This window comes from Aquarana catesbeiana, linkage group LG02 (genome assembly GCF_042186555.1).
Source record: "Aquarana catesbeiana isolate 2022-GZ linkage group LG02, ASM4218655v1, whole genome shotgun sequence".
Lineage (NCBI taxonomy): Eukaryota > Metazoa > Chordata > Amphibia > Anura > Ranidae > Aquarana > Aquarana catesbeiana.
In genome coordinates this window covers 683,604,516-683,676,604 of record NC_133325.1, presented here as the reverse complement: position 1 = coordinate 683,676,604, position 72,089 = coordinate 683,604,516, and the positions used below count along the sequence as shown (strand labels likewise).

General features: G+C 42.0%; 1 protein-coding gene across 2 annotated transcripts; it reads left to right on the top strand.

The window, feature by feature from the left end:
- Positions 1-13,640: 13,640 nt before the first annotated feature.
- Positions 13,641-66,918, top strand: LOC141129023 (myeloperoxidase-like). Of its 2 annotated transcripts, none has more exons than XM_073616747.1 (14): positions 13,641-13,713; positions 13,848-13,925; positions 14,943-15,036; positions 23,857-24,032; positions 29,238-29,358; positions 33,808-33,937; positions 37,247-37,453; positions 43,519-43,834; positions 47,529-47,689; positions 51,347-51,599; positions 55,873-56,043; positions 58,009-58,246; positions 63,722-63,930; positions 64,603-66,918. In XM_073616747.1, exons 2-14 carry the CDS (start codon positions 13,859-13,861, stop codon positions 64,614-64,616), a joined length of 2,157 nt encoding a protein of 718 aa, XP_073472848.1. In that variant the 5' UTR covers positions 13,641-13,713; positions 13,848-13,858; the 3' UTR covers positions 64,617-66,918. The 2 variants fall into 2 exon arrangements, with proteins under 2 accessions (XP_073472848.1, XP_073472849.1); XM_073616748.1 differs by having other exon boundaries at positions 13,654-13,692.
- Positions 66,919-72,089: the final 5,171 nt, after the last annotated feature.

Sequence of the window (72,089 nt, the reverse complement as noted above, 5' to 3'; positions counted from 1 at the left end):
AACACATAGAGACACAAGAACATACCCTTCAAAATAATCTAATATCTGCGGTTATAGATAAAGGGAAATTAATACATTTATCCTCACAAATAAGAGATGAAACAACACATCATTGGTATGATGTATTTGCTGGATGATCACCCACTGCTACGGCAATTCTTAATTGGATGCTCAATCCGATACTTATTCTAATTTTAGCTTTTGTACTGCTTACCGTGATAAACTGTTGCTTATATAGGAAGATTAAGGCACGAACAGACAGAATGGAAAGAGAAAGGTATTAGGAACTCTAATGACAAAAAGGGTAAATTGACATCACCCCTTTTCTATTCTCTTTGCTTATAAGATGCAGGTATGGATTTGAGGGATGAGGGTAAATAGAGAAGACTTATCCTCCTCTGACAACCCGCGGTCAGGGATAGTACTCTTTGAAGTATCGGCTGTTCACTTGTTTGCAAGGACCCAGAATCGTGGAGGGGATGATGTCAAAGGGGGAAATTGATAAGGTTGGAAATAATAGAGTAGAGTTCTACTTAAGTTGTTTTTCTTTTCTCTACATAATGTGTGCTTGTCAGCATATGTTGCAAGATTAGCTTAAGTTTTTCCAGATGTGTAAGTCCAGCGTCATGTATGTTGAAATTATACTGCTTGTTACCTTATATGGAAATTTGCTCAAACTGATGCTTCTGTAACCAGTCTATAAAAAGCCCCAATAAAGAGCCGACAGGTCAGTTGACAGTACGGGACCTTTAAGGCTCGGATCTGATATACAGAAACTCTTGATTCTGTGTCTTACTTCTTTGAGAGCTAATTTGGCAAAGCAATATAAACTAGAGGCAATTCAGTTGTGAACTGCATCTAACAGCAGCAGTGGCACTTTGCATCTGGTGGCAGTGGCACTCTGCATCTGGTGGCAGGCGACGGTCGCACTCTGCATCTGGTGACAAGTGACAGTGGCACTCTGCATCTGGTGGCAGGCGACAGTGGCACTCTGCATCTGGTGGCAGGCGACGGTGGCATATGGCACTCTACATCTGGTGACAGGCGACGGTGGCACTCTGCATTTCGTGGCAGGTGACGGTGGCATTCTGCATCTGGTGGCAGGTGAGGGTGGCATTCTGCATCTGGTGGCAGGCGACGGTCGCACTCTGCATCTGGTGGTAGGCAGCGGTGGCACTTTGCATCTGGTGGCAGGTGGCAGTGGCACTCTGCATCTGGTGGCAGGCGACGGTCGCACTCTGCATCTGGTGACAAGTGACAGTGGCACTCTGCATCTGGTGGCAGGCAACGGTGGCACTCTGCATCTGGTGGCAGGCGACGGTGGCATATGGCACTCTACATCTGGTGACAGGCGACGGTGGCACTCTGCATTTCGTGGCAGGCGATGGTGGCACTCTGCATCTGGTGGCAGGCGACAGTGGCACTTTGCATCTGGTGGCAGGCGATGGTGGCGCTCTGCATCTGGTGGCAGGCGATGGTTGCACTCTGCATCTGATGGCAGGTGACAATGGCAAGTGGCACTCTGCATCTGGTGGCAGGCGACGGTCGCACTCTGCATCTGGTGACAAGTGACAGTGGCACTCTGCATCTGGTGGCAGGCGACGGTGGCACTCTGCATCTGGTGGCAGGCGACGGTCGCACTCTGCATCTGGTGACAAGTGACAGTGGCACTCTGCATCTGGTGGCAGGCGACGGTGGCACTCTGCATCTGGTGGCAGGCGACGGTGGCATATGGCACTCTACATCTGGTGACAGGCGACGGTGGCACTCTGCATTTCGTGGCAGGTGACGGTGGCATTCTGCATCTGGTGGCAGGTGAGGGTGGCATTCTGCATCTGGTGGCAGGCGACGGTCGCACTCTGCATCTGGTGGTAGGCAGCGGTGGCACTTTGCATCTGGTGGCAGGTGGCAGTGGCACTCTGCATCTGGTGGCAGGCGACGGTCGCACTCTGCATCTGGTGACAAGTGACAGTGGCACTCTGCATCTGGTGGCAGGCAACGGTGGCACTCTGCATCTGGTGGCAGGCGACGGTGGCATATGGCACTCTACATCTGGTGACAGGCGACGGTGGCACTCTGCATTTCGTGGCAGGCGATGGTGGCACTCTGCATCTGGTGGCAGGCGACAGTGGCACTTTGCATCTGGTGGCAGGCGATGGTGGCGCTCTGCATCTGGTGGCAGGCGATGGTTGCACTCTGCATCTGATGGCAGGTGACAATGGCAAGTGGCACTCTGCATCTGGTGGCAGGTGGCGGTGGCACTCTGCATCTGGTGGCAGGTGATGGTGGCAATTGGCACTCTGCATCTGGTGACAGGTGACGGTGGTGCTCTGCATCTGGTGGCAGGCGACAATGGCAAGTGGCACTGTGCATCTGGTGGCAGGCGACGGCAGCAACTGCCAACCTTGCATTTGGTGACATTGGCACTCTGCATCCGGTGACAGTTGAAGGTGGTCCTTGTTTTCTTTTTCTGTCTCTGGAATCCTGGGTCACAGAGGAGTTTTTTATGGAGCGATGCTAGAATCCTCTTTAGAAAAAACAGATGACATGGAGGCGCGTGGTGAAAGTGGAGAGCCAACATCAGCCAAATCTGACAGTTCTAATAATGAATCAGAGTGATCTGATCCCACTCCAGTTTTCAAGAGCAAACTTAAACATCTCTTGGACACAGGTGTGGAAATGGGAGTACTGAAAAAAAGGTCACAGAGCACCTTTTAGTTGAACATCCAGTTGTCCCTGTGTTCCATCATCTCCCCAAGATACACAAACCTGAAAGTGAGACTCGTAAGAGAAAATGGACGGAGGGGCTGCATGACTAGGGGAGGAACAGGGTCAGGGAACAGTCAGCTAGGTCAGTGGTGCGGGCAGGGGTGTAGACCTTACCTGATTGGAGGCAGAAGTTAGAATGGGCAGGGTTCAGAGGAAAGGGTCTTGCATAGGGGGAGGATTCTACATCATTCCAAGGAGTTAGGAGAAGAGACAACTTCCCACCCTCCCGCCCTGGTGATAGGAGTTAGCGCACTAGACAGGTAGTGAGCGTATTGGTGTCTCTATTGTTGAGTGATTTTGTTTTGTTTTTGATGTTTTGCTTTTTCAAAAAAAAATAAAAAATTTCCAAAAAAAAAACCACGAAAAAATACATTGGATATGGGTATAATTTAATGACTGGTGCATATTGCTCAATTTTGTCACAGCAGTCGGGGTCTTTGGGGGGTCAGTGAGGAATTACATGGTTACAGGATTAGTAGGGCCCATCTAAGGTATGGCACTTACACTTGGTTAGCGGTGGTTCTCCCAGAAGCTAGGTCACCTGGGGAGGGGAATATGAAAATATGTGTGATGTCAGAGCGTCCTTCAGCCATTTGGGGCACAGTTGAGGACATAGACCATTCCAGTTATAAATTGTGCCTTATAAGACACCCAAAGACCTCTTGTTGTTGGACATTACTTTAATAAAAATTGGCACTTATGGGTATGTTTTACATGTTTTACGTGATGTTATTTTATTCTTTGGCTAATAAAAATTGGGCTGCTGTGGCCATATAAAACCCATGTCACGCAGTCTGTGTCTTTAATTTAATGTTAAGGACCAAGGTTGACTAATCCTTTAGTCAAGACCTGTAAAAGGTCGCCCAGTAGTAGCAGGTTTCGGTTCACTCCTAGAGAGATTAGGTGAATGGGTAGACCAGTATTTGCAACCTTTAGTGACAAGACTGCCGGGCTATATAAAAGACACAGCATCAATCCTAAAGTATATAAATGAAGTACAATGGGCAGAGCATTTTTTGTGGGTTACTTTAGTTTCTTTTATGATCTCCAGCTCAAAGAATTCATCATTATAGCTGTTACCTTCATTACAACACAATTACTTCTTCTTTCACAATTCCTTCTATGTACAATGCTGTGGAGCCTCCACGGGAGCAACATTTTCTCCATCATTAGCTAATTTGTACATGAGATGGTGAGAAGAATGTTTTCTTTTTTCACATCTCAATATCTATGCACCCCACATCCATTGGTATGGGCGATACATAGACAACCTGATCTTAATTTGGGACCATACTGATTCCTCTTTAACTTCTTTTGTCTCATACCTCAACAATAACAGCCTTAATCTTGAATTCTCTTATGTGAGCAATAAGATCATGATTGATTTTCTAGATATCACACTCAGGGGTGACTCCAGCACTGGTCTTATAAATACTGGAACCTTCCGCAAAAAAACCTACTGCTGGAAATTCCTTCATTCTGGCCTCCAGCTGCCATCCACCCCATACTATTCGTTCCATCCCGGTGGGGTGAGTTTATTAGAGCTAAGCGCAACTGCTCCACCCCGGAAAGTTTTCAGTTAGAATGTTCTAACATCTCAAAACGATTAAGTGATAGAGGCTATCAGAAGTGGCATATCAATAGAGCCATTTCCATAGCCTCAGAGAAGGACAAGAACAATCTAGTGCATAACAGAGAGAAATACCCTTGCTCTTCAAAATATACACAACAGAAAAATCAAAAGAACAAGGACAGGAGTTCCCTTACCTTTGTCACCACTTTTTCCAGAGAGTTTAATCAGATCAAACAGATTGTCAATAAACATCTTTCCATTCTTTATGGTGACAAGGACCTAATAGATGTGCTTAAAGGCTGTAATTTCTCTTGTCTGTCATGCCCCAACTTTAGGTAGCTCTTTGTCGCCCAGTCTACATCAAACCACCACTATTTCCAAAACATGGCTCAGTACTAATGGTTCGTATAGTTGTGGTTTAAATATTTGTAGGTATTGTAACAAACATAACAAGAATCACAAGTCTATCACCTCGTACCATAATAATAAGGTATTTCCTATTAAGGATTTTATAAATTGTAGTACTCAATATGTAGTCTACGTGATAGAATGTGATGTTTGTATATTACAATACAATATGATTAGCGAACATTATAATGGAGCAGCATATAGTAATGAGAGAAGGTTATCGAATGTATCTAAACAATTCAGATTTATACATAATGGTAACATGGATTCTTTCTCTTTCTCTGCAGTTCAAAAAATCAAAATGTCGGTATGTGGAGGAGACAAGCACAGAAGGCTACTGGAACAGGAAGTTAAGTGGATTTTCCTGTTGGGGACACGCATCCCCACAGACATGAACCACAGATGGGATTTGGATCTATTTCTTAAATGGCATCATCCTATCCCATCTTTAGTTTTATTGTCACCTGCTTCAGTATTGTCACCTGTGACAGCGGCAAGTGACAAGCTTCATCTGATGGCAGGTGACAGCGGCAAGTGACAAGCGGCATCTGGTGGCAAGCAACGGTGGCAAGTGACATGCTGCATCTGGTGGCAGGCGACGGTGGCAAGTGGCACCCTGAATCTGGTGGCAGGCGATGGTGGCAAGTGACAAGCTGCATCTGGTGGCAGGCGATGGTGGCAAGTGACAAGCTGCATCTGGTGGCAGGAGACGGTGGCAAGTGACAAGCTGCCTCTGGTGGCAGGTGACGGTGGCAAGTGGCACTCTGCATCTGGTGACAGGTGACGGTGGCAAGTGACAAGCTGTATCTGGTGGCAGATAACAGTGGCAAGTGACACTCTGCATCTTGTGATAGGCGACGGTGGCAAGTGACAAGCTGCATCTGGTGGCAGTTGACGGTGGCAAGTGGCACTCTGCATCTGGTGGCAGGCGACGATGGCATGCTGCATCTGGTGACAGGCGACGATAGGCACTGATAAGGCAGCACTGATGGGCACTGATAGGTGGCACTGGTAGGCACTGATGAGGTGGCACTGATGGGCAATGATGGGTGGCACTGATAGGTGGCACTTAAGGGCACTGATAGGTGACACTGATAAGTGACACTGATAGGTGACACTGATAGGCAGCACTGATAGATGGCACTGATGATGAGGCAGTGATGGCAACACTGATCGGTACTGATAGGTGGCACTGGTGGGCATTGATAGGTGGCACTGGTATGTGGAGTAATACAAAAGCAAATACTCTTGCGCACAGGTGTGTAAGCTAAATGATCCAAGAAATTCAATCCAAAATGGACAATGAGTTTTGGCCTTGCTGCCCTCCAGGACAGGGATATCCTAGTAGTCAAACGAAAAGAAAGAAAGAGGGCGCACCAGCCTAGTGCATTATCCTTGAATATATTTATTTAAAAAAATGATTAAAATCTACTCACAAGGGTAGAAAAAAAAGTCGCGCTTATAGCAATCTTATGGCAGTTAGTCCACTGGTAGCAGTTTCTAGGTCCTAGAGAGAGGACATACGAACTGCTGCTGGCTGATGCGTTTCAAAGGTGTCCCTTCTTCTTCAGAGCCTTAACTGTGTTATTCTCTTGTAGCTATTTATACATGTGTTCATGTGTTCTTATGGGAGCCACATCCCAGATCTATTCTGAAGCCCCTTCCCCAAAAAATGGGTGGTCTTACAAAAGACGGACCTTAGCTAAATAGTTATGATTGGTATGTGGCACTGATGGGCACTGATAGGCAGCACTAACATGTACTGATAGGTGGCACTGGTGACACTAGTGGGCACTGCATAGCAGCAGTGACTCTCCCTGTTCGGGACCGATGTCCCTCTGACAGAGGCCAGAAGACAGAATGTAATTGGCTTTTTTTTTCTCCTCATGCTGACAGCAATCTTCTGTTTACATCACGTGATCAGCTGTCATTGGCTGACAGCTGATCATGTAGTAAGGGGTCGGGATCTCTCATGGACTCTCTGATCACAGGTGGCGTGATCTCTGGAGGACGTACATGGACGCCCTCCCGGCAATTAAGAACCGCGCTGTAGCCGTCTTTTGGCTATAGCGTGGGCGGGGGGGGTGGTTAAAATAATTTTTCATTTTTATTGATTCACTTTAAAGTGTTTGTTACCCTAAAAAAATAGATACCGTTCCCTTAAAGCATGTTACACAGCACAGTGCTTTGTGTGATTTGGCCCCCTGTATCACCTAAAAAAACCTGGCTGATCCTGCCTGGCTATCCCCCCTGTAAGGTATAACCTGCATCTTTTTTATATAGATCTGACACATATTGTTATATAACAGATGGCATGAATAGATTATAGTGGCTTAACAACCACTTCAGGCATTAATAAAATCACTGCTCCTTTTAAAACTATCTTTTTTTAAAGCATTTTTTGCATTGGTACATGTCCCTCAGGACATAACCCAGGCCCCCATACCCTTTTTATGGCCAATAACTTGCATATAAGCCTTCATAATGGGGACCTTTGATTTTTTCTGTTCGGGTCCCATAGACCTCAATAGGGTTCGCCATTTGTGTCTGAAATTTTGCGATGTTCAAGAGTTCTGGCTCGAACCAAACAGGGGGTCGTTCGGCCCATCTCTAGTTGGGATCAATGGTGTCCTCAATGCTGAGAAATACAGGCAGATACTTATCAATAATTCAATACCATCAGGGAGGCATGTGATTGGTCCCAAATTTATTCTGCAGCAGGACAATGACCCCAAACATACAATAAAAGTCATCAGGAACGATATCCAGCATAAAAAAGAACAAAGAATCCTGGAAATGATGGTTGCCAAGTGTATCTAGAAGAACTGATGCTGTTTTGAAGTCAAAGGGTGATCACACCAATGATTTGATTTGTATTTCTCTTCTGTTCATTTACTTTCCATTTTGTTAATTGATAGAAAATAAACTAATAATACTTCTATTTCTGAAAACATTCAGAAATAGACATCATTTATGGCATTTTTTCACACCTGCCTATAACTTTTGCACAGTAGAGTATATGGCAAAATGTTTACAGTGGTATATTTACCAGACAAAAAGGGAGCAGTTTGTTGGGTTTACATACACTTTAATAAAATGTATAGAAACTATTACCATTTACTTTTCCTATTTACAAATAGCAGAGAGGAGGAGGTGTGGAAAGATCAATTGCGTCTTATTTGCTCACATTTATCACAGTCTATTTGAGTCCTCAGTTAGTAGTTTACCTAGCTTATTATAGATGTAAACTGTTTGCAGTATTGTACTTGTGTTCAAAAAAAGCACTGATCAAGTTTTCTTAATGTTTACATAAATGATCAGGCAGGCTGCAAGACACAAACCAGACATTTAATGACTAATTATATCATATGATAGAGGAAATGTAGAAATAATAGTAGTAAATTGTTACTATAATGTTGATCTGACTGACAGCAGCAATGTATAAATTCACAGATTCATATAATGTCTACTGATATAGTGCTATAAGACATACCATTAAGCTACAGGAGTGCTCTGATGGGGACACCCAATGTAAAGGGGGCAGTATGATGGGGACTGCGGATGTAAGGGGGCAGTGTAATTGGGACTCTGGATACAAGGGGGCACTGTTATGTGGACACCTAATTCAAGTAGGCACTGTTATGGGGATATCTGATGTAAGGGGCACTATAATAAGGCCACCTAATGTAAGGAGCACTGCGATGTGGACATTTGATTCTAGATGGGTAGTGTGATGGGGACACGGGGCACTGTGGTGGGGACTATATTATGTTTCTGTGTTTTAGGCTAAATGTTTTTTCTGGAATTCTATTTCTTTTGTAGTGCCACCTAAGCTTTTAATTTGACCCAAAAATTATAAATTATCATCTTGTACTACCATCAACATCTCATCATTGATCACTTCGTGTGACTTAACTGGCCTTGTGGATCATCTAATGCAACAACATTTACAATATGTATCTCTTTGTGCTCTTTATCTTCAAAGTGCTCTTAGATAATGGCCAAGGATCCTTACACGTTGACCATGTGGCTCTCCATGTTGTTTCATTTATGAACGTCCCCTAGTAAATCATACAAACAATATTCAGGTCCACTAAAAGAAAGAAAAGAAAATCAAAGTCTGTATTGTAATATGTGTTCAAGAATAAAAAAAAAAACTTCAAGTATTCTTATAGGAAACACCAACAATATAATTTTTTTATGAAGTATGGTATATCTTTTATTTGCTTGTACTGGTCATTGTAAAGGTTTATTGATGTTAACAAAGAGTTTTTCCCCATCTACTTCCTGCTATCTCACTTAGTAATGACGTATCAACTACGTAAATATATTGTAAAGGTATTTTTAAAAAAGAGGAGATTGTAAAAGGTATTGAGATAATGAAGTTGAAAGTGTTCACATCACATAGTAAATTTTTTTATAAGATGTTTTTTATGTTTAAGACTGTACAAAATAAATTTTCAAGGAGCTGGCACGTGTAACTAGCTTATCTTCCTAGTTAAAGTGTAAGTAAATGACTGCAATCATAGAGCATTATCTTTTTCAATGTCCCCCCTCAATGTATGATATGTCCAACAGAGCAGTGCTGGGCAAAGGATGTGATGGTAAAGCTGACTTTGGGACTACAGGCTACCCATGCATTGGCACAGTGTCTTGAAGCTCTGATCAGCCGAGGAGATCTAACTGATCACATCATCACAGATCTACTTTCTTGCTTGTCATTGCAGGAATTCTACAGGAAGCGAGGGGAACTGGCAGGATCACTAGATATTTGCTAGTAAAAAAGGACTAGTGGTTAAAGAAGGAAAATTTACAATTAAGTTTATTAGAAAATGAATACATTAGTTACATACACTTAGATTTTTACATTGCAAAGTTCTCTAACAAACTAGTAGATTTCCTGTTATGATATAGAACAAAAACACCTACAAGCATGAGCTGAACTTGTTATATCAACAAGATGCAGTGATAACTGGTATGTCTTTGGGGACCTCAAATGATGCCCTGGCTTAAAAAACTGGTGGCACTGAGTTAGATATTTCATCTGATACACTACTACTCCCTCAAGATAATGTCAGTATATGAAATGAGGTGTCTGTCTGTGTAATATACACTTATATTGTTATTTAGAAAAAAAAAATGACTAGAAGTAATTGATGTCTACATGCTCAGGCTAAATTTTGTATTGTCAATGTTAATTGATGAATGCTGACCAGAACACTGTGACTAATTTGCCTACATATAAGGTTTTTATTTAGTCCACTGTTTTTATAAAAAAAAGCTTTTTTTTTTATTGTACACTGAGAAATGTGCAAACATATATTTTACAAATATTTTTAAAACTTTTATTTTTATTTTTACCTAATGTATTTATTTTTTAAATAATGGACTTGCATCTTAAAATTACACTATTACAGCGATTGCACAGCAGATCCCACAGCAACCTAAAGAAGGTAATGTTCATCTGCAGTTTGAAGGCTTTAGTCAGTAAAGCTACCAGTTTGCCTGTGATTACTATGTCATAGCTGCATATTGATCAACTGATTGGGAACCAATCTGATTGTTATTGGGGACTTGAGCTGTCATTGGGGACTGGAGCCCCTCCTAAGGAGACAATACTTATTACGTATCCCAAGCACAATGCACCAAGGAAAGGCATACAGTAGGCATATAAAACATTAATTAATCAGGTTCAGGCAGGAAAAGATCAATATAATATTACATTTAAGAGATTTAAAAAAAACTATGCAATTTATTTAGATATTTAAACATCACACTTAGTCACTATTGTAAAAAAAAACTGTGAATCTAAACGGGGGTTATGATAATAAATTTATATGGATCTCTGATTTATTAAATACATTTAAACTAAATTCTGTGCCTGGTTCAGGTCCCTTGTCCCTCAATCCCCACATTACAAAACATCTTACCCAATTTGAAAGCATTTGACTGGTCAATTCATGCACACCAAAGTTGGGCTCCATTCTATATGCCCGGCCTAATGCTCTCTCCTCCTTACTATCCACTCCAATGTTCATAAATGGCTCTATACAAAAAGCAAAGAATAAAATTAAATTCAAATTCAGCCACAAACAATTGCTAACGAGATCACCCGAAGGGTAACTGTTGATGTGGGGTATAGACAAATTGATCCCCTACTAGTTTTGCGGATTGAAACCACTTCCTCAGGAGGAACTGCCTATAAAACAAAACATACAATAACATATACAGTGATATATCATCAAAACACATAATTAAACAGCAAACATTGTAGTAAAAAGATCTGCTCACCCAGAAGGTCATACACCCATACGTAACCAAGCCGCTAAAGAAACTCCCCCTGCGGCGAACGTGGGGGATTGTAGAAGGCCACTTCTAAGAATAAATATAATGATGGTAAATAAAGAAACCAATCAAAGCTTGGTTTGTAGGGCCCATAAGGTGTGAAGGGACACCAGGTGTTACAATATATGGTGGTGCAATTGGAATGTGTGAAGGTCAACTGTGACGTCTCCCAAATTTGCTACAGGAGTGTGAAAAACAGTGGGGACAATTCAATATTGACAGTGCGACACATTTTTGTTGTTGCTTTTTTATGGAAGTCTTACGCCAAATGCGTAAAACACAGTTTCATATCTAATTTCAAAGCATGCAATTTAGCTAGTTCATAAATGTAACACTTTTCTAATATCTTTCCAATGGCTTTGACAAATTCTTTAGGAAGTACCATTATTTAAGAACTAAGGAAACTGAAAGTATTTAAGACCAATTCTATGCTGGCATACAGAGACAGTTTTCCTGAGCCGCCCAGGCCCCAGCCTTAAGCAGAACAGAGGGAAAGGCAAAGAGAAACGTTCTCTTAAGAGGGTCAATAGAGAACACAAGGATAGATACAAACCAGCTTTATTAATATCAAAAATGCCAAAATTATAATTACAAAAAATGAAAAAAGCAATAAAGATAAACGGCTCTCACAGGCCTAATTAAAATTGGACAACGTTGTCACGGGGATAATAAAAACAGGGGGAGCCGGGGCTGTACACCCACACATTCCCAGCAGACATTCACCATTCGCTCATAATATGATATACTAATATGTTGTTGGTAGGTTCAGGCCAGGGTAGAAATTCATAGATGAGTATTTATTCTTGCAGAACAACTCCCAGCATGTTTAGAACGATCATACAACAACGATGATGTGGATGCTGGTTATGTGGGTGGACGATCTGGCATTAAAGTCTATTGTGGTAATGATCAATGCAAGTAGGTCATTCAAATAAAAATACAGACCATAAGCGTAATTGAATGATCAAGGATTCCAGCTTGTGAACCAAACAGCATTACAGGAAAGTTCCGTTTAACAGCAGAAAATGATGGGAATAAGGTGCAGAGGCAGCGAGATGTAGTCCCGTGCAGACAACAGAAGGGGGATGCTATACATAATATTGACATGTACTGCAAGTGCTGAGTGGGGCATAAAGTTCTCACCAACCGCACAAGGTCCGTCGACAAGTTGTAGCATGCCTTGATCCCTAGGTTGCTGTGTCCACAGATACCACTTCGTACTGGCCAGTGGATAGTGACAAATTATATGTCCTGCATACAAGGTGTTTCAGATGACATCTAGTGGGTATATGCAGTAATTGCACCCTCTACTATCTACTTAAGTCTACCTTGCCGACTCCTCCTTGCTCTGAGGAAACCAGCGTCCATTATTCCAAGCAATAACATTTGTTTTAACATGGGAAACATAGTTGTGTAGTTTGTACCGTTCCTCTGGGGAGGAGAAAGACCACGCATGAAGATTTCCCTAAAACTTGCCATCTCTGTATGTGGAGTAAAGGCTTCTGAACAGATTGCTCCAGAGCAGGCTGCTCACAGCTGCTGCGGCTGTGGCTGCCTGGCATATTGTTGCATATGGGAGGCCAGAGAGAGGTGTATGATCCTCCTGAGCTGGGCTACATTCATAACTTGAGAGACGAGCTATCAGTGTGGCAGCCTTGCCATGCTGGCTGCTTAACTTCTGCAGTGCTGGCATGAGTACTTGGGGAAGCTTAGTCTACTTTTTGGCACTTTCTAGAAGTTTGAAATTGACATGTGATGTAAAGGGTTGATTCTGTTCAGAGCACTGATTTACTTCCTGATAAGCCTACTATCCCCCCCTCCTTCCTTTTACTAACCCCCTCAACATCAACATAAGCCTGTATGATTGGCTAACCCAAAGTGTACATGTTTATGTAGCACTGCATTTCTATGCAGAGTAATTTGCCTAAAAATAATCAGATGGTACCTACATTTTTGAATAGCCTCTGAAGTCTGTCTGTGGCTAAACTTTTCAACCAACGTTATAGGTTTGGATGAATTAGCTAACAGAGTGTTGAATTCTACAGTTCGAATTCCAATGCCTCCTTCCTGAATAAGAATTAGTTGATATTAAGGACAATTCTATATAAATTGATTGGTGGCCACCAAAGACTACATGAGGCAAAACCTTTGTGCTGGCATTGCAAGTTGATGAATTGTTGTAACTCGTTAACTAGGTTAAATCTGGTAATAAACCTCAAACCTAAACCATGTTCATAAACAGCTTTTATTTCTGTCACTGTTTATTGGTTCTTTCTCAATTCTTGAAACACATTGTGTAATACAATCTCTCAGATGAAAAATGTTTGCTATGAAATTTGCATTTGGGAATTTTTTAGTAAACAGCCACATGCAGGTTTACATTGGAGTAAGTCAACAATTGTCATATATTGTTGGATGATTGACAAGAATGTTTGATTGATCTGTATAGACAAAACATTTACTGTTTTATGGTCACCAGGAACCAGTCTGCAGGTGCTGCCCCATCATTGTTGGTAAAGACCAACCCACTGGGTGTCTCTGTAGAAAGCCAAAGGACTAAACCTTATAAATCCACAGTGTGAAGGGGGGTAAGTATGGTAAGTCTCGAGATTACACAGGTAGGTGATGTTTAGATTCTGCTTAAGATATTACAGTGATTTATTGAAAACTTTTATTTTAATCATTAGAACAATGTTTTAAAGGAATTAAAACTGTAATGTAAATTCAAAATGCATTAACTTCTATTTTTTAGGCACTCAAAAAATGAAGTTTCTATTAATATGCGCCGTGACCATTTTGGCTTTTAAAACAGAAGCATTTGACAATGAAGGTAGCTATTCTTATTTGTCTACTACCCAAAAACAATTAATATACTGAAAATACAGAAGATGCTTTCTGATGAGTAAAATGCTGAAAACCAACTAAACTTGAGTATAATTGTACCCTGTGCTGATGAATTAATGTATGCATTTTATACATTTTAAGTATGAAGGTAATCTTTTCCCACCAAAGACACATGCTTGAGTGTGTAGGAGTTGGTTTAAAAATTACCTAGACTGGTATATTCTATCCTACAGAACATAATTAAGTTGCTCATATGTGGCATGATAAAACCAAGCAATACTCCGAATTTCAAGCATCTTTTTAAATTGTTGTACTATTTTCCTGATGCTGCTGGGGAAATAGAATGCCACGGTTAATGGCAGGTTTCTGAAGGAAGTCATTCTTGGGGAGATATTTCAGCAACTGTGTCTAGTGTTGCATTTTAATAATGCTAAATTCCCTGGGGCTCAGCCAACTCAGCCTTATCAGCTTCTGGCTGCAATCCTCCGGTAAAACCAGAGATGTGAAATGCCTATTGGGTGCTAAAACTTGTTGATCAATGAGCTTAAAAAGCAGAATGTATTTCTGCATTGTTTGAGTCTTCTCAGCACGTGACAGATATCTTAATACTTTTTTCAGATATGACATTTTAGATTATTTACACACATTTCAGTGTTTGGCATATGCTGAAGTGTTAAACCACCTGGCAATTTCTTAAATCTCTTGAAATCTAGGCACACATCCCCCAACAGCCATTCTTTATAAACAATGGTCTAGATCAGGGGTCCCCAAACTATGGCCCTCCAGTTGTTTAGGAACTACAATACCCATCATGCCCAGTCACGTCTATTAATGTTAGAGTTTTAGAATGCCGCATGGGACGTGTAGTTCCGCAACAGATGGAGGATCGTAGTTTGGAGACCCCTGGTTTAGATAATGATAATAAAACATCCTTAACAATTATTTAATACCATCTTTTTTAACTTACCTATTGTTATTCAATGTAGCTATTTTTTTATTTCAGGTGAGCTGAAAGAGCTTGACGAAAATTTACTTAAAGACAGCGTAATACGAGCAAAGCGCTTAGTAGACAGGGCTTATACGGAAACTCGCAAAAAGTAAGATAAGCTAGGGATGTTGAAAAGCAACTTATGTCTTGTTTAATTGCATGTAAAGGCAAATAGCCATCCAAGTAATCATAACAATAGCAAATGGTGTTTATGTATGAATTATTTTAAATGATTTGTAATACACTGCAGATGGTTAGAATGATATTTTTGCAAGACCAACAGGGACTTATATTTTACATGGGAGGACTAATAATTATTCCTGCCTGAATCAAGTTAACCACTTCCGGACCGCCGCACGCCACCGCAGTCCTATACACGTCCTAACTTTGAAGAGGGATATCAGCTGCTGCCATAACCCCGGTATCCTCTTCTTTGGTGGGCGGTCCGGTTTCTGATAATAGTGGTCTCTGCGGCGGATTCGCCGCAAGATCACTTTTAGCGGCGGCGGGAGGGGGGCCCCTCCGCCGCTTACCGGAGCCGTCGCTAGCGGCGGAGGCGATTGGATCCTTGTCCTTCCTGGGTATGGAGATGAGTGAGGGGAAGATGGCATAGCTCTTAAAGGGCCATTTCTTTTTTTAATTTTTTTCAAATGACAAATTTTTTTACATTTTTTTTTTTTTATTGCATTTTACTGTAACTATGAGATCTGAGGTCTTTTTGACCCCAGATCTCATATTTAAGAGGTCCTGTCATGCTTTTTTTCTATTACAAAGGATGTTTACATTCCTTGTAAGAGGAATAAAAGTGACTCCATTTTTTTTTAAAACAACAGTGTAAAAAAAAAAAAAAAAGGTAAAATAAATAAGAAAAAAAATTTTTTTTAAACGTGCCCCGTCCCACCGAGCTCAAGGAGTGCAGAAGCGAACGCATACCTGAGTAGTGCCCTCATATGAAAACAAATGTGTTCAACATATGTGTTCAAACCACACATGTGAGGTATCGCCGTGATCGGTAGAGCAAGAGAAATAATTCTAGCCCTAGACCTCCTCTGTAACCCAAAACATGCAACCTGTAGAATTTTTTTTTAAACGTCGCCTATGGAGATTTTTAAGGGTAAAAGTTTGTCACCATTCCACGAGCCGGCGCAATTTTTAAACGTGACATGTTGGGTATCAATTTACTCGGCCTAACATTATCTTTCACAATTTAAAAAAAAAATTGGGCTAACTTTACTGTTGTCTTATTTTTTAATTCAAAAATGTATTTTTTCCAAAAAAAGTGCACTTGTAAGACCGCTGTGCAAATATGGTGTGACAGAAAGTATTGCAACAACCGCCATTTTATTCTCTAGGGTGTATTAAATGTATAATGTTTGGGGGTTCTAAGTCATTTTCTAGCAATAAAAAACTGTTTTAAACAACAAATCTCAGAAAGAGGCTCGGCCCTTAAGTGGTTAACATATAACATGAATTGACACTCAAATAGGGTGTAAAAAAATCAACACTGTTTTCAATTGATCAATTGAACAGATTTTATAGACAGCCTTATTGCCTACAATTGCCTTATACCAACCAACTACAACTTGTGCTGATTGTTTTAAACTGACGAAAGATAGACTATGATTGGTTACTGTGCATTGATCTCCAGCATAGCAAAATGTCATCAATAAATTTGCACTTAAGATTCAGACGGAATATCTCAGGCAGGAGTAGACATGCTATCAGTGTATTCTATACTGCCGCCCATAGACAGTCAGAGGAACTACAGCATGTATCAATTGACATACATATACATAGGGATGAGAGAGATGACTAAGGAGGAGGTGGGCTTTTTCTTCTAGAGCTAATAACTTGGCACTGATGTAGATGGATCTGGGGGGTCTGTACTGAGGGAGGGGGGTCTGTACTGAGGGGGAACTATAGTTGGTGGAGGGGGGGGTAACACCATGTTTTTCCGCAACAGGTGACATCAACCCTAGTGACGCCACTGGGTAGTATTAGGGACACTTTTCAGCACATGTTGGGTTTAATTTAGTAAAGGCAAATTGGCTGTTTACTTTGGAAGGGATGTTGCACTTTTAAAGGAAATTTGCCACAGAGCTTAGCAAACGTGGTGAAATTTCATTGTGCAAAGAATACCCAGGACTGTGAAACGAGATCATGCATGCACATAATCTCTGATGAAAATTCCCCTGCAAAGAGCAACTTAACTTGCAAAGAGAAAAACTTTTGACATTAGTAAATCAACCCCATTATGTAGGCAAAACACTCATCCTTGCCATGGCCCCAGTTACATAGACCACAAAGATATGCATAAAATGATTGGCTAAACCACACAAGTTTTTTTTTTTTACCTCTATTTTTCCTTTATATTGGCTTTTCAAAATAATTAAAGTAGTAATATTGAGGTTGGATAAAAAGTTTAGTGCAGCATAACACTTTTGGTAATAAAATGTAGATTTTGCATAGCTATGTACTGTACACATTGGACAACAAAAAGAGGAACAACTGAGGCTGCAGAAGGGGCAGAGGGCTTTGGTCTTATGAGGGATAGTCGCTCCAAATGAGGGACAGTTGGGAGCCAAGCAAAGGCGTTTGGCAGTGCTCTTTAACCACTTTAGCTCCAGAAGGTTTTACCCCCTTCATGACCAGGCCATTTTTAGCTATTCCAGCACTATGCTACTTTAACTGGCAATTGCACATTCATGCAACACTGTACACAAAAGAAATGTTTATTTTTTTTTTTTTTTAGTGATATACATATAAAAAAAATTTTGAAAAAAAAAAAAGAAGATTTTTTTACTTTCTGTTATAAAACACATCCAATAAAATCTAATCATGTCAAAATTTAGGCCAAAATGTATTCTGCTACATGTCTTATGTAAAACAAAATCCAGATAAGTGTATAATAATTTGTTTGTGTGAAAATTATAGCATCTACAAACTCTGGTATATACTGTATATTTGATCAGTTCTGATGTACTGATCGCCTCTTTCATTTCACGAGGCCCCAAAATGCTAGGATAGTACAAATTTCCCCCAAATGACCCCTTTTTGGAAATTAGAAAGTTGGAGGCATTTAGTAAGGCCCCTTTCACACTGGGGCGGGAGGTGCATTGGCGGTAAAGCACCGCTATTATTGGCGGTGCTTTACTGTCGTTTTAGCGGCCGTATTCGGCCGCTAGCGGGGGCGGTTTTACCCCCCCACTAGCGGCTGAGAAAGGGTTAAAAGCCAACGCAAAGCTCCTCTGCAGAGGCGCTTTGCCCGCGGTATAGCCACGCTGCTCCATTGATTTCAATGGGCAGGAGCGGTGAAGGAGCGATGTATACACCGCTCCTTCACCGCTCCAAAGATGCTGCTAGCAGGACTTTTTTTCCCGTCCTGCTAGCGCACCGCTCCAGTGTGGGCTTTCACACTGGAGACACAGCAGCGGCTGTTTCGGGTCGGTTTGCAGGTGCTATTTTTAGCGCAATAGCGCCTGTAAACCGCCCCAGTGTGAAAAGGGGCCTAAGACGCATGGCGAGTTTTTTGAAGTTTTAATTTTTTGTCATTATTTTTTTGAAAATGAAGAAATTGAATAAAATTTATTTAGTTTTTTTTTCACATTGTTTTTTTTACATACTGTAACCAGTGCAGTACAGCGTGATGTGGCAGTGATCAAGGACACTGACTGGAAACAATATGTTAAATTAATTAATTAATAAATAATTTTTTATTACATTTTTCAAACATTGTTTTTTTCATTTTTTGACATTTTCTTTTTAATTTTTTTACTATTTTTTGTAACATACAGCACTTTCATCAGAGTAGTTCAGTGTCATCATAGTAACACTGTACTACTCTGGGGGGTGATCAGGGATTATTATTATTTTATTTTTACACTTTGCTATTACAAAGAAGATGATTGCAATAGCAAAGTTTTCAACTGTCATGAATGGATTATATTTTATGGCAGCTATGATCACTGATTGGCTATAGCTAATCACATGTATTTCCTATGCTGTAATTGGCCCAGGTACTATATGATAGTTGTGGGCCAATCACAGCATAGGAAATACAGCTGATCGGGGTAAAGAGCCAATCACAGTGGCTCTTTACCGTGTAATCAGCTTTGTCCAATCGCAGCTGATCACAGTGTAAACAGGATTTGCCGTTACTGGCAGTCCTTTCCTCATGCTGACAGCGCATGAGGAGAGCCAATAACTGGCAAATCCTCACGGGACATCTACACTGATAATCAGGGCAGCCCCAACAGTCCCCACAAGTGCTGCCAATCTGTGCCCATTAGTGTCACATATCAGTGCAGCCCATTAGTGCAGCCTATCAGTGCACATCAGTGAAGGAGAAAAATTACTTATTTAAACATTTTTATATACCAGAAACTGAAAAACCTTTTTTTTATTCTAAATTTTTTATCTTTTTTTGTTTGTTTAGCAAAAAATAAAAAACACAGGGGTGATTAAATAATACCAAACGAAAGCTCTATCTATTTAAAAAAATTTTGTTTGGGTACAGTGTTGCATGACTGCACAATTGTAATTTAAAGTGCAACAGCGCTGAAAGCTGAAAATTGGCCTGGGCAGGAAGGGGGTGGAATTGCCCAGCAGGCAAGGAGCCAGCACCGGAGGAAGCAAGTGACTGCAGAGGGAGCAGGAGCCGCATAAGCCGATGCTTCTTTTATAGCGCCGACTCTGTTCTCAGGCGAAGTGTATTTAATATCACTCTGCCTGGGACAGGAACCTAACAGCGATGCCAGTAAAAACTAAAAAGTCAGTTTATTAAACATCACAGTTTATCAATGGGCATATTATGTATTAAACATCACAGTTTTGCAATGGGCATATATGAGCACTTTTAAAAAAGGGTTATTAGGCTGCTTTTATACTGATCCGCAGGTGCAGGGCAGTGCACCTACGGCTTTCCTGCAGGTTAGCTGCACTGAGCTATAGACTTCTATTACATCCTGCGGCATTCGTGCACCACACCTTTAAGATATAATAGAAGTCTATGGGAAAGCACAGCAAACCCGCTTGAAAGCCGAAGGTACACTGCACTGCACCCATGGTGCAGGTAAACCACAGCTCATCAGTATGAAAGCAGCCTTAGCTCTGGTTCTCAATTTGAAATTTGCGGCTTTGAAATTGTGCTACCTCACATCTGTGTGATTTTCACTGCCGATTTAATTGTGGCTTGCAACTTCATTTAACAGAAGTCTATGCAAGTCGCAATGAAATCGGTAAAAAGTAGTGTAGGAACCTTTTTCATGATCGCTTCGTAATGAGTCACTGCGATATGAACGATTCCATTGCCGGCAATGAGGTGCGACTTGTCATGCAATTTGGAATGGTCAAATCACAGGACAAGTTGAACCGGTGTAAACAGAGGCTTAGGCTGCACACGATCAGTCCAATTGGATCCACCTGTCCATTTTCCTTCTTTTTGTGATTGTGATTAAACATCCAACAGGGATTGGTCCCACGGAAAAAGATGATCCTGATTGTTGTTTAAAATCTTTATTATGCTATTACAAAAAAAAGTTGAAATTCTGAACCATTTCATTTTATTGTGGCCTGCAACTACATAATTTGCCCTCGCTCTTCAAAAGGTTAAGCACCCCTGATATACTGTATACACAAATGTTTAGCTTTGCATTTGTATTTTAAACTGAATGAGTTGTTTTCCCACTGTATATAAGCCCTCACAATGGGTTGTGAGGGCTTACATATACAGGTGTATCTCATAAAATTAGAATATCATCAAAAAGTTTATTTATTTCAGTAATTCAATTCAAAAAGTGAAACTCATATATTTTATATAGATGCGTTACACACAGAGTGATATATTTAAAGCATTTCTTTATTTTAATTTTGATGATTATGGGCTACAAATAGTGAAAACCCAAAATTCAGTATCTCAGAAAATTTGAATATTACATAAGACCAATAAAAAAAAGGGTTTTAATACAGAAATGTTGGCTTACTGAAAAGTATATCCATGTACAGTATAGTATGCACTCAATAATTTTGCATGAATTACTGCGGTGTGGCATGGAAGTGATCAGCCTGTGACACTGTTGAAGTGTTATTGAAGCCCAGGTTGCTTTCATAGCGGCTTTCAGCTCATCTGCATTGTTGGATCTGATGTCTCTCATCTTTCTCTTGACAATACCCCACAGATTCTCTATGGGGTTTAAGTCAGGTGAGCTTGCTGGTCAATCAAGCACAGTGATACCATGATCATTAAACCGGGTATTGGTACTTTTGGCAGTGTGAGCAGGTGCCAAGTTCTGCTGCAAAATGAAATCGGCATCTCCATGAAGCTGGTCAGCAGAGGGAAGCATGAAGTGCTCTAGAATTTCCTGCTAGAGTGCTGCACTGACTTTTTACTTGTTAAAACACAGTAATCACCACCAGTGGATGACATGGCTTCCCAAATCATCACGGACTGTGGAAAAATTTGCATTTCATTTGGAAATCAAGGTCCCAGAGTCTGGAGGAAGAGTGGGGAGGCACAAAATCCAAGTTGCATGAGGTCCAGTGTGAAGTTTCCACAATCGGTGATGATTTGGGGAGCCATATCATCTGCTGGTGTTGGTCCATTATGTTTTATCAAGTCCAAAGTCAGCGCAGCCCTCTACTGGAAATTCTAGAGCACTTCATTCTTCCCTCTGCTGACCAGCTTTATGGAAATGCCAATTTCATTTTCCAGCAGGACTTGGCACCTGCCCACACTGCCAAAAGTACCAATACCTGGTTTAATGATTATGGTATCACTGTGCTTGATTGGCCAGCAAACTGACCTGACCTAAACCCCATAGAGAATCTGTGGGGTATTGTCAAGAGGAAGGTGAGAGACACCAGACCACACAATGCAGATGAGCTGAAAGCCACTATCAAAAAAACCTGGGCTTCCATAACACCTCAGCAGTGCCACAGGCTGATCACCTCAATGTCACGCCACATTGATACAGTAATTAATGCAAAAGGAGCTCCGACCAAGTATTGAGTGCATACTATACTGTACTGTACATGGATATACTTTTCAGTAAGCCAACATTTCTGTATTAAAAATCCTTTTTTTATTGGTCTTATTTAATATTCTAATTTTCTGAGATACTGAATTTTGGGTTTTCACTAACTGTAACCCATAATCAAGTTAAAAGAAAGAAATGCTTGCAATATATCACTCTGTGTGTAACGCAGCTATATAAAATATACAAGTTTCACTTTTTGAATTGAATTACTGAAATAAATTAACTTTTTAATGATATTCAAATTTTATGAGATGCACCTGTAGTTTATTGTAATTTCAATAGATTATTTAAATCTGCGGGTTTGACTAAAATAATGTCTGATAAACCTGCCATAGGGCACCTTGTGGCCATGTGGCCATTTAACACACATTATGCAGACATTTTCCACAGTAATCACTATTCAAAAACCCACTGTAAGAAATGACATGCACCCATCATTAAAGCATATGCATACAGAGAGAAAGTGGCTGCAAGGAGGCTGCAGAAGATCAGCAGCATGGATATTCAATTATACACAGCAAAATAAATGTTATTCAGTTAGACCCCTTTCACACTGAGGAGTTTTTCAGGCGTTTTAGCGCTAAAAATAGCGCCTGGAAAGCGCCTCTCACACTGGGGCAGTGCGCTTGCAGGACATTAGAAAAAGTCCTGCAAGCGGTATCTTTGGGGCGGTTTGGGAGCGATGTATACATCGCTCCTAAAACGCCTGGCAACGCGGGCGGCTTTAACCCTTTCTTCGGCCACTAGAGGCTGAAAAGCGCCGCTTAACCACTTCAGCCCCGGAAGATTTTATCCCCTTCCTGACCAGAGCACTTTTTACAATTTGGCACTGCGTCCCTTTAATTGACAAATGCACGGTCATGCAATGCTATACCCAAACAAAATTTGCGTCCTTTTTTCCCACAAATAGAGCTTTCTTTTGGTGGTATTTGATCACCACTGCGGTTTTTATTTTTGCGCTATCAACAAAAAAAGACTGACAATTTTGAAAAAAAAACAATATTTTTTACTTTTTGCTATAAAAATATGCCCAATTTTTTTTTTTTTAAACAAATTTCTTCATCAGTTTAGGCCAATATATATTCTTATATATTCTACATATTTTTGGTAAAGAAAAATCGCAATAAGCGTATATTGATTGGTTTGCGCAAAAGTTATAGTGTCTACAAACTATGGTAAAGATTTATGGCATTTTTTTTTACTAGTAATGGCAGCGAGCTGCGATTTTTAGCGGTACTGCAACATTGGGACGGACAGATCGGACACTTTTGACACATTTTTGGGACCATTGACATCTATACAGTGATCAGTGCTATAAAAATGCACTGATTACTGTGTAAATGTCACTGGTAGTGAAGGGGTTTACACTAGGGGGCGATCAAGGGGTTAAATGTGTGTTCCCTCAGTGTGTTCTAACTGTACGGGGATAGGACTGAGTAGGAGAGGAGACATATCGCTGTGCCTACTTAGTAGGAACAAACGACATGTCTCCTCTCCTCTGACAGCATGCGCACGCCATCTGGTGGCCAAGAAAGGGAAGGTCATACCCATGCAGGATTTCGCCCAGGAGAGCCATTGTGCCGCAGTATATCTGCGTGAGCCAGTCGGGAACCAGTTAAAGCGCCGCTAAAACTACTGGCGCTTTACCACTAAAGTGGCCCACACCCCAGTGTAAAAGGGGTCTAAGGGTTTAAATCCACTTTAAAGCCTGTGAGTGTTGTGGTACAGGTAAAAATGGAACTGGTGGGAGCTCAGCGGGGGTGCTGTCTGGGAGGCTAGCTAAATGTCAACATGACAATATATTCTATGGTAGCTCAAAAATAAATATGGTAGATTTTTTACCTTTGCCACATTATTTAGTGAACTTGGTGAATAACATGCTTTTGTCTTCTCAGCCTGAAGCTACGAGTAAGGAGAGAGGCTGCGAGTCCTGCTGATATGATGGCATTTTTCAAACAACCCGTAGCTCTAAGCAGAAATGCCATAAGAGCTGCTGATTACATGGATGTGACCCTCCAGCTTATTGCTGAAAGACTAAAATACATCTATCCAATGCCATTCAATATTTCAGGTATAACATTAAAATAAATATATCAAAACTGCCCTCTAGTGGCTGAACGCTAGAAATATTATACTTTTTGAAATAAAAAGCACAAACTGTATACTGTATTATCCCACTTTAGAGAATATATTTCAAATGTGGCTATAATTTCCACATTCAGTTAATTTGTTAATTGTGTGTTAATTTGATGTTTCTTTTTTTTAATAGCATTGTCAGCAAATCACAAAGAGTAAATTCAGATTGTCAATAAGAACTGGAATAAACATAGGTGTGCGCAGCCTATTGCATTAGAGTGTGCACACCAAAGTTCAAACATGGAGCAACAGAGGTAGTGGCTAGGAGTATGCACATGCCACAGCTGTGATGCTATGCTATGGCAGAAATTATATAGAGCAAAGCAATATTTTTTAGAACTTTGATTTATTTTACTTTTTTTTGTTTTTTAATTTTTAACATTTTTATTTATTTATTTATTTTTAACTGCCCTGTTGGCACTTACAGACTTCTTATTCATGCACAAACTGAAGCATAGCAAACACAGTTTACTATTCCTCAGTGATGAATGGACACAAGAGCAATTGGTACTGATCGCTCACTGTGTTCATTCAGAAAAGACCCCCCCCCCATTTCCCTGCAGCGCATCTGGAGGGAGGAAGTTGAGGAGAAGCTGACAGTGCTACCAGAGGAGGAACAAGAGGATCGGTTTCTGCAATAAGGCAGTACAGCCAGTCCTCCTGCTTGGCAGGTGCCTGAACCCCCTTTTGAACTTGCAGGATCTGGGCCCGGTACAGGAGGGCCGACTGTACTGCCTTATCAGTGGCCCTGGCGCACAAGGTGATTAGGGTGTGCCCAGGCATACTTGGCACACCTCCTGTGCACACATATAGGAAGAAATACTCCCTCTTTTCTCCCCCCAGTTAAAGAGGTATAGCCAGACAAGTGCACATAAATTCAGTTGATGTCAGTTAATAATACTATGCTCTTACTTTCCTGTAATAATCATCTTTACCATTCCCAGTTGCAGAATAGCAGTAGAGTTGCCCGTATCTAGCAGGGAGATCTGGACTCCATTATACTTCTTTCACTGCTGTATTCCTGTGTAATAGTGTGTATAGTTAAATAAATATAGGTAAATTCAAACCCACAGTAAGTTTTCTGGGGAGACATCCTTACAAAATATTTCCCTCTTTTCCATCCCCTTTTAACCCTAGAACACCCCAAAAAAGAAGAGCCGCACCACAGATATGAACTTTTTTAGAGCCTGTGTTGCTTCTTGCCTCATAGAAGTCAATGGGAATGCAAAAGCATCTTGAAGCAGTATAATGCAGTTTAAAAGGTCAAATGTAGGTCAGAAGTTTAAAGCGTTTGTTAACCCAAAAGAAAAAATAAATTGATTCTGTTCCCTTAAAGCATGTTATACAGCACAGTGCTTGTGCTGTGTATTTTGGCCCCCTATATCACCTAAAATACCTGTCTGATTCTGCCTGGTTCTACCCTCCCCTCTGTATGCTGACCACGATATATCAGATAGCAGCTCTTTTTGTCTCCCTCGGTCCTCCTCCCTGCCTGTCAGCTCTCACTAGCGCTACTCTGCTCCTCTTCCTCGCTGCTTCAAAACTATCTCATCTTTATATCATCCCCTCTGTCACGTAAAAAGCTGTATCCTAGTGCCTGTGCTTTATAAAAAAAAATTATACCTGTGTTAACAGTGTCTTCCAGCGATTACGCTCTCTGCTCCTCTCCTCCCCGCCTCCCTGGCTGATATCAGGAGTCTCGGCTCCGCCCACTGGCGCTATCAGACGAGGAGAGCAGAGAGCCTGGAGTCACGTGATCACTGGGAGACGCTGTTAAAACAGGTAAAAATCTGCTTTTTTTTTTTTTTTTTTTATATAAAGCACAGGCACTAGGATACAGCTTTTTATCTGACAGAGGGGATGATATAAAGATGAGATAGTGGCTTAACAACCACTTTAAAACAACTTTTGAAATCATAATAATTTGTTAAAGCGGTAGTAAACCGCATTTTTTTTAAAACTCTGTAAGACAATTGCATGCATACTAGCACATTATGAAATACTTACTTTAGAAGGAAGCCTTCCAGCAGCGCGCTGTCACCGCTGAAGGCGCTTCTCTCTTGACCCGGTCTTCCTTCCGGGTTCACGTCCTCTGGCTGTCTGATTGGCCAAGCCGCAAAGATGTCACTCCTGTGCATGAGTGCGGGAGTAATGGACCGTAGCACAGAGCTCTGAAGGGACAGCGTGGGTATGCCGTCCCTTCAGAACGCATTCAGAGGTGACATCACTGGCTGCATGCAGTTTGAATATCTCCTAAATAGTTCAAGTTTAGGAGATATTCACTGTACCTACAGGTAAGCCTTATTATAGTCCTATCTGTAGGTACAACTTTAACAAAAGGGTTTACTTCCACTTTAAACGGTTAGAGACCAGCCTCCGCAGTTGTACTGCCGCAGGTTGGCTCTTCTGGGCGAACCGCTGCCATTATACGGCGGTTTGCACAGGCGCAGTTGCGGGTGGCTGCATGCTGCGGGAGCGTGCCTGCAGGTCGGGTGGACTCGATGTCCGCCGGCGACCCGCGATCACCTAGTACAGAGGAAGAACAGGGCTGTGTGAATGAATGAGGTGGCTGTGTGGGTGGATCCCCGCACGGCCATGCTGATTTTAAAAAGTGACAGCTAGTTAGGGAAACTTCTTTCTGTACTGCTGTCACAGGGGGGAGGGATGAGTAGCAGTCAGCGGCTGCAGCATTGGGAACATGTTACATGTTCCATACTAAAAACAGGTGGAACATGTTCCCAAAGGGAATCGTACAAAAAAAATGATTGGTTAAACTCACAAATGCTTTTTTACCACTACTACTTCTTTATGTTGGCTTTTGGAATTTACAAATGCAGAAATTTAGAAATTGGATTTTGAAAGGTTTAGCATTGGGAAACACATTTTGATAGATAAATAGTGCATTTTATTCCTTTTACAAAAAGGAGGAAAGAGGGACAGAGGGACTTTGTTCCGAATGCTGTGAATGCCGTGAGATATGTCTGTTATTTCTTCTTGGACTTCTAATAAAGACATATTTAAATGTGAAAAAAAATATTACGTTATTACTCATTCCCAGGTGATTTAATGCTAATTACATCAAACCTTGTGTGAGGTATTGCAATAATACAAAACACAATAGAATATACAGTGGGTATAGAAAAAAATCACATTTGTTTCTTTGCAGCCTGAAATGAAGAAAGACACAGTTTTTGTTTTATCCAGCTGTATTTCTTATCGTACATCACGGGATACAGAGCCATAGTACTTACTATGTGTGTAAGTACTATGGCTCTGTGTCCCGTGATGTACCTCAAAGAAAAGGATTTTTACAGGTAAGCTGTTTTAAATATCCTATTTTACTCAGTGCAACTTATAACATCCTAGTAAAAGACAGAACAACAACATGTCAGAAAAAAATAAATAGTTAAATTACTGAGTTGGAAAAAGGATCCACCCCCTTGTGTCAGTATTTTGTTGAACAACCTTTTGCTTTAGGCTAGGTTCACACTGCTGCAGTGCGATTTTACCGCGATTTTACCGCGAATTTACCGCGATTTTACCGCGAATTTACCGCGATTTTACCGCGAATTTCAGGAGTTGGATATAGCTGCGATTGATAGTCTAGCCAATGGAATCATAATGTAAAAAAAAAAAGGGTCTTAACTTCCTGTGTACTTCCTGGTTTTTGTGGAGAGTAGTGTGGTGGAATTCGCACATATGTGAACCAATCAATGCGATTCAAGAACGATTTACATTGATGTCTATGGAGACTAAATTCGCAACGCAACGCAGTAAACTCGCACAGGACCTTTTTTTCACGCAGGTTATATTCGCAACGCGTCGATGTGAACGGCACTAATGTTAATCTATGTCATTTAAATGACTTGCGAATTTGAGCGATCGCAACGGCTCAAATTCGCAATAGAATTCGCAGCAGTGTGAACCTAGCCTAAATTACAGCCTTTAGTCTGTTGGGATATGTCTCTACTAACTTTACACATCTAGACTTTACAATATTTGCCCGCTCTTCTTTGCAGAACTCCTTAATTTCAGTTAAATTGAATTCGATGGTGAGCGTTTGTGGGATTTAAGTTTCACCTTTTTCTCCTTCAACCACCGTGTGGTCCTTTTTGCTGTGTGCATTGGGTCATTGTCATGTTGGAAGGTAAACCTTCTTCCCATTGATAACTTTCTGGCAAAGGGCAGCAGATTTTCCTCAAGAATTTGACGGCATTTTGCCCCATCAATTTTCCCTTTTATCCTGTCCCTGCAGTCCCTGCTGCAGAGAAACACCCCCATAACAGGATATTACCACCTCCATGCTTTACTATAGGAATGGTGTTATTTGGATGGTGAGCTGTATTGGATTTCCGCCAGACATATCGTTTGGTGTTGAGGCCAAATAATTCAATATTCGTTTCATTTGACTCTAACAACTTTTCCCATGTGGAATATCAGAATCTTTAAGGTGTGTTTTGGCAAAGCTCAGTCGTGACTGCAAGTTGCCCAAAATGACCACAGCTGATCACAGTTGAAAGTCAAATTGCTTTGTGTGCCTTTAAGAAAGTGATTAGCTTCATCTGATTGACTTTTCATTTTTTAGGAGTGGGGTGATCCTTTCTCCAACTCTGGGATTCTGTTTTTGATTTTTTTTTACAAATTTTCCGACATGTTATATTTTTCACTTGGAGGGTTCTTTTCTATACCCACTGTATATTTGATGTAATTACCAATGTTGGCACTAAATCACCTGGGAATAAGTAGCAACATATTTTTTTTTTCACATTTAAATATGTCTTTATTAGAAGTCCAAGAAGAAATAACAGACATATCTCACTGTAGGTGTGTTAGTTCTTTTCAAGGTAATGTATAAGTATATATGTTTATATATATACTATATATAGTATACATGCTTTCTTTAATTAATGTAAAAACATGGAATACACATGTACTCCAGTGACAACCTTCCCAGTCAAACTTTAGACGGCTAAAAGACCTTTTGGAGATCAAAACCAGCCTCATATAATTGAAACCTGAGATATTTATCGAATGCAACTTTACTCTTTAATTTAGGTATTTCTTGATGGTGCTTTCCTCCAATCTTCAGTATTACACTATGGGAATCCATGCTAATTAATGTGTTTCTGTTACTGTCTAGATGTGCTGACTGCTGAGCAGAAGGGAATTCTTGGTGAACTGACAGGATGTGCATACCAATTCCTGCCTACAGTTTGCTCTCTCTCTCCCTACCGCACGATCAATGGGGAGTGTAACAATAGGTGAGAACAATAACAATAGGTGAGAACCCCATGTTATATGCTGCACTTATTCCCAGGGCATTCTCAGTCTACCTGTTTTACAAAGGCATAAACTCAAAGCAAAAAACTTTGTAGGTTTTGGATCAAGTGACTAGATGCTAGAAGAGCTTCATCTCACTTCTGTCTTGTGATGGGTGGTAGACAGAACAGAAATTAGTGGAAATCTCTATAACAGTGACACACAGCACTAAAAACATATTTTGCTACTAGTAGATTGGGGAAGGATAAAAGTTCTCTTAGGGGTGTTTATTCCCTTTTGGAAAAAGGAATGGGAAATAAGGGAAAGTCTCGACAACATTTAAAGCCCAAAACTACCTTAAAAAAGACCTTAGTGCCCTTCTCTATTTTTTCCCCTCCCATCTATACTGTATTATTGGTTATTAGCTAAAATAATATTCAGAAGCCTGGTGATCCAGTGGTGTCCTCTAGCGATCTTCGCTGCAACACACCAGGTCCTACACCGCCATCTTCTTCTGACATTACCAGGGGAGGCTGGCTATCTCTTCTGGGTTGTGTGCACCACATCTTCATGGGAATGGCTGCAAAAACCATGATTAGTTAGCCAGTCCGTCTGATGATACAGTACAAGCACCATAGAGTACCATAGAGTACCCCTGGACCTAGGATCCATGACATGGACATTCTAGGAGGCTGCAGGCACAGTAGACATTATTCTGGCCTAGGCCAGAAATAAGGAAGTTTAGGCCCCTTTCACACTGGGGTGGTGGGGGCGTCAGCGGTAAAACAGCGCTATTTTTAGCACTGTTTTACCGTCGTTTTTGCGGCTGTATTCGGCCGCTAGCGGTGCGGTTTTAACCCCCGCTGGCGGCCGAAAAAGGGTTAAACCCGCTCGTACAGCGCGGCTATAGCCGCGGTATAGCCACGCTGTCCCATTGATTTCAATGGGAAGGAGCGGTTTAGGAGCGTTGAACACACCGCTCCTTCACTGCTCCAAAGATGCGGCTCGCAGGACTTTTTTTTACCGTCCTGCCAGCGCACTGCTTCAGTGTGAAAGCCCTCGGGCTTTCACACTGAACAAACAGCGGAGGCTGTTTAGGGGCAGTTTGCAGGCGGTATTTTTAGCGCAATAACGCCTGCAAACCGCCCCAGTGTGAAAGGGGCCTTAAGGCTCGATTCACACCTATGCATGTTGCTTTTGAGCGTTTTTGGAGTTTTTTTGTCATGCTTGCCACGTTTTTGAGCAGCGTTTTTGTAGCGTTTTTACAGTGTTTTTGCTGCGTTTTGCGTTTTTTTTACAGTTTTAAAAAAAAAATTTGTAAAAATTAAAAAAAAAATGCCAAAAACGCATCAAAAACGCTGCAAAAACACTGTAAAAACGCTGCAAAAACGGTGCACATGTGTTTTTGATGCTGGTCCATTGAATTGTATTACATGCAAAACGCTGCATTTTGCATGAAAAAAGTCCCTGACCCTTTCCAAAAATGCAGAGATACAAAAAGGCATTGATGTGAACATGTTCCATAGGAACCCATGTTAAAAAAATTCCCATGCATTTCTGCAAAATGCAAAATGCATCAAAAAACGCGCTAGTGTGAATGGAGCCTAAGGATGAGTCCCCCCCCCAAAAAAAAAAAAAATTCTGTTAGAGAAGGCTGCTTAGCTTTCGAACAAAAGCCCAAACTTTATCCCTCTGGGCTCCCTGTTCGGCAGGAGCTGTGCATCATCTATAGAAGCAGTATTTATATCACTTCTGTATATTAGTTTCCTGCTGTCATTGGCTCCTAGGAACCATTGACATTATGGGGAATCCCCATGCCTTTTAAGCAAAGGAATGGGGATAGCAGTGACATCACAGCCCACTGACATTCGCTGAATATGGCCATGGCAATATTTGCTCAATAATGTCAAATGTTGTTGCTTGAACTAAATGGACTATGCCACCAATATTCCCTCCCCTTCTCTTATATACTTGTCATTTGGCTGATGTTACCATCAGGATTTGTTGGATATGGGTCACAGGGTTTTTTTTTTCAGCGAGTCGCCAGGTGGCGGACATCATGATAGATGACGGTTTTATGAAGGGCATTTTCAGGGGATTTTTATTTTTTAATAAATTACTTTTTATTTGTTTGGGTGTTTTTATTTCGAGGTTTAAACTTTTTTTGTTGAGAGAGGCATTTTGATGAGGACAAAGGGGAATAGTCCTTCTCCTCATCAACATTGTTGATTGAAAGGGTGCTTTGCGAGCTGAGGGGGTCACCCCTGGCAAGCCCCCCCCCCCCCATATTGAGGGCATGTGACCTGGTATGGCTCAGGAGGGCTCTTGGCACGCCAACTTGCAAGCTTGGATTAGGGGTCTGGCATGGAATTTTCTTGAGATTAGGGTCTGGCATGGAATTTTCGTGAGATCTCTCACAATTTTTGTGTTTTTGCGTGGAGTCCCCTTTAAAATTCATAGCAGACTCAAAGGGTCTTGTTGCTGTTTTAGCAGGGAACAATTTTCTTTTTCATTTTTGCTGTAGGACGTGCTACAGCAAAAATGATAATACAAAGAAAAAGATAATACTGTTTAAATTGCCAGCAATTGACATTCACTGCCAGCTTAAAAAAAAATAATATTAATTAAAAAAAAAAAACAGCAGACAAATCACTCAGAAGGTCTCCTAAAATAAAATACATAGCAGTTTGTTGGAGGGGTCTGTTTATTTTTTTAAACAAAGAAGTTGTTAGGGACAGCTGTCAAAGTAATTTGCTGGCAATTTAAAAATGTTTTCCTTTGTAAATGATAGTGCTGCTGCAGCACTTTCTTTACATCACAGAGATGGTCCTTCACAGGCAAGATTAGGGCACCCCCAGGCATGTCATTGTAGCGCTATCCCCTTGAGGGCCTCTGGATTTTGGGTCCCTCTAGTCCTGCATAGCCAGGCAATACGCATTTTACAACTTGCATCCAGACACAGAAACCAGTCCCTGGACTTGTTTTTATGTTTTATTGAGGGAATGTAACTTGGATAGGCATGAGGGGTTATGGGGTGCCCAAAACTGAGCTCAGCAACAACTTCTTGTACTATTTGAAGCAAAAATTGGTCCTAGACTGTACTTCCTCCATAATAATGTCAGTCTTTAATGGATCAGTAGCAGATATCTCCTGGCAGGTGTTCTATGTCCCCTTATTAGAAATTGGAAAATCCCAAACCATATGCAGGAGTACTGTGTCCCCTTTGTAGAAATAGTGAAGTCCCAACTGCTTGCAATAGCAATAAAATAGCAAAGTCTCAACTATGTGTAGGAGCTCTGTGTCCCCTCAGTATAAAATAATAACTCCAGCCTCAACACTCCATTTTCTACTCAACAACAACTTTGCTGGCCAGGATTTTCCATTTTTATAAAACCCATCCAATGACCTTGCCAGGGCTTCTGCCCCAGGATTGGTCAGATTCTCATAAATATGCAGATCACTGCCCCCCCTCACCTCTGCCCACTAGCTTCTAGAACTGTCTCATAGTTTCTAGAACCAGGGGGAGGCGGCAGAAGCCTGACCTGTTTAACCTTCCAGCCTGACCTAAATCTGAACCCACAGCAATTACCCAGACTCACTTAGGCTACTGTGAGTCAGCTAAATTTTCCTACCAACTTTGTACACTAGAGGGTGCTACATCTTTTAAAGTTGGTACTTTTTAATGTTTTATTTTAAGCATTTAAAAAATCACTGCTCCGGGCTTGCTGGCTCTCTCTGACAGTTTTGCCCTTTGTGTAGATATGGCAGCCCAGTCTTTCTCCAATACTGCGGGTTAACACTCAAGGCAGGTATTTCTCCAATTCAGCAGTGCAGTCTCTGGTCACCTCCCACATCCCATTTGAGTCTACCCCCGCCCCTGGCTTCTCTTTCCTTTTCCCCCTCCTGCAGCCTTCTATTCTGCTGGGACCTGTAGTCCCTTCCAGTCATAGTTTGGTAGAGCCTGTCTCCTGGGGACTAAATCTCCTATAGTTCCAAGTGGCTCCAAGCAGCATTTTCCTTTCCTAGGCTGCACATCAGCCAATTACAGTGTGCTCTGCAACCTGGATTAGTGGGCGGTGCTAAGAATGACCAGCTGCCAAAAAAAATCTTCCTGGCTGGTTGCTATGGGTAGGTTCTGCCCCTTGCCTGCACTAGCAGCCAATCAATGCTCAGTCCTTGCTGCAGCTGTCACTACAATAATGCTTTTGGATAAAGTGCTCCTTTACAAGTGGTAATGGAATTTAAGAAAATGTATAGTTTGCAGTTATCAGATGATAGATTAGAGGCTTAAATATAGTTAAAAAAATGCAGGCCCTGCACAAGTTTGATCAATGTGCAAGAAACTTGATATACAGTCTTAGCAAATTGTGAGTTGACATTTGCTGTCTTCATTATCAAAGTGTCCATTGGTTTCTCCAAATGCTGATTTGATTCTCATGCACAATTTGTAGGAGAAAGCCAATCCTTGGTGCCTCAAACACAGGTTATAAACGTCTCCTTTCACCAGAGTATGAAGATGGGATTTCCCTTCCTAAAGGCTGGACAGAAAATCGTACTATCAATGGATTCCCTCTACCCAAGGTAATATTAACTTTTCAAAGCAAAAAAAAGTGCTTTATGTGTATGGGTGCTTCCTAGTCAACTGGTCAGAGTCTATGTTGTTAGGTATACACTTTACTAAACAGAATGTCTTTGGGTCCTTAGGCATACCTCCCAACATTTTAAGATGGGAATGAGGGACACCTACTAGCAATTGTATGTAGGCATAGGACACTCCCCCTGTCACACCCCTTTAAAGAAGAATAAACCAAAAAAAGGTTAATTAAATCCACAAGGGTTTTTTTTTTTTTTTTTTACCATTACTATTGGGAAACACTTTTTAAAAGATAAAAAGTGCATTTTATATACATCTATATAGATCAGACCAAAATAAGGGACAAATGAGGGGGAAAGAGGGACAGAGGGACATTGTTCCAAATCAGGGACAGTCCCTTGAAATCAGGGACAATTGGGAGCTATGCCTTATTTTCAGAGGCCTGACCCCAAATTAAATATTTGACCCAAACCACTGCTCCAGTCTGCAGGATACTGTTATGCCACAGATACCTTTGGTCATTAGTGAAGCTGGAAGATTTTTCATTACTACAGTATACACATACATAAAAATCATTATTATATCTGGTCATAAAACGAGGAGAATCCTTCTGAGATCTCTGCGTCCCCTACTAAAATGAGGAAGCTGGGACTACATGTCCTGGTAGCCCAGTGAGAGGGAATGTTCAGTGTGTAATATACGGTGGCAGGTAGTACGTGCAGGAGAGGAGTAAGGGGTATACGGTGGTGGGTAGTATGTGCAGGAGAGGAGTGCAGAGTGTATGGAGGTGGGTAGTATGTGCAGGAGAGGAGTGTGGAGTGTATGGAGGTGGGTAGTATGTGCAGGAGAGGAGTGTGCAGCGGTGGGTAGTATGCGCAGGGAGAAGAGTGCGAAGTGTATGGTGGTGGGTAGTATGTGCAGAGAGAGGGGTGTGGAGTGTATAGTGGTGGGTGGGATGTGCAGGAGAAGAGTGTAGAGTGTAAGGAGGTCGGTAGTATGTGCAGTGAGAGGAATCCGAAGTCTATGGCGGTGGGTAGTATGTGCAAGGAGAGGAGTGCAGGGTGTATGGAGGTGGGTGGTACGTGTAGGAGAGGGGTGTGGAATGTATGGCGGTGGGTAGTATGTGCAGGAGAGGAATGTGGAGTGTATGGCGGTGTAGGTGAGGGGTGTGGAATGTATGGCGGTGGGTAGTATGTGCAGGAGAGGAGTGCAGAGTGTATGGCGGTGGGTAGTATGTGCAGGAGAGGGGTATAGAGTGTATGGAGATGGGTAGTATGTGCAGGTGAGGAGTGCGGAGGGTACGGAGGTGGGTAGTATGTGCAGGTGAGGAGTGCGGAGTGTATGGAGGTGGGTAGCATGTGCAGGTGTGGAGTGCGGAGTGTATGGAGGTGGGTAGTATGTGCAGGTGAGGAGTGCGGAGTGTATGGAGGTGGGTAGTATGCATACCTCCCAACATTTGAAGTTGAAGTTGAGAATGAGGTACATTCTGGGCAGAGAGTGACCTGCAGCATGCGCAGCTTATATCAAAATCCCCATCAGAGTCCCCATTAGAGTCCCCCCCTCTACAGCAGGTGTCCCCATCAGAGTCCCTCCTTATATCACGGTCCCCATCTGAGGACCCCCCTTTATATCACAGTCCCCTTCAGAGTGCGGAGTGTATGGCGGTGGGTAGTATGTGCAGGAGAGGAGTGCAGAGTGTATGGCAGTGGGTAGTATGTGCAGGAGAGGAGTGCAGAGTGTATAGCGGTGGATAGTATGTGCAGGGTAGTGTCAATAGGGAAGTGGTCGGTGTCAGTAGTTCTTTATTATTATTATTATTTTATATATATATATTTTTTACAATTGAATTTGTTTGTATTTTTTTTTTTTCATTTTTTAAAACTGCTTTTTAGGGGACAGTGAATGGTGTCAGTTGGGCAGTGGAGTATCAGTAGAGAAGGACACAGGGGGCTGGAGGAGGACACGGGGGGCCAAGGGATGACACAGAGGGACAGTCGAGGGTGATCAGTGCAATGGGTGGCTGGCAGTTACAGCAGGGCCGTTGTTAGAAATCATGGGGCCCCCTACAGCCTACCTAATGGGGCCCCCAGCCCTGCCCCTGACCCTGCATACCTGCCTAAAAGAATGTGGCTTTGTCTTCAAGGGGGGCAAAAGGGAGCACTGGTGCTCAGTCAGGGGAGATGGGGGGGGGGGGGGTCTTGGTGCTTAGTGGGGGGAGATTATGGTACTGGTGCTTAGTGGGGGGTCCTGGTGTTTAGTGGGGGGGGGGAGAAATGAGGATCCTGGTGCTTAGTGGGGGCAGATAGGGGGGCACTGCCAGTCAGTGGGGGAGGATGCACTGATGCTCTACCTGACTGCTTGATCCATCTGGCATTCTGTGTAGAAGAATCATCTCCTCTCTCACTTTTCTTCTCAGGCTAATTTCTCTTATCTAGAGGGATGCCAGTGCAGTGATAGCTCAGACAATCTCTCAAAAGCAAAAGAAAACTTGTCTGAGCAGTTACTGCATGGGCATTCCCAGCATCCCTTCTCCAGACTTTTTCCGTCAGAATGTCCAACACACAAAGTTTGAGAACAGGATATAAAATTTTCCGATAACAAAATCCGATCGGTTAAATTCCGATCGTGTGTACACAAATCCGACGTACAAAGTGCCATGCATGCTCAGAATAAATTAAGAGACGAAAGCTATTGGCAACTGCCCCGTTTATAGGCCCGACGTACGTGTTTTACGTCACCGCGTTCAGAGCGATCGGATTTTCCGACAACTTTGTGCGACCATGTGTATGTAAAACAAGTTTGAGCCAACATCCATTGGAAAAAATCCATGGATTTTGTTGTCGGAATGTCTGATCAATGTCCGATCGTGTGTACAGGGCATTAGAGGGTATCCAAGGAATTCCCTTAATTTTCAGGGATTTTCTCTCACTTCCTGTTTGGCTGTGGGACAGGGAGTAAAGAGAAATCTCTGCAATGGTAGAAATCTCCAAAGATGGCAAAAAAAAATTGACAGTGGTTATAACCCTCACTTGCTCTGTTCAAAATGAAAAAAAAAGTTTTACCTTTACTTCTACTTTAAGTATATACAGTACATGATCATACTGGTAAAAACTCTTCTAGGTAATATAAACACATGCAATGAATGGGAAATGCAGATGAATTCTTGACTGGGGTGAAGTGGAGTTGATCTGAGCTCAGCAAAGCACATGAGCTCTAGATATTGTTTGCTATCTTTCCTACTACTGTTGCTGTTCTTGTGGACTCAGTCTAAAAACTTTTTCCCATATTTTTCCCAGGCACGTGCAGTATCAAATCAGGTTGTCAGTTATAACAACAGTTTACCGATGGTGGATAAGGACAGATCTCTCATGTTCATGCAATGGGGACAGTTCTTAGACCACGACACTGATCTGTCTCCCGATACCCCCGCCAGATCCGGATTCTTTGAAGGGGTCGACTGCGAAACCAGCTGTGCCCAGACGCATCCCTGTTTTCCTCTGCCGGTAAGGGTATTGGCCAAAAGGACTGGAGTAAGGTTTGCTGAGATATTTGATATATTGACAAATATGAATTTGTTTTAGCTAATAATGTTCATATTCCATCCTAAATGCAACCACAATTCTAAACATGACCTCATCTTCTCCATTCTCACTTTGTCATACTTCCTGCATCCTAGATTTCTCATGAGCCTATTTTCTCTGGAGATTCTTTAGTACATGCCATGCAGCACTCTCCAACTCCTAAAAGTTTCAGCCACTTCAGACAAGCATACAATCTCATTGAAGTCATTTTTTTTTTTTGGTCACAGCCATAGAATCCTCATCTGACAAAGCACGCACTTTCACTTTATATTCAGCTTACTTATGTAGCGGTGTGTTGCCACTAGTTACTAACATCCACCATATCACCCTGCTGCCAGACCTCCATATATCACCTCTGAGACAATGAACAGTCATTTGCTTTGTTTTGTTTTTGTTTATTGGGGGATATAACTTGGTTGGGGGAAAAAAGATATATGGGATGCCCATCGATCAAATTACTTTGCCATCATATTTATAAATTAGAACTTCGTTTGAGTCTTGAAGAAATGATGCATATGTATAACATCTACAGTCTCTTCCCTGCATCCCCATGCAGATTATTGCTCCTCCTCTGCGTAACTCCTGCAGACTATCGCTCCCAGGAATCCTTCCCTCCTGCACAAACTTATTCTGTAGCACATTATGTTTCTTGTCACATCCTCTTCTACATGCAAAAGAACCCACTCTGAATAGTCTCTAATGCTGACTGATTAGTTGCTGCTACTAGGCCAGAGGTCTGCAGTACCTCTCCCTGGAGGCCTAGTAGTTTAGTAGCATGTGCTGAATGGTGGACTACTGTTCCCAGTTAGTCCAGACTGCAAATCCTGCGCCCTTGGGCCGCATCGATTTGACACTATTCCCCACAGTCTCTCCTCTGTTCCAGGACTACTCACCAATGACCATATAAAGATGAGGACTTCATCCATGACCGTGTAAGGACGAAGTTTCCTCCCAGACTTCCTGGCATGTCTCCACATCCAGCCCTCCACTGTGGTACACTGATCGACCTTTCTCTGCCTCGAGTCCATGATGGAGAACTTAACTGGACCGTACGTTCCGACAGCTTCTCCTGCCCCTCTGCTCCAGGAACTCTTCAACAATGACCGTGTAAAGATGAGGACTTCACCCATGACCGTGTAAGGGTGGAGCTCCCTCACAGCTATTACGTGATCGGCGCACCCCCCCCCCCCAGATGGGGGTGCCCTCTAGCTGCTGTCTAGTACTCCATTCTCCACTTCTCCCGGCCGACAACTCCCCCCAGTGGCCTGTTACCTCAGCTTATATGGGCCACTCCCTGCACCCAGATCAAAACAAACAGGCCTAGCTTGCATCATAGGCCTGCCTAAATTTACCTGTACTGACCGTTCCTTACCAAAAAAATCCTCACTCTAGCACCTACCTATGGTAGAGGGTGCTATACTTACTAACCTTACTACATATGGGCAGCACACACCTTCCCATTGTTTCTTGTTCTTGATACTTTTAGGGCCAGTTCACACCAGAACATGGTGCAGGAAACCCGCGTTCCAATGCGTGTTTCGCACACCACATTCAGAACGCACTGCGATAGTATTTTTCAGGGGATGTCCATATTAACCACTTCAATACTGGGAGCTTTCTCCCCTTTCCTGCCCATTTTCAGCTTTCAGTGCTGTTACACTTTAAATGACAATTGCATGGTCATGCAACACTGTACCCAAATACATTTTTATAACTTGTTTGAGACTGATAGAGCTTTCATTTGGGGGTATTTAATCACCACTGAGCTTTTTTATTTTTTGCTAAACAAACAAAAAATACCAAACATTAAAGTTTCTGTTATAACATTTTGCAAATAAGTAATTTTTCTTCTTTACTGATGATCGTTGATGAGGCTGCACTGATGGTCACTGATGAGGCTGCACTGATGTGCGCTGATGCAGCTGCACTGATGTGCACTGATGGGCACTGATGAGGCTGCACTGATGTGCACTGATGGGCACTGGTGAGGCTGCACTGATGTGCACTGAGGCGGCTGCACTGGTGTGCAATGATGAGGCTGCACTGAGGCGGCTGCACTGGTGTGCCCTGATGAGGCTGCCCTGATAAGGCTGCACTGATGAGACGGCACTGCTGGACACTGATGGGCACTGATAAGGTGCCCTGATGAGGAGGCACTCACAAGGCTGCACTAATGAGGCGGCACTGATAGGTGGCACCGATGGGCACTGATTAGCTGCACTGATGGGCACCGATTAGCTGCACTGATGGGGCTGCACTGATAATCAGGGCACTGATGATACAGAGACAGTGTGCAAGGAAAGCAATGCTTATACCCAGCAAGTCTGTGTACACCTGACCAGCTGTGATTGGACTGATCACATGGTAAAAGGCCGCTGCGATTGGCCCTTTACCCCAATCTGTGATCAGCTGTATCCAAAGGACACAGTGGTGACATAGGGAATTCGATGCGAACCCCAGGGTTCCATGGACATCCTGCCAAAATTGGAAGCTCGCGCTATAGCTGTCTTTTGGCTATGATGTTAATCATACCAAAAATGCAGGTCACAAATGCAGTACATTTGCCCACATTGGATTACATGGACCAGAAGTACTTTTGGTGCGGTGCGATTTCAGCCCATTCAAAATGAATGAGCTGAAATCGCACTGCACATAACTGAATTTCACAGGAATGGACAGCTTGTTCCTGTGCGATTCCTGGTGTGAACCAGCTCTTTTATTTAACAGTTTATTAGTATCTTACTTGTTCTACCCTCCCTTGTTATAGCTATTAGGGCTCTTTCAAACAATGTGTGGCGACCTGTGTTAAAGCGGAGTTACACCAAAAAGTGGAACTTCTGCTCATTTGGTTCCTCCCCCCCTCCGGTGCCACAATTGGCACCTTTCAGGGGGGAGGGATGACAGGATACCTTATAAAAAGTTATAAAAATGTAATTTGGGTACAGTGTTGCATGACCATGCAATTGTCATTTAAAGTGTAACAGCACTGAAAGCTGAAAATTGGCCTGGGCAGGAAAGGGGAGAAAGCTCCCGGTATTGAAGTGGTTAATATGGACATCCCCTGAAGAATACTATCGCAGTGCGTTCTGAATGTGGTGTGCGAAACACGCATTAGAACGCGGGTTTCCTGCACCATGTTCTGGTGTGAACTGGCCCTAAAAGTAGCATGTTCTCAAATTTTCCACCAACAAATGTGTGTTGTTGGACTTTCCGATTGTGTGTACACAAGTCCGTCGGACAAAAGTCCAAAGTACAAACACGCATGCTCGGAAGCAGAAGCGGTTGGTCTTGTAAATTAGTGTTCGTAATGGAGAATTAACATTCGTGACGCAAATTATGAAATCTCCAAATGCAACGCACATTCTCTTCTTCTTTAATGGGATAATAATGAAGCTGCTTTGCTGGTGATACTGATGGAGTTATTTCAAACAAATTTTCAAAGGCTTTTTTTTTCTAGTGATATCAAGAATAATATTATTATTTTTTTTTTGTTTTATTTTGTGCAAGTTACCACAACACCATTATCCTGTAGTTTTTAAGAACAAAGATACAACTATGTTGGTGTCCCTTGTTAATTTTATATTGTATTTTTTAAAATGTAACTGCCTACTCCCAAACTGTCATTTGAAATAAAACACATAGCCAACTATTATTCTACACAATTTTTTTTTATTGTGCATTAAAAAAAAAAAAAAATAGACATGCTATCTGCCAATAGAAAATAACCAAAAAGTGCATTCTAGGCATCCAAAAATATAAAAAATTTACCAAATCAAATCATTATTCAACCAAAAAAAATAATGTCAAAGCAATAACTCCAAGGCCAATAATAAATAACACGTTATCTCCTCCGATTCCACAACATGGCTGGTTGACACACACGAAATGAAAAGCGATAAATGAAAAATGCAAAAAGAAAAGCACAAATCAACACTCACTTCTACTAACACGAAATTAGCAGAAGGAGCCCAAAGGTTGGCGCTAAAGAGCTGAAAAAACACGTAGTACATCTAATACGTCACTACGTTCTTAATCGTTGGCCAACATTTGTGTGACCGTGTGTATGCAAGACAAGTTTGAGCCAAACCCTTCGTTCAAAATTCCACGTTTTCGTACACACCGATCGTGTGTACGAGGCTTAACAGTAAGGCCTTCATCCAGGGGAAATGCTTTTTCTATTTATTGATGAAAAACTTTAACAGGAATGGGGTTTAGGGTCACAGGATACTCCAAAATGATAATAGCCACCAACGGGAGGACAAACTTCTTAGTGGAAAATTCCTACAGGAGCAGACACACACACAGTCCCAAATCAGGTCTAAGGCTGACAATACACTATACAATTTTCTTGTACAATTTTCCTTTAGATTTACCAAAACCATATAATATGAGGTCAAACCTAAACACTTTCCATTTATATATGATCATGCATGCCCTTTTTTCCTAGATACACATAATATAAATGGATACTAACATTTATAGGTAAAGTTGATCTGATTGCCTTTTGGGGGAACATGAAGGATTTTTTTCTCCTGCTGGAGCAAATTGGATCATGCTTTGCTGGGGTTTTTCACCTTTCTCTGGATCAACTGTGGGTATAGGATTGTATTTTGTTTTTCCTTCTATTCTATAGTTGAACTAGTGTCTTTTTTCAACCAAACACAATGTATGTAACTTTGTATATACATAGCTACATAATTACATACAGTAACTACAGAATGTAAATCTAAAGGAAATTGTATAAGAAATTTGTATGGCCAGCTTTACTCACGATGTCCCAGTAGATGTCTGCCACTCAACTTCCACAGGTAGATCCTTAGGGCTAGTTTACACTTGATTCAAAACAAGGCTTCAGACAGGCGTTGTTAAAGCTCTCTGAATGCCAGTCAATGCCCCTGTCACTAAATAAAATGGTTAGCTTACAATCCTGTTTACACCTTGCTTTTGCTTTGCTTTGCTTCATCTTCGCTTCAAAAATTATACCCCATGTCGCTTTAGTGGGGCTTCAAAGCATCTTCAAAGCCTCCATAGAACTCTATGGCAAAGCTCACTTGAAGCACCTGAAGCTTTTGAGAGGCTTTAATTCAGCTTTAGCTTCCCTTTGTTTTGGAGAAATTGCAGACATGAGATATTGACACACCCACACAGGGAATTTGCCAAGCTTCAAAAGAGCATCACTGAAGCATCACTCAAGCTTTACTGAAGCATCACCAAAGCTTTCTTCTAAGCACCACCGAAGCTTCATTGAAGCACCACTGAAGCATCACAAACACATCATAAAAGCATGTTGAAGCGGTAGGCGCTTTGATGTGTGTTGAAGCCGAAGCAAGTGTAAATGAGCCCTTAGTGAGGGCTATAACAGATCCTTTTTCAGACCAGGACTTCAGGACAGTGCACTCCAGCAAAATCCATTAGCAATTTTCATCCAGGCCCTCAGCCCAGTTCCTGTTGAGGCCCAGACTTTTATTTCTTGTCCAAGAAAATCTCCTAGGGGCAGCAGCTCCAGGAGAACTAGAACCCTTCCTGGAGAGGAAAGAACACTCTGGAAAGGCCTTCCAAACATTTATCAACTCCCCAGCCACCGTCTGGACTCGTCCTTAAAGTGATTGGCTCGGGCATGATAAATATTCATACTGGTTATTTGACTCTCTCTACCCTACATTCCGAGAAGCTTTTTCCAGAAGCAGGTAAGAGCAAACACTCAGCTTGGAAACACTGACCAGACAAACCCAATAGATCACTGCCCCACTGACAGCAGTAAGGGCACAAACAAAATTTAGCCTAGCAGCCTAACTAGAGGAGGGCACTACATCTGTACCATGCCATCAGACATGATGACACTTAAGGGGAATTCAGTAAAGCCTTAATGCCAGTTTTCTTTCTAGCAGAAAAACAAAGTCTGCAATAGTAAAGAGAAATAATACTGAGTGTTTTTGTAGATACATGTGCATGTTTTATTATAAAGTAACAATGTATTTTGTTTGCAGATACCGGCAAATGACTCTAGGATAAAAAACCAAAGTGACTGTATTCCACTTTTCCGCTCAGCACCTGTGTGCAATCTGGTCACTCCTTTACGGGAGCAAATCAATGTCTTGACGTCATTTGTTGATGGAAGTCAAGTGTATGGCAGTGACTTGGCTCTTGCTACTAAACTTCGTAATACTACGAACAATCTGGGGTTATTGGCTGTTAATCGGAACTACACAGACAATGGCCGATCGTTTCTTCCATTTAGTGGAAATAATGGAGACGTATGTACCATGACGAACACATCAGCTAGAATTCCTTGTTTCCTTGCAGGTGGGTTTACAGTGGTCTCTCAATGACACTCACATTTCTTATCTGGTAACAGTTCACTGCCATTACAACTATTTCCAATAAGATCACCTCTAGACTACATTAAACACAGTGAGGATATGTGCACATGAGAATCAAATATGTTTTATTCCTTTTTTTTTTCTGTAAAACCGAGGAGAAAGCAGTTTCCATTTTTTTTGCTTTCCATCCCCAAACAAATTGCCATTCCAATGTATTTCAGGGCATTCTCATTTTAACACTGCTTTATGCTGCAGTTTTTAATTACGTGTGCATTTTTACAATTGTTTTGATTATTTTTAAAGAGAAAACAGGAAAATATTTATTGAATTTGCAAGCATTAACAAAAGTAAGGTTACTAATCCAATACTAAAGAACTTGATATGTTGTGTTACACAAGGCAGATCTGTCACAGTTCTTCATTAATTACTCCAGATCCTCTCTGCACCTTTCTATTTACAATATCCTGAGCATAGGGGGATTTCTGCCTACAAAAGTATGTCACATTGTAGAGCCTACAATGATCAGCAAGGTTGGTATCACGCTGTAGAGTGCAGATGAGCGGTTCTCAGTTCTGACATCTTGGCAGTGTGGTTTAGGTATGGGGTTGGTAGTGTTTGGTGCAACTGTTTCATACTGCAAAAGACAGGACACAGAGCAAAGATCCGGGTGGAGCTGAAGGGATCACGTAAGTATATGCCTTCCTAGAGCTGCTGTGAAGGTTATTGGGGCCCATTAATGGTAAGTACTTTATAAGCGCATTTACACTTTATTGTAAGGTGACCAGATTTTTTAAATGAAACCCGGGGACATATATATATTTTTTTTTATTGGCAAATGGCATAGGACTGTATAATACACAGATCACTGGCCACAGGGCTACATAATACACAGAGCGCTGGGCCAGGACTGCATAATACACAGAGCACTAGGCACAAGGCTACATAATACACAGAGCGCTGGGCACAGGACTGCATAATACACAGAGTGCAGGGCTACATAATACACAGAGCACTGGGCACAGGACTGCATAATACACAGGGCGCCAGGCACAGGACTGCATAATACACAGAGCGCCGGGCACAGGACTGCATAATACACAGAGCGCTGGGCACAGGACTGCATAATACACAGAGCGCCGGGCACAGGACTGCATAATACACAAAGTGCTGGGTACAAGACTACATAATACACAGAGTGCTGGGCACAGGACTACATAATACACAGAGCGCTGGGCACAGGACTACATAATACACAGAGCACTGGGTACAAGACTACATAATACACAGAGTGCTGGGCACAGGACTACATAATACACAGAGTGCTGGGCACAGGACTGCATAATACACAGAGCACTGGGCACAGGACTACATAATACACAGATCGCTGGGCACAGGGCTACATAATACACAGAGCGCTGGGCACAGGACTGCATAATATACAGAGCGCGGGGCACAGGACTACATAATACACAGAGTGCTGGGCACAGGACTGCATAATACACAGAGTGCTGGGCACAGGACTACATAATACACAGAGCGCTGGGCACAGGACTGCATAATACACAGAGCACTGGGCACAGGACTACATAATACACAGATCGCTGGGCACAGGGCTACATAATACACAGAGCGCTGAGCACAGGACTGCATAATACACAGAGCGCTGGGCACAGGACTACATAATACCCAGAGCACTGGGCACAGGACTGCATAATACACAGAATTCTGGGTACAGGACTGCATAATACACAGAGTGCTGGGCACAGGACTACATAATACACAGAGCACTGGGCACAGGACTACATAATACCCAGAGCACTGGGCACAGAACTGCATAATACACAGAATTCTGGGTACAGGACTGCATAATACACAGAGTGCTGGGCACAGGACTACATAATACACAGAGCACTGGGTACAGGACTACATAATACACAGAGCACTGGATACAGGACTACATAATACACAGAGCGCTGGGCACAGGACTGCATAATACACAGATTGCTGGGCATAGGACTGCATAATACATAGAATTCTGGGTACAGGACTGCATAATACACAAAGTGCTGGGCACAGGACTACATAATACACAGAGCACTGGGTACAAGACTACATAATACACAGAGCGCTGGGCACAGGACTACATAATACACAGAGCGCTGGGCACAGGACTACATAATACACAGAGCACTGGGCACAGGACTGCATAATACACAGAGCGCTGGGCACAGGACTACATAATACACAGAGCACTGGGTACAAGACTACATAATACACAGAGTGCTGAGCACAGGACTACATAATACACAGAGGACACTTCTGCCCCCACATCCATAGCTCACCTCTGCACCTTTCTCTCACAGATTTTCTCTGCAGCCACCTTTTAGCCCTTTCCCCACAAGAGCTAAACTCTCCATCTCTCCAAGCAGCCGCATCAGCTCTGACCCATGCTCCCCCCTGCCCTCACCTGTGTACAAACATCCCCCCCCCCCCCCCCATCTGCTCACCACCCAGTCTCAGCCCTCCACACAGTTAATTTTTGACTTTGCCTCTCCTCCACTGAACAGCAGCAGGAGCGGCAGTGGGATTGTCCAGCAGGGGACGTCAGCATCTGAGCCACCAGACTATTTCTCAGCCAGCATGGGATGCCCTGTCTACGTTAAGCCGATGTACTGTCAAATTCTCCAACCTGTCATAAACTCCAACTACTTAACTTCCGATCTCTTTAAACCAGCAGTAATTGGAGTTTTTAACGAACTGGTGGTTGGACACAACAATGGCAACCGAATAGAGTCTGGTGCAGGATATTATAAGCGGAGATTCTTACTCCGCTCCAATACTAGCCAACAAAATGGCCGCCTCTGAGGCGGTGACATTTTTGTTCTCGTTAGCTGCTGTGCTGTTAAAACAGCTCATCTTCCTGTACCAGACTCTATTCGGTTGTTGGTGTTGTGTCCAACCACCAATTTGTCAAACTCTACAATTAATAAGGGTTTAAAAAAACCAGAAGTAACGTTTTTGGAGTTTCTGATGGGTTGGAGAAATTGACAGAACACCGGCCCTGAATCCGGGGACAAAAGCAGGGACAGACTTGGTCCAGGGGCAGTGTCCTCAGTCCAGGGACTTTCCTCGGAAACCGGGGATGTCTGGTCAACCTACATTATTGAGGACATGGGGGGTTATTTGCATTACAAGTGCACTGAAAGTGCAGTTGGAAATGCAGTCGCTGTAGATCTGAGGGGGACATGCAAGGAAAATAAAAAACAGCATTTTCGCTTGCAAATGATTGGATAATAAAATCAGCAGAGCTTCCCCTCATTTTAGATCTTCCCCTCAAACCTACAGCGACTGCACTTCCAAGTGCACTTGCAGTGCACTTGTAGTGCAAAGTGGATTTGCCTTTAGTAAATAAACCCCATTGTGTATACATTTTTAGAAAGCGACTTTCGTTACCAGTGATTGAAATTCAAACTCATGCATATGTGTATGCCCCATGCATGAAGAAATCACAGCAGTACAGTATTTTCTCGAACACATTTGTATGTTATTTTAAATCCTCACAACCCATTTGGGGTTATATGCCATTATAAATACAGTTTGTTGGAGCTATTCTTTAAATTCACCTAGTATAATATCTAAATGTCAGTCTGTTTCCTAATTAATTTTACCTTTTACAGGAGATTCTCGTGTGAGTGAACAGCTTGGTCTTACAACATTTCACACACTCTTTGTCCGGGAACATAACCGTATTGCCACTCAGCTTAGCAAATTAAACCCTCATTGGTCTGGGGAGAGGCTGTACCAAGAGGCCCGCAAGATTGTAGGGAGCCTTTTACAGGTGTGTTACTATACTGACTCCAAACATTGTGATAGTGACTATTTCTTCCTGAGACCTCTATACTTGAATGTGGTCTGAATATAACAGAGACAATCACTGTGGACAATCTTCATCATTTAGGTGAGCTAAGCAAGCATTTGGAATTCACAAATGTCTTTCCTGTATGCAGAATGCTAAGGCAATACAATAAGATGTGGTAGACTTGATATAGAAGTATTTTAAGACAGTAAAAAATTAGTGTTTATTTTACTAGCCCCAATGTGTGTCTTGAGAGGAGGAACAGAAGCCCACACAAAAAAGAGAAAAGGAAAACAGAAAATAACATGCAATACAAAAAATTGTCACAAGATGGCAGCATACAAAAACAATTAACTAAAGAACAGTGTAGAGTAGACCAGTGGATCTCAACCTCAGTCCTCCCCCAACAGGCCATGTTTTCAGGTTTTCCTTTACTTTCCACAGCTGCTTTAACCACTTCAGCCCCGGAAGGATTTACCCCCTTAATGACCAGGCCATTTTTTGCGATACGTCACTGCGATAATTTAACTGACAATTGTGCGGTCGCGCGACGCTGTACCCAAATAAAATTGATGTCCTTTTACGCTATAAACAAAAAAAGGCCGACAATTTTGAAATACTTTCTGCTATAATACATATCCAAAAAAAAAAAAAAAGATAAAAAAAGAATTTCTTCATCAATTTAGGCCAATTTGTATGCTGCTACATATTTTTGGTAAAAAAATCCCAATAAACGTATATTGATTGGTTTGCGCAAAAGTTATAGCGTCTACAAACTACGGGATGAATTTATGGACTTTTTTTAATGGTTTTCACTAGCGATTTTTAGCGAGACTGCGACATTGCGGCTGACAAATCTGACCCTAAGTAACACTTTTTGGGGACCAGTGACACCAATGCAGTGATCAGTGCTTAAAAAATGCACTGATTACTGTATAAATGACACTGGCAGGGAAGGGGATAACAACAGGGCGATCAAAGGGTTAAATGTGTTCCCTCAGTGTGTTTTCTTACTGTGTGGGGGAAGTGCTGACAGGAACAACATAGAGATTGTTGTTCCTGATCACTAGGAACAGCAGATCTCCATGTTGTCCCCTGTCAGAATGGGGATCTGCCTTCTTTCCTAGGCAGATCCCCGTTCTGCCTCTCTGCACCGCGATTGACCTTCAGACATTGGGTCCGCCGCATGGACTTCTCCTCCGTGAAGCAGGCACACGCACCCACAGTATCTATTTCAGGAAACAATGTACAGGTATGTTGTTTCACGCATTAGAGCCGCCCTGCTGCAGTATATATGTGGTGGGCGGTCTTTAAGTGGTTAAATCAATATCAATGACATGGTATTGATAAGAGCTATTTTATCTAAAGGAAGTTCCCAAAACATGGCCTGTTGGGGGTACTTGAGGACTGAGGTTCAGAACCACTGGATAGACTGTATACACAAATGCAACTGCATTTTCCATATACTGCAGAGGCAGCACTGTTACTCTAACCACTTGACCACCATAAGATTTATGACTAGGTCATTTTTTGCTATACTGCACTGCGTTATTTTAACTGACAATTGTGCAGTCATACAACGCCGTACATAAATAAAATTGATGTCCTTTTTTCCCCACAAATAGAGCATTCTTTTGGTGGTATCTTATCACCGCTGCGTTTTTTATTTTTTTCACTCTAAACCAAAAAAAGACAATTTTGTGGGGGAATTTTTTTTTTTTTTTTTACTTTCTGCTATAAAACATATCCAAAAAAAAAAATAATTAAAAAAATCAAATTTCTTTATAAATGTAGGCCAATATGTATTCTGCTACATAATTTTGGTACAAAAAATCCCAATAAGTGTATTGTGCCCAGCACCCACAGATCGGCTTCTGCTGTGAATATTCACAGCAGAAGCGGCCCACTGGCGGCGGGCGTGCGCCCCAAGTACAGGATCGCATATATATGCTTGATTCTGTGCAGGAAGGTCATCCCGAAGCAGTATGTGCAAAGCGCTGCGTAAACTGTTGGCGCTATATAAATCCTGAATAATAATAATAATAGTATGTTTGCTATGGGGCAGTCCAGAAGTCGTTAATGGGCTGCAGTTATCAAAGTAGATGATAATTTAACTGAATGTTTTGTCCCATAGTCAACAGATAATTTTAGAGTTCAACTGGACCTTCAGTTTAAATCAGCTAAATACTTTCAGATGCATGAAAACAAAAGGTGTGCAAAGTCTTCCAATTTGTTTTCTTTAGAAAGCAGCCATAGCATGAGTAGAAAAACCTGTTCCCTGCCAGCAAGCTGCAGAATAAGACCCTTGCTTTCTGTGTGAGGCAAAAGACTCTCTGCTGAGGTCCAACATGCTCTCTGCTGAGTAAGAGCTCTCTATTTAGCAGATAGTATGAGCTGACTACAGAGAACTATAGAGACCAGTGCATTGTTCCACACTATCATGCCCTGAAGAACAGTAGCTGTTTAAACCCACAAACGTTGTTGGAATTTAAAAATACACAAGATTCTGAATAAAATTAAACCTGTAATTCATATGCTCTGCTTTTTGCACGTTCCCTCCTGCACACCTAGTCTATAATTGAGTTAAGAACTGACCTTCAGCATCTCTCCTGGGAGAGCTGCCTAAGATTAATTATTATCTTTACCCTGCTTAAAGCGGAGCTCTGCCCAAAAGGTCGAAACTCTGCTTGTCTGCCTCCCCCCTCTGCTGCCACATTTTAGCACCTTTTGGGGGGGAGGGGATAGGTACCTGGTTTTGACAGGCACCCGCTCCCACTTCCTGGGCCAACTGAGCCGGAAGTTCACAACCCCCCCCCCCTCCCCCCGTAGCTGACCTCTTCACAAAGCGCAGCATTCTCCGCACATGCACAGTAGGAAACCGGCTGTGAAGTACTGGTTTACTTTAGTCAAAATGGCAGCTTCAGCACCCGATAGCTGATTGAAAAATTGGCTCAGGTAAGGACAACGCTGAATTCTTGGACAGGTAAGTGCCCTAATATTAAAAGTCAGCATCTTCAGTATTTGTAGCTGCTGACTTTTAATTTTTTGAGGGGGAGCCCGGAGCTCCGCTTTAAGAACTGACTGAAAATACTAAATAAAAAATCCTGCGCTCCACAACTTCCTTCTGCTGTAAGAAATTAACACCTGACAGGGGTTCTAACCTTTCTGGAGAGCGGTTCAGTAATGAGTGTCTGCAGGCAACAGTGAAGCATGGTGGAGGTTCCTTGCAAGTTTGGGGTTCCATTTCTGCAACTGGAGCTGGAGATATTGTCAGGATCAATGGTGTCCTCCATTCTGAGAAATAAAGGCAAATACTTACTGTATCCATCATGCCATCAGGGAGGCGTGTGATTGGCCCCAAATGTTTACTGCAGCAAGACAACGACCGCAAACATACAGCCAATGGCATTAAAAGATATCTTCAGTGTAAAGAACGGCAAACGGTGGTCACACCAAATATTACTTTGAGGATTTCCCTTCTTTTCATTTACTTTCCATTTTGTTAATTGATAAAAATAAACTATTAACACTTCTATTTCTGAATATATATTTAATTCCTTTGTATATCTCTCTCTGTCTTACTGTCCATGTGTTTATGTATGTGACTTATTTTATCTATATATATTTTCTCATTAACAGAAAATAACATACAAGGATTGGCTTCCCCTATTGCTGGGCAGTGAGATGTCTCATGTTCTACCTCCACATATCGGTTATAATGATGAGGAGGACCCAAGAATATCAAATGCATTCACTATTGCTTTTCGTATGGGGCACACTCTGGTACATCCAGTGGTGTATCGTCTAGGAGATGGATATCGGCCCCATCCAACAAATCCTGCTGTCCCCCTTCACCAGACTTTCTTTTCCACATGGAGGATAGTAAAAGAAGGTAAACTGGCCCATTATGATAATGTTACTTGTCAGCTTGTAGGTGGGGTGCAGCGGCAATAACACATACAGTCCAAGTACAATATAAAGAACTTGTATTGAAGTAATGCAAAGACAGTTCACAACAAACCCCATGGGAAGACATTCGAACCGGGAACACTTACGGGTTCCAACAGTGTGTAGAGAGCAGGTTTCAGACGAACCAACAGCACATGTTAGGAGGGGCAGAATGTGACCTGGAAGTCTCATGTTCAAGCGGGAAGATATCCAGGGACGTTGCTTTTCCTCCACTTCAGAAACCTATCCCTGCTGCTAGTTCTATCCCTAACAGATGGGGTACCTGTCCCTACTCTACCCACTTGCGAACGCGTGCCAAGCCTGGGAGCCAGGGTCGTAAAGTAGTTTTAAATGCTCAGTAGTATTTACCTTCATTCATAGCATGCAAACAACCTTCTCTGTGCAGCAGTGTCTTTCTCCAGCCTTGCTGCTGTCAATCACAGCCAGTGAGCCAATAAGGAGAGAGAGGGGGCGGGGCGGAGCCACAGGTCTGTTTGTGAAAGGACACGCAGAGCAGCAGTTCAGGAGTGTGTCTGGTCGGGTGCCCCCATTAGAAGCTGCTCTGGGAGCATTCAACAGGAGGAAAGGGATCAGGAGCATCAGCGGGGGACCCGAGAAAAGGAAGATCAGGGCTGCTCTGAGCAAAACTGCTACACAGAGCAGGTAAGTATAACATTTTTTTTTTTTTAATGCCTTTAGTATCACTTTAAATAGGCTCTGCTAGACACAAGATGGCTGCTGGAGTTACACAGGGTGACAGCATCCAATCGGATAGCTTCCCTAGTGACCCAGGAAACCATAGAGGAACCATGTTCCACTTGACTTCCTCTCCAACTGTAATACCGCTGTGGATGAGCGCCCCCTACAGTAAAGAAAGTAGACTGCACCTGCCTACAAGCTTTTTAAGTAATCTGTTCTATGCACTAGTTTTCTCATCTTTATAAAACAGAGCTTGCGCTAAAAAGCAAGGTCTGCTTAAAACATCAGACCCCCACAAATATTAGTGACAATAAACTTAAAAAAGGAAACCTGTGGGAGGAAAGGTTATTCCTTAATTTTACTTCCTCCCCCAGCCCTCAGATGAAGATGACATCTCCATCTTTCCAGCAGGTTCTGGGAAATGCTGAGTAATCCAAAACTAACGAAAATGCACTCTTGCACTGTGCTAGGTCGTCTTCTCCTAAGATTAGGGATGATCAGCATTTCCCAGGATCTGCAGTGTGGAACCTGTGGGTAAGGTAACTATTGTGTATCTACTAAGTTTTTTCCAGCATATTTTTTTAACTTTTATTGATTTTTTAAGCAAAGCTTGCTTGTTTGTGCAACATCTGCATTAAAGTATTTACCACTTTATAGGAGCCGATGTTTACTATGTACAGTACTTCCTGGTGGGTCATCTAATCTGAAGTGTACCTTGAGAATTTAGACCAATTACCAGTGCCCCTAACTGCATGTAAATGGTTTCCAAACCATCCCACATGTTTTAAAATGCCTGATATCTATTTTATGTACAATTTATTATTTTTGAAAACTGTTATCATAAATTTACCTAAAGAAGAAGTTGCCCTCCCTTGAATCTGTCAGTGTCCCATTGGTTTAGAAACAATTGCTAGAGCACTATATGCAATTTATGAAATTAGAGTAGCACTTTGCAGAAAATTTAATTCAAAATATACAAAATATAATTCAACCTCCCTGGCGGTAATCCAGAGTGTGGCTCGGGGTGAATTTTCATTACCAAAAGCGGTAACCCTGAGCCACACTCGGGATCGCATTGCAATATCCTGGGAAAGTTAATTACCTTGTCCCCAGGATCCTGCAATGTCCACAGGCTGTGTACTCCGCCCGATGTACTGTGTGCCGGGCTCCTTTCCCTGCAAGCGTTGCAACGCATGGGGACGGAGCCAGGCGCCAAATTAAAAAAGTACAAAAAACAAAACACATACAGTACACTGTAATCTTACAGATTACATTACTGTATCAAATCATTTCACATTCCTTTTGTCCCTAATGCTTTGTCCAGTGCCCTGCATGTAGTTTTATATTATATATACTGTTCTTTCTGCCTGGAAACTGGAGAATGTCCATAGCAACCAAAAAGTGTCCCTTTACATTAAAAGCGGTTTTAGACCAGCTAAAAAACAACAATAATAAATTAGAATCAGTTGCAGAATTGAGCAATAGTGATCCGTGGGGAAATTCGTCATCAGACACTGAGAGTAACGACAGCAACAATTCTGCAACTGAGCAAATGTCAGTGTTTTTGATTTGATTACATGATTGAATACATTTTATTATTATTTTAACCCCCTTAGAGCTGACCGTACGCACATATGTGGCCTCCGCTTTCAGGGGTTATACCGGGGGAGATGCATGCAGCTGCAAGCATCCCCTGGTACCGTTTTTTAGAGTGGGCGGTTGGCTCTTTAGGGATAACAACTGATGCGGCTAAAAGTCGCTCGGTTGTCATCCTGAGGGAGCAGGAGGGGACATCACCCCCTCCCGCCGCCTTTCGCCGATGTTCCCGGGTCTCCCTTTCCACCGGGAGACCCTATGCGCGATCCGGCACTTCCACTGGCTAGAGAGAGACTGAATCAAAGTCGGAAATAGCTTGATTCCAGTCTCCTATGTGTAAACACGGAAGCGACGTCACAACGTCCTTTCCGGTTTACTCGGCTGCCAATGGCGCCAAATTAAAAAAAAAACTACACACTTCAGAATTGCAGTTTTTGGCGATCCGAATACTTTGAAGTGCAAAGGAGGGATTTGGGGTCTTTTAGACCTCTGATCCCTCCATAAAGAGTACCGTCACAAGGGATGTTTACATTTCTTGTGACAGCAATAAAAGTGATCAACATTTTTTTTTTTTTTTTTTTTACAGAGACAATGTAAAACAAAAAAAATAAGAAAAAAAAATTTTTTTTTTAAAGCGCCCCCCGTCCCCGGAACCTCGCGCAGCAAAGAAAACCCATACGTAAGTCGCGCCTACATATGTAAACAGTGTTCAAATCACACATGTGAGGTATCGCCGCTATTGTCAAAGCGAGAGCAATAATTCTAGCACTAGACCTCCTCTGTAACTCTAACCTGGTAACCGCTAATTTTTTTGACAGTGTCACCTATGGAGATGTTTAGGTACCGTAATTTGATGCCATTCCACGAGTGTGCACAATTTCAAAGCATGACATATTAGGTATCTATTTTACTCGGCATAACATCATCTTTCACAATATACAAAAAAATTGGGCTAACTTTACTGTTTAGTTTTTTTTTTTTAATTCATGAAAGTGTCTTTTTTCCAAAAAAATTGCGTTTGAAAGACCGCTATGCAAATACCGTGTGACATAAAATATTAAAACAATCACTAATTTTATTCTCTAGGGTCTATGCTAAAAAATATATATATATAATGTTTGGGGGTTCTAAGTAATTTTCTAGCACAAAATAGGGATTTTAACTTGCAAGCAACAAATGCCAGAAATAGGCTTAGTCGTGGAAGGGATATTATTATTTGTTATAATTATTTATAGTTATCTATTATATTATAATTTATGATTTTGTGTTTCAAACTTTATCATACCCGGGATGTCTAGTAGACTCTTGTTTTTGACAGATTTAAGTGAGTTAATCCTAAGAATTACAGTCGAAATTACATGCGAAACAATGTACCGCTTTGAGACGCAAAAATCATATCGCCAGGGAGGTTCACCTTAATGCATGCATTAAGTTAAAAAACCTTCAGTGTGCTGCTTTTCCCTCAGACCCCCCCCATCCCCATACTTACCTTAGCCCGATCTCGATCCAGCGATGTGTACGAGAACAGCGACTCTTTCGGCTCTCTCCCTCCTCACTGGACAGAGGGGCAGAAATGGGAGTCATTGACTCCTGCTGCTGTCAATCACAGCTGAGGAGGAGGGAAGGGGGCAGGGCTGAGCTACACTCTGTGTGCCAGGGAACATACAGAGCTGGCTCGGAATTGAGCACACACAAATGTATCCAGAGCAAGCAACTTTCTATGGGGGCACTCGGCAGGAAGGAGAACAGCGCCGGGGACCCCAGAAAAGGAGGATTGGTGCTGCTCTGTACAAAACAATTGCACCGAGCCGGTAAGTATAACACATTTTTTATTTAAAAAAATAAAATGCAAAGGTTAACAATCACTTTAATATCATCTTACTTTCATTTTTTACAATACTACCGGTGTTTCCTACTTGCAGATGGAATTGACCCTTTCCTTCGGGGTATGATGGCCAATTCTGCCAAACTCAACAAACAAAATCAGATTGTGGATGATGAGCTGAGGGACCGCCTCTTTAAGATGGTGAAGCGTATTGGTTTTGATCTAGCAGCAATCAATTTACAAAGAGGGAGAGAACATGGCCTACCAGGTAACATGAAACCAAATAATGCTTTATGTTCCTAAACCAGTATGATCAAAACATCTTTTTAGGGACACGTGTTTGTATGCATTTTTTTTTTGCATTGAATAAAAATGTAAAAAATATTCCTGTCCTCAGCACCACCACCTTGCGTGTGCAAGGTAGGAGCAGATGGGATTACACAGAGAAAGCTCTGAGGCATAGAAACCCTGGCGCTAGTTAAAAATGTATATACAAATGTAAGAAATTGTAACCCGTGTTAACTAAATCTTAAATAACCAGTGAAGACCACCCACAATTATATAGCCATAGAATTATACAGCCATTATTATTTGTCCTTGGTTGAAATTTTGAGAACATTTTCTTTGGGTTTATTTGGCTCCTAGTATGGTAAAGATTAAGAACCTTTGACCTAAGAGCCCTTGCACACTGGGGCGGTTTGCAGGTGCTATTGCGCTAATAATAGCGCCTGCAAACCGCCCCGAAAGTGCCGCTGCTTTCATTCCAGTGTGTGTGCGATGAGCTGGCAGGACGGTAAAAAAAGTCCTGCCAGCAGCATCTTCGGAGCGGTGAAGGAGCGGTGTGTATACCGCTCCTTTACCGCTCCTGCCCATTGAAATCAATGGGACGGCGCGGCTATACCGCCGGCAAAGCGCCTCTGCAGAGGCGCTTTGCGGTGGTATTTAACCCTTTCTCGGCCACTAGCAGGGGGTAAAACCGCCCCGCTAGCGGCCGCATACCGACGGTAAAACGCCGCTAATAATAGCGGCGTTTTACCGCCGACGCCGCCCCCCGCCCCAGTGTGCAAGGGCTCTTAACTAAGTTCTAACAATACTTAACAATACTTACCTTTTTAGGCTCCCGTTATCCTTTACTAGGAGTCTATATAGCATCCCATTAACAGGTTCTGCATCAAAAGCGTGCAGTGCTGAAATTCTAACCTAATAAATAACATTGATTCAGCCTTTTGGTGCCTGCTTGTCAGCAATATTTTTTATTGAGATCAAACTTGACAAAACTCATCTCAAGGTGTCAGCCTTGAAATGATTACGGAAAGCAACGAAGGGAAGGATGAAGGCTCTGATGAAGGGAAGCAACTTTCCCTTTATCAGTGCCTCTGTCTGGGCCAGGAAGTTGGCTAACAGGATCTTGTGGCCAGGACCACCTGTTGAATATTTCACTTTTTTATTCAGACATTGCAGTAGTGTGCCAGCCCAACCCACTCACCTGATGAACTAAGAGCCCCTGTAAAAGAGCTATTACCAGGCAAGCTCACAGCAGGTTCATTGCTGTCTCGTACTTTCAGTGTAAAAGTGTCAGCACTAAAACCTTTCTTACAGCCCCTCTATTAGATATGTCATTGGTTATATAGGAAGCATAGGAAGAAAGTCACATTTTGGGAAGTTTGTGTCCAGTGACCCTTTGAGGGGCAACATAAAGACTGGTTGTAGTCATCACAGAGAGTTCAGAAGGTCACGTGTCACAGAGAAGTCAGATTAAGATAAATGAATTGATATATTTTACTTCAGGGCGGCACAGTGGTGTAGTGGGTAGCACTCTCACCTAGCAGTAAGAAGGGTCGCTGGTTTGAATCCTAACCACGACACTACCTGCCTGGAGTTTGCATGTTCTCCCTGTGCCTGCATGGGTTTCCTCCCACACTACAAAAGACATGCTGGTAGGTTAATTGGATCCTGTCTAAATTGTCCCTAGTATGTATGAATGTGAGTTAGGGACCTTAGAGGGTAAGCTCCTTGAGGGTAGGGACTGATGTGAATATACAATGTATATGTAAAGCGCTGTGTAAATTGACGCTGCTATATAAGTACCTGAAATAAATGAATTACAGCTGCAGTGTGTTTGAATTTATCAGGCAATTGCAGATCAATATCACTTAAATGTCATTAAATTGCTTTCTAACTGTCCTGTTTGCCATTATTAAAGTTGTCTGTCATATTTTTCCTTTCTACCTAGGATACAATTCATGGAGGAGATTTTGTGGCCTTTCCGCCCCCAGAAATCTGGATGAGTTGGCCACTGTTCTAAATAATAAGCCGCTGGCCAGGAAATTAATGGATTTGTATGGCACTCCTGAAAACATAGACCTCTGGATTGGAGGAGTTTCTGAACCCTTGGTGCCCGGTGGAAGAACTGGAAAGTTGCTGACTTGTCTTATTGGAGACCAGTTCCGCAGGACTCGGGATGGAGATCGGTATGCTTCATTTTCTAGTATACAGGGAAGGCTCACAGGCAAAATATATTTCATTCATTATTAGGACCCACAATAAGTATTCATGCAATCTGGTCGAAGTAGACATTACAAAGCCTAAAATTCAAAAGTTACAATATATGATGGATGCTCTAACTAATTACATTCACGTCTACATAGGCTTAGATACCCATTGTTGTACAGTGTGTTATTCAGCATGTCTTACAAAGTCTAAAAGGAATCACCTGTATGCTTGAGAATATATCTCCCCAATCTACCAGTCTCAGAACATCTGATAATGTCTAAAACGTTTACAATTTTAAACAAGAAAATTATTTTAAAAAATTGTTTTGTATAAAGAGGCAAGTTCAAATGTATATGTAGTGGTAATTGAGATACCTTTGAATTGGAGGTCAAAACGGATTTTCTAAGTACAGCGCTACCCCTGTGAGGGCCACTTAAAGATACTGTGCCCCAATGGTTGCCCTGACATTGCAAGTCTTCTGACACCCTGGGTTCAGGCATTTCAGCAAAGAAATATGGATGCAGACACAGGATAGTTCACAGTAAACGTAAGATAAGTTTCACTTAGGGTTTTTCAGTATATAGAATCAACAGCAAATGGATCAGATAAGAGAAGGTAGATTACTGTTATACTCTTTATATGAACAAGCGAATGAATGATCAACTGAAGTCTCTTTGGGGAGCAATAAATCAGCAAGCTTAACCAAACAAGGTCTATGGCTGCAGATCAGAAAAGGGTAGGAGAATGACCAATCTGGAGTCAGATTACTCCCTATAACCTCCTGACGCCACAACCCCTTTAACACAAACACTTTACACAGTTTAGCAAGTTGTATTTAAAGTCTATGACTTTATACCCGCACAAAAAAATAAATAAATGAATAAAACCTGTAAGGCAAAGGCATAATGAGCTAGTATGCAGCGCATACTAGCTCATTATGAAATACTTACCTTAGAACGAGGCGTCGGCAGCTGATCCTGGTCACCACTGAGGGAGCTGACATTTCCCCCTCGGCGTGTCTTCTGGGTTCGCAACTCTGACGCTGTGAGTGGCCGGAACCGTGATGTCGTTACTCCCACACATGCGCGCGGGTGACTTCCTGCCAGCAAGGTCTGGCGGCGTCCACCGGACCCTTAGCTGGACCTTCACAGCATAACCGTACAGGTTTAGGAGATATTCATTTTACCTACAGGTAGGCCTTATTGTAGGCTTACCTGTAGGTAAAAATATAAAAAAAGTATACAACCACTTTAATAAAGAGCGATCCTTGGTGATATGGGGCCGGATAGGAGCCCAATTTTCCTGTCCCTTGTTTGGGGGTGGGGGGGCATAGGAATCCTTTTGTTGATGCAGGTGTCTGAATCTTCAGCTAGCTCAAATGAAGGGGCCCAAAAGTACTTGTGAGATAATGACATTCAACAGTACAATATGTGTTGTAGATGTCTCCTTGTAAAGCTCCAATGCAGAAGCAAAGTAAAGGTGTCTGCATTCAGTCCTTGGGTGCAAAGGGGGTGGGCACATGCCCGCTCACCAGTCCAAGCGATACCAAGCTCAGGAGGGATGGTGTGAAGATCCTGCAGCAGGCCCCTGCAGATACTGTGTTTAACGAACGGTGCATGACCCCGAACCTCCCGGTGCCACAGCTCAGCTAGATCTATGATGCAGATGATGTGGGTGACCTCCCGGATGCCACCCAATGACCGGACCCTGCTGACAACAGGTGTATCCACACATGCTCTCCGGAGGCTCTCCCCTGCCACCTAGGCCACAGCACAGCCATGCTATTCCCGTCCGTCCAGATCACAGCTCCCAGATGAAGGCCGTGGTCCCAAGAGGCCGACTCCTCCCCAACACAGGCTATTTATCACCTCTCCCAGCATTCTGTTCCCTTCCTCCAGCTGGCTGTAGCTTGTAGTCCACAATGATCAGTTCCCAGTATAGATTCAAGCTCTGTGAACTACATGTCCCAAGATCATCCACTCTTCTGTAAATTCTCACTAACTCTGCATTCAGGAAGTGACAAGGCAGATCCCAGGATGAGCACTAGAGGGAACAGTCTCACTGTGGCAGATACTGTAGAGTGTCCTCTGATAACACAGGCAATTTAGTCAGCTCCTGGCTACATAAGGGTCTTCAATCCTGGTTAACTGGAATATAAAATAGCATATATAAATTTGCCCAATCCACAGGCTTGGAATTCAGTTTTGAATTTTGTTCATTCCTACCTTCTTTGCAGCACACTTGGCTGGAATCAAAACTAAAACTAAATGGTGCATCTGTGATATCAGATCCTTTCTGGTCATGAAAATGATGTTTAGATTTAAGAATCCAATAATCAGTATGTGAGAACACATTTATAGCTAGCACAAAAGGAGTATGGCCACAGTCAGAGAGGTAGCTTGAAGCTTGTGAGCCCTGATGCAAAAGTTGACCTGGGGCCCCTATTCCCACCCATCGCTTCCACCGTGTGCCAAGATAATCCCACCCTACCAAGATACTCCAAGTGGCTAAATAGTTATTTCAGGTCTTTATATTGAGAGGGTAGTTCAAAAGTGTTTTGAAGAAATTGTTCACATTTCTCCAAAATCTTTTGAATTTGGAGAAATTGTTCACATTTTGACATACCTCTCCAATTCTTTTGAATACCCTGGAGCAGGGGAAGGAAACCATGAGAGGCTGAAATCTACCTGAACAAAATGAAAGAGATCAAAGGTCACTGGGGTTTGGCACTTTTTTTCCCCAAGAAATTCACTAGCAAGGTATGACCACATAGTAAGGAAAACTATAATAAAACAAATATCACTGTAAAAATATAAACGTAGCCTATCTCAAAGTAATACTAAAGTCTCTGTTATACTTACCTGCTATGTGCAGTGGCTTTACACAGAGCAGCCCAGATCCTCCTCTTCTTGGGTCCCTCTTTGGCACTCTTGGCCCCTCCCTCCTGTTGAGTGACCCCACAGCAAGCAGCTTGTTATGGAGGCAACTGAGCTGAGCCACAGCTCTGTGTGTCCATTCAGACATGGAGCCACAGTCTGGCCCCGCCCCCCTCTCTCCTCATTACATAGTTACATAGTAGGTGAGGCTAAAAAAAGACACAAGTCCATCAAGTCTAACTTATGTGTGTGATTATATGTCAATATTACATTGTATATCATTGTATGTTGCGGTCATTCAGGTGCTTATCTAATAGTTTTTTTAAACTGAGACCACCGCCCATGGAAGGGAATTCCACATCCTTGCCACTTTTACAGTACAGAACCATCTACGTAGTTTAATGTTAAACCTCTTTTCTTCTAATTTTAATGAGTGGCCACGTGTCTTGTTAAACTCCCTTCCGCAAAAAAGTTTTATCCCTATTGTGGGGTCACCAGTATGGTGTTTGTAAATTGAAATCATATCCCCTCTCAATCTTCTCTTCTCCAGAGAGAATAAGTTCAGGGCTCGCAACCTTTCCTCATAACTAATATCTTCCAGACCCTTTTTTAGCTCTGTTACAATATAGAGCTTCACGTTCAATCACAACTGAAGCATAGTAATTACACTTTACCATGCTTCAATTATGAATTGGTACTGATCACGCACTCTATTCATTCAGAAAAGGTAGGGGCCAGTAAATTACATATTGACAGGCCCTTTCCCCACTCTCCATCCAGAAACATCCCCCACAGCAGCCAGTGGAAGAGGAGAGGAGGGAAGCCAGCAGCACTGCGGGGGGAACAGGGGAGCACACAGGGGTCATGGTCAGCAGGAAATAACAGTAACCTGCACAGGAGGGACTGCAATTTATGATAAATGATAAATTGTGAGATGCCTAAATGTAGCTGCCACTTTAAAATTTAAAATATTCACCTAAACCAACATAAATAAAGGTGAAAAGCAGCTAGAATGTATATACAAATACACATGTGAAAGAAAGAAATGTGTATATTATATAAAAAAAACACTACCTACTGCAGACAAACAAAATTATAAAAAGTGTCTATGGGGGTTATTTATTAAAGGCAAATCCACTTTGCACTACAAGTGCACTGAAAGTGCACTTGGAAGTGCAGTCGTTGTAGATCTGAGGGGGACATGCAAGAAAAATACAAAACAGCATTTTAGCTTGTACATGATTGGATTATAAATTCAGCAGAACTTCCCCTCATTTCAGATCTTCCCCTCAGATCTACAGCGACTGCACTTCCAAGTGCACTTGTAGTGCAGAGTGGATTTGCCTTTAGTAAATCAACCCCTATATGTCAAAAATTATCATGACATAGTAAACATCACATTGGGGTTATTTACGAAAGGCAAATCCACTTTGCACTGAAAGTGCACTTGGAAGTGCAGTTGCTCTAAATCTAAGGGGTTGATCTGAGCTCTGCTGATTTTATCATCCAATCATGTGCAAGCTAAAATGCTGTTTTTTATTTTCCTTGCATGTCCCCCTCGGATCTACAGCGACTGCACTTCCAAGTGCACTTTCAGTGCACTTTCAAGTGTACTTGAAGTGCAAAGTGGATTTTCCTTTAGTAAATAACCCCCATTGGGTCACCCAATGTGAAGAGATATAAAGAGCACACATAAACTAATATAAATTGTGCAAAAAGTCCATATATTAAGTGCAGAGAGTGCATAGAAACAGTCCTCCAACACAGATGAAATCTTCACAACACACCATAAGTGCGCAAGTCACCTCTCCCATAAGATGTAAACTCATTTGTCTTAGACTGCTTTCACACTGAGGCGCTTTACAGGCACTATAGCGCTACAAAAATGCGCCTGCATAGCGCCTGTAAAGAGCCTCTCCTCTCACTCCAATGTGAAAGCCCGAGTGCTTTCACACTGGAGAGGTGCGCTGGCAGGAAGGTAAAAAAAGTCCTGCAAGCTGCATCTTTGCAGCGCTGTAGGAGTGGTGTGTATACACCCCTCCTAAAGCACCCCTGCCCATTGAAATCAATGGGCAGCACCGCCGTACCGCCGGCAATGCGCTGCTGCAGTGGTGCTTTGCAGGCGGTTTTAACCCTTTTTCGTCCACAAAAACGACGGCAAAGCGTTGCTAAAAATAACACGTCACTTCCGGTTGCCGTACAGCCACATACTGTACCAATGCATTTCGTCATCAAGACTTCGTTCAGGGATTGTGGCATATGCAGGAACCAACCCATTTTCCCCCTTCAGCCTCTGAATGGAAGGGAGAGGAGGAAAAGCAGGCTTTCAGTGGCTGCATGAGGAAAATGGAGAGGATTGGTTCATGTATATGCCACCCCCGCCGCCCCTCCTGTTCAGATTTAAAACAGAATGTGAGAGGCAGGCATAGAGTCCCTGGAGCATGGGGCAGTGGTCACAGTGCTCAGTGTATACCATGTATACTGGAGATATGCAGAATAACTGTACTATGCTTTGGATAGAGTTCATATTGTATACTAGTTTGTGCAAAAGGGTAATTCATTTATTCTTCTATTTAGGTTTTATTATGAGAATGATTCAGTTCTCAGCAAAGCTCAAAAAAGCTCAATAGAGAAAGTAACTATGTCCCAGGTTATCTGTGCCAATACAAATATCACCGAGATCCCGCTAAATGTCTTCTTTGGAAATCAGTACCCTGCAGATTTTGTTTCGTGTTCCAGAATCCCAGCACTGGACCTGAGCCCATGGAAAGAGCTCCCTCAATTTGGTAAGTGCAAAGTGTCTTTACCGGTCTTGCATTTAGCTATCGTCTAGAATAATGCAGGTCTCAAGACTCATTTATGGTGATAATAAATTGATAGATTAACGTTAATAATAAAACGTGCCTGATTTATACATGAACAAGAGTTAATGTGGGCTGCCATGATAAAAACTGAAGCCCTACTTGCACTTGTGTGAAGGATAACCTGCTAATGACAAGATCAAATTAGTCAACCCAAGGTGTCCAAATTGTTCAGGTGGCAAAAGTAGCAATGATGTGCGAGCCAGTGCCGGGACAAAATCATCCAATGCCCAGGGCAAAGATGCCAGATTCCACCCCCTTTATTAAGTACCAGCTTATGAGGAGGAGGGGGAGAGAGAGCACAGCCCACATCTCCTCCTGGCTCTCTCCTCTCCTTGCCGCTTACAGCACTAGGCTGGCAGAAGTAGTGATGCCACTGTCATTACTCCTGTCAGCCTTATAGTAGAAGGCACTTGCAACATCCCCATCCCTACACTACACGCTGTGCCCAGGGAAGCTTCCCCATCTGCCCACCCTTTGTCCTGGCCCTGGTGAGGGAAAGATACAAGAAAATATGTGTTTGCACAACATTATTTTCAATATAATGTTTAAAACTTATGCTAGTTAATAGCAATATTTATTATTATTTTTTTGCAGGTGAATTCAATTGAAATCTTCATTCCAGGAACTCCAATACAGCAAGGTCACAAGACTTCCTCTTTCAGGGGCTCTGCATAGACTATACTTTTTAGACTCTATATATTTTTTTATTTTTTTTTCCAATTCATTGTGCAAACCAAACATTGTTTTAATAATAATTAATTAATAATAGCAGCTACTAATATTAGTCCCAGTCATTTATCACCTTTACCTATACTAATTTTAATAATGCTGCTTTCTGCGGCTGTTGCATCCCATATACATAAGACATATTTATTACCTGGAGCTGTAAAATGATAACATTTGGCTTTCTGATAATACTTTTCATTCTCTAATTGTTATACTGTTGGAAAAGTTGCAGAGGAGTGACGCTGTATGGCTGCCTATGAAGGGTAGAACAGATCAAAGACAGAAATAAAAATGTATTAAAAAATAGTTGAATCCATACTATATGATCTCTTATCAATGTTAGACAATAAGCTCTCCTATATGGAACATTGGGAAAGAGATCCTAACATTCAGTGGTACCTGACTGACTTGCAAGATATTGCAAATAATTTGTCAACAATATCCATAAACACAGCTTTGTTTGAAGCTATAAACTATAAAACACTACTACGCTGGTATATGGTCCCAACTAGAATAGCTAAAATGAACACTCAAGCCTCATCCCAGTGTTTTCTTTGATTCAAATATGATGGCACTACCCCAAAGTGACACGGTTTTGGATTAGGATGATAAACCTCATTCATTCCATCATGGGCCAAAATATCTCTAGGAAGCCCGAGAGTGTCCCCTTTCAAAAATTAAAGTGATTGTAGTCTTTTTATTTCTTTCAAAAATAACAAACATGTTATACTTATCTCCTCTGTGCAGTGGTTTTGCACAGAGCAGCCCGGATCTTTCTCTTCTCGGGTCTCTCTTTGCTGCTCCTGGCCCCTCCCTCCTATGAAATGCCCCCACAGTCAGCAGCTTCCTATTGGGGCACTGGAGCCAGGTCACAGCTCCGTGTGTCCATTCAGACACAGAGCCCAGCCCTGGCTGCGCCCCCTCTCTCCCCTGATTGGCTGACTGACTTTGATTGACAGCAGCAGTGCCAATGGCTCAGGTAAATAATTAGGGGGTGCTGGGGAGGCTGCTGTACACAGAAGGTTTTTTATCTTAATGCATAGAATGCATTAAGATAAAAAAACCTTCTGCCTTTACAACTCCTTTAGGCGATGATATCCCTAAAACGAGGAAAAGATACATTTCCTACATGATACTAGCAACCAGAATAGCCATTGCACAATGTTGGAACCAACCAATAATCAAACTTGACTCACACAAAAATTAAACTGGATCAGGATTAACGATGAGCAAATGTGTACTCTCCATAATAATTAAGCTAAGTTTGATAAAACCTGACAGCCGTGGATACAGTGGGGTTGATTTACTAAAGGCAAATAGACTGTGCAAGCTCTGAAGCAACTGCACTTTGCAAAATGCAGTCTAGGGGGTTGATTTACTAAAAGAAAATAGACTATGCACTTTGCAAAGTGCAGTTGCACTCTGCGAGAGCAGTTGCTCCAGAGCTTAGTAAATGAGGAAAAGCTCTGCTGAATTCCATCATCCAATCATATGTAAGCGAAAAGGCTGTTTTTACATTTTCCTTGCACGTGATTGGGTATTCTTTGCAAAGTGAAGCTTTACCTCATTTACTAAGCTCTGGAGCAACTGCACTTTGCAGAGTGAAATTGCACTTTGCAAAGCGCACAGTCTATTTGCCTTTAGTAAATCAACCCCTATTTGTCTTTATGAAATCAACCCCAATATCTCTTGGTGGATGACTGAGACGGGTGGCTGAGGTACCCAACCATTTACGCTCTTCTCTTTTCCCACTACTTCCTTCTTTCTGTTTATTTTTTTACAACATGCTCAGGTTTAGAGCTGCTTGCTCCTTGGTTTACTACATTCTTAATGGTTCATTGTACAAGGTTATTCAGGGTGGTTTACCACTACTCTATGTACTTTATCACATAAATGTTCTGCTCACTGTCCTACCTGATGTGTATTACACCACATTTAGCATTCAGTTGCTCTTCAGTTGCACTATGGGTGTAATCTCGTCATTATCTTTGTATTTGAATGGATCTTTTTCTGTGATATATCTGGTCACTACCATTATGGATATGTTGCTCAAAAATGTGAGTATTACTACCTGAAAATATATGCCTATTACCCTCCCAGTTTGGGGGGTCTGGAGTTATCTTATGTTTTTGTTACTGTTATTTATGCAAAAAAAAAACAATAAACATATTGAAATCTAAAAAATAGTTTAACACACGTCTGTCCTATGTTACACCTTTGTCTGTATTCATTTCCTTGGACGTGAGGGTGATCTTGACTCCTTTATTCATATGCCAATTTACCGCAGGTTTTGTGGGTACAAAAAAAACTTTCTCTAGGACTCTGGATAATGTTAGATTTTATTTTTGTTAAACAAACAGAATATTGCTGCTTCTAGATGGCAAGCAGATAAATGCAGCCTTTTTAAAAGACTTCATTGTTCTGAATTTTAGATTTGGATTGAGTGGTTACGTTCTGGGGTTGATTTACTAAAAGCAAAAAAGACTGAGCACTCTGCAAGTACAGTTGTTCCAGAGCTTAGTAAATGAGCAGAAATGCTGCTGACCTCCATCATCCAATCATGTGCTAGCAAAAATGCATTTTTTTAAATTTTCCTTGTACGTGATTGGGTATTCTTTACCAATTGAAGCTTTACCTCATTTACTAAGCTTTGAGCAACTGCAAAGTGCACAGTCTATTCACCTTTAGTAAAAATCAACCAACCCTTCTATGCCCATGGTAGAGAGACTATGGGGTTGATTTACTAAAGGCAAATAGACTGTGCACTTTACAAAGTGCAATTTCCCTCTGCAAGTGCAGTTGCTCCAGAGCTTAGTAAATGAGGTAAAGCTTCACTTTGCAAACAGTACCTAATCACGTGCAAGGTAAATAAAAAAAAAAAAAAACATAATTTTTGCTTGCACATGATTTGATAATGGAAGTCAGCAGAGCTTCTGCTCACTAAGCTCTGGAGCAACTGCATTTGCAAAGTGCACAGTCTTTTTCCCTTTAGTAATAACTTATTTTAAAAAAGAATTAAAAGCATTTTTCACCTCTTGCCTGTGTCCTTCATCTTCCTCACACACACACACACCTTCCTTATGATGAATATGTAGGGTTTTGCTGCTTGTAGATCTTCTACTCACTCCATTTGCACTGACTTGTGAAACCGTTCAGATACCTGTTGCTTTAAGCTGCATTTTACTTTTCCAGTACAAAGCAGTGCAGCTTTGGGGGAGCATTTAGACTGAACTGGTTTCCAGGGCAGAGTCCAAACAACTGATTGGTGGAGGTATAAGCAATATAAGTTTTGCTGGTCATTAAAGCACAAACCTGGATTTTTAAACTCATGGTTTGGAGATTGGAAACCCATAAATGAGAATGTAACACCATATGTTTCATTATAAAAAAAAAAACATACATTCCACATTACTAATGACCAGACATCCCAACCTGCAGAAACTCATTTCAGGGAGGTGGCAAACTCATTTCAGGGAGGTGGCGCTTCGTGCCCGCAAACGCCCTCACCCCCCCGCGGCAAAATATTTTTTAAATCACTTTTTCAATATTTTTTCGCAGTGCTTCTGGGGAAGGGGGTGGGAGGTGGGTGGTATGTGGACGGTGTCAGTAGTTTTTTTTATTTTTAATAATTTATTTTTTTACAATTTAATTTGTTTTTAATTTTTTTTTTCACAATGCTTTTTGGGGGGAGGGGGTTGGGGCAGTGGACAGTGTTGGTAGGGCAGGAGAGAGTGGTGTCAGTAGTTTTATTTTTATTTTTTTTACACTTTTTCATTTTTTAGAATTTTTTTACAGTATTTTTTTTTATATTTTCTGGGGAGCTTTGGTGAGATGTCAGGGGTCTAAACAGACCCCTGACATCTCCCATTTGAGACAGACAAAGGGACTGAGGACAGAGATTCCACAGTCCCTTTCTCAGCACTAAAGATGAATGAACGGGAGACAGAGGCTCCTGTTCATTCATAAACTGAGCACAGTTTACTTTGCTCAGTAATCACAGGACACAGGAGCGAACTCACTCACTGTGTCCAATTACTAGTTCCCCCCGCAGCTGGCGGGAGAGGAGGGGAGCCGGCTGCGGGGGAAGAGGGGGGCCGGAGAAGAACAGGGGGGGCAGAGAAGGACATGGAGGGGGCCAGAGGAGAACGGGGGGTGAAGAAGGACATGGAGGGGGCAGGAGGAAGAGCACACAGAGCAGCTGGGAATGATTGGTGCAGCAGGAGGGACAGCTGTGATCACCGATCTCCCTGTATAGCTTTTTAGCTGACAGCCGTGGGAGGGAGAGAAGTAGAAGCGGCTGTCCGCTAAAAATCGATACAAAGGAGATCGGTGATCACAGCTGTTCCCCGCCGCACCTATAATTCCCGGGAGATCGGGAGGCACTTGCAGGTGTGCGGGAGCCGCGCAGAAATGCGGTAGTCTCCTGCACCTCGCGGGAGACTTGAGATGTCTGCTAATGACACTTCAATTACCATCAGCAATAACAGCTAAAATTAAAAACATCGAACAAGAGCAAAATGAAAACTATTTGATAAGATAACTGATCACAAAGATACAGTAAGGTATTCATCCACAGTTTGAGCAGCGTAGGTTTTGTAGGTCAAACAATTACCATTACTATTGCATCTCACCTTCCACAATACACATTATTTGTAAAAATTAACATATATCAAACAAACACAATTAAAATGTTAATCTGTTAATCTATAAAGAGAAAATAAACATTTGTATAAAAACTGTATAACATATACTCTTGAATGATTACAAACGGCCAATAAGGTATCTGAAGGCCCGAAATCTCAAATATTTGGGGAGGCGGGGCTGTTGGATATATGGAGACTAAGGAATCCAAAAGGGCAGCAATACTCCTGTTTTTCAAGAACTCACTCCACACTCTCCAGGATTGATATGGTTCTGGGTAATGTGGAGGCATTGCAATTGGTAAAAAATATAAATTATATGCCCAGGGGTCTCTCTGACCGTTCTCCATTGGTGACGTCGGTGTCCTTAGGGGGAATTAGTCATACAGGAGAGTGGAAAATAAATCCTTTTGGTTGGAGGTAGTGGAAGGGGTATTAGTATCCTTGAGAGAATTCTTTGAAATGAATACTGGTACAGCCCCCCGGGGGTGATATAGGATACCCTAAAAGTGTTTCTTCTGGGAGTATTAATACAAAAAGTGTCAAAAATCAAGAGGCAGACTAAGGTGGTGGTGTTCATTAGGAAGAAGGTGATAGTGGCAGAAAAACAATATATGGATAACCCACCCCTATGGCTCTTTCAGACTGGTCAGGTAAGCAACAGGAGTATAAAAAATGGTCTTAATGGAAGCAGAGAATAAGCGTTTTTTTCAGAAACAGCGCTTTTTTGAGGAGGGAGAGAGTGTGGGACATATGCTGGCCCTACTGGTCAGAGTAAACTCATCCCCCACTATAATACCCGCTATTATGACAGATATAGGCAGAGTCACTACATACACCCCTGAGATTGTGGATACGTTTAAAAAATATGAGGGACTGAATAGTTCATTGCAGGGGGATGTAGAAGGGGAGATGTGAGAATTCTTTAGAGGACTAGAGATCCCTTGCATTCTAGGGAAGATAGAGAAGGATTGGATGCCCCTATGACCTTGGAGAAGCTGCAAATAATGGAAATGGAAATGGAAAATTAGAAATCCCCAGTGCCAGACGGCCTGCCGACAGAGACATATAAATATTATGGGGAGGTGTTACTTCCAGAGCTGCTACAGACATTTAACTGGGCGGCGGTGGAGGGAGGATTACCTGAGTCCTTGAAGGAATCACCCTTTTGGCCAAGGAGGGAAAAGATTTGCTTAAAGCATCTTTGTATAGGCCAATCTCCCTATTAGGTACAGACGTAAACATTTTAGCAAAGGTGTTGGCTATTAGATTAAAAAAAGTTATACAGAAACTTATGCACCCTGATCAGTCAGAATTTATACCCAATAGATCCACTAGTGTAAACATAAGTCGGGTATACCTAAATTTGCAGATTCCAACGGTTAATGAAGGGTCAAGGGCTATCTTGTCCCTGGACGCGGCTAAGGCATTTGATAGCCTAGAATGACGTTACCTTTGGCAGGTCTTGGTGGAGTTCCATTTTGGCCCAGTTTTTATTAATTGGGTGAGGCTGTTGTACGAGACACCAAAAGCAAAAGTGAAAATAAATGGTGAGAGTTCTCAGATGTTTAAAAAAAAAAAATTGTGTTATACGCGGATAATGTATTACTATTTTTAGGAGATACACACTCCTCTTTGACAGCAGTGATGAATATAATAAAGGATTTTGGGCGGTTAACGGGTTGGACATAAACTGGGAAAAATCTGTACTTTTGCCGGTAGATCCCCTAGAAAGTCCCTTGTCCATTGGAATTCCTCAGATAGAGGTAGTGAGTAAAATGAAGTATTTGGGGCAGTAACAAGGGATCCCAGACAATATATCAACAATAATATAGTCCCATTCAGGGCTTTTTATCAGGGGGAACTTGGTGGAACTCAGTTCCACCACCTCTAGCTCAGACCCTTTGGTGCCTGCTCACCACAATCACTTGTAAACACAGAAGTCTGGTTTCTGTGTTTACAAGTGACAGCTCTGCACTCTGTGTGTAACCCCCATGAACTCTGCACTCTGTATGTAATGCAATCCTGATATTTAATGCCCCCTTAAGACCCTTCTACTGTTTGTGAAATATGACCATACCCACTATTTGATGTGATTTGGAGGGTGTGTGTGGGGGAGGGGTTTTGGGGGGTCATGGTTGAGTTCCAGCACCTATTGTTTGAGAAAAAAGCCCTGGTCCCGTTGATTACTAGATTTAAGCAGAAAGGAAGGATTTGTGGCCAACTCCCCTTATCGGTAGCAGGATGATGCAAATGAATAAAGATTATATGGATGCCACAACTTCTGTATGTGCTGCACAATTTTCCAATTAGGGTACCTAAACAGTGGTTTAAAAAAATAGATACTGTTTTTTAGAGAGTTAATATGGAAGAAATGTTTATCTAGACTACCTTTACGTACACTGCAGTTATCAAAAGAGGAGGGAGGTGTAGCATTACCACATCCATGGAGCAATTTTTTTACAGCATAGCTGCAACATCTATGGGTATGTAATCTGTCAGTAGGAGGCAAACCCAGGGAGGGTATGTTGTTATATAGTACATGTTATAATACAATAGTACAGTAGAAGCTATAGAGCTGTTTTTATAATGGTCCTACGTTGACACTAATGATAAAAGTGTGGAAATGGAAAATAGTTAAGGCCCTTTTGGGATATCAAGGATTCACAGTATATTCTCCTCTTTGGAAAAATAAAAAATTGCAAGAACTATATG

Excerpts from the sequence above, each read along its gene's own strand:
- LOC141129023 (XM_073616747.1), top strand. The coding sequence starts at position 13,859 with ATGAAGTTTCTATTAATATGCGCCGTGACCATTTTGGCTTTTAAAACA. Across the intron at positions 37,454-43,518 it reads ATCCCTGTTTTCCTCTGCCG|ATACCGGCAAATGACTCTAG; the intron begins GTAAGGGTATTG and ends TTTTGTTTGCAG. Across the intron at positions 51,600-55,872 it reads ATGGAGGATAGTAAAAGAAG|ATGGAATTGACCCTTTCCTT; the intron begins GTAAACTGGCCC and ends TCCTACTTGCAG.